Source organism: Lycium ferocissimum, chromosome 7 (assembly GCF_029784015.1).
Source record: "Lycium ferocissimum isolate CSIRO_LF1 chromosome 7, AGI_CSIRO_Lferr_CH_V1, whole genome shotgun sequence".
In the NCBI taxonomy this organism is placed as follows: Eukaryota; Viridiplantae; Streptophyta; class Magnoliopsida; order Solanales; family Solanaceae; genus Lycium; species Lycium ferocissimum.
This window is the reverse complement of record NC_081348.1, coordinates 38145765-38217800: the sequence shown is the minus strand read 5'-3', so window position 1 is coordinate 38217800 and position 72036 is coordinate 38145765. Positions and strand designations below refer to the sequence as shown.

The window sequence follows — 72036 nt, the reverse complement described above, 5'->3', positions numbered from 1 at the left end:
TAAAGAAAAAGGGTCCGATCTTATGGTAAACATATATATTTTTAGTTGAGAAGGGCCAACCCCGCTATTACCAATCAATTTATGAGCACCTGGCGCTAACATGAATCTCATTGTTGCTAGCGTAAGCTACTCCGCCCATGTCATCGACAAACATGCTTAATTACTTTTGCCACGTTTTTGCGGTCAGCTGCTGAGTTCTGCTGGAAGGTCCTCCATATGAAGGAAGTGGCAGATGCCATTGTTTGCTTGCTATGTTGGGCACCGATATCTCTGTTGAAACGGGCACCGCCGGGGGTGTTTGAGGCCCTGTTGGTGACAGCGTAATCTACTGCGTGGGTTTTTTGGGTGAATATCGCAAGGATAATTAGTAGAGAGGCAAGGAAGGAAATCATCTTAGCCATTGCTTTAATTTGCGCCGAGGTAGTAGTGATACGGTCTCTAAGAAGACAATCATACATATATATAGTTTTTCCATTATTCCATATACATAATAAAATAGTGACACTGGACTAATTAGTCAGTTGATTATTGCCATAAATAAAATAAAAAGACCAAGTCAGGTGAGTGCGAGTTGACTATTGCCATAAATAAAATAAAAAGACCAAGTCAAGTGAGTGCGAGATGAGGTTTTTCCTTCTCCAATTTAGTTTCTTCCCTGTTTTAGCAACTTTTTCTTTAGAAGACATTTGTTTCTTAAATTATCACATTTGCAGATTATTTGTTCTTATCAATGAAATATTCAGACCTTAGGCCTTTTCCCAAATGTTGTTTTAGTTTTTGGTACACTCATTAAAGAAATCAAAGGGCAGTGCACAAAGCATTCCGCATTAGCGTAATCTGGGAAGGGCAACACTCTAACGGTGTGGGGTGTGATGTAGACAGCCTATCATAATGCAAGCATTAGTGGGTGATTCCACGGCTCGAACCCGTGACCTGTAATTACTACAATTTATATTGCATTGACTGTTGTTAGCGTCTTTTGGTTCTCTTTTGAGGTAGCACATTGTCTCATCGTGAGTGCAAATCTCTTTGGAATCTCTCTTTGCTTACTGTACTAAATTAAAATGATACACATATAGTGCAATCATCAATGTAATAGACAAATATATATATGCATAAAAACAGTGCAAGCTTATGTATATGTTTATTAGCAATGTAAAATATATATACTATCACTACCCAATGCATAAATCTTTATAATTATACACAATTACATACACATAGATACACTATAATCCAAAGTGTTGGGCCTGTGCCCAGCACGGGCATACACCATCTAGTATCAATATAATGTATAATTGAAAATGTAATTGTTAGTAAATATAGACCATAGACGGTCAAATTTAATTAAGGTAAAAAGCACAAACATACATAATACGAAAGGCAACGATGATAACATAATCTTCATGACATGTTGTTAATCCAATACATCACCTTATTAAATAAGTACATAACCACAAGCATTTATTCTGTTTCTTCTCATACATCATCCCATATTTACTCATGTAAGCATAGAAGCATTAAGCAGGTTAATACTTAGCCTTGTAATCAGAAAAAAGCTGGTCAGGTGTCTTGCCAAGCAATTGAACAAAGAAATTGTTACTATAGTCAGTTCTCATCTTCTTATTCATCTCTGGCACAAATCCATTTCTCAAACCATTATAGTAATCCAAATAACGAGCTGTGACAGAATAGCCTTCATCCCATCAATGGCGGATCTAGAATTTTTACTGGGATCTAAAATTTTTACTGAGGAGGTTCGAAAAATAAAAATATAGTGACTGGGATTTGAAATTAGAAACTCAAGTGAATTTTGAACACCCTAGACCACTGAACCAACCTCTTTTCTTGTTTTTAGGGTGTTCAAAATCCATATATGTACATAAAAAAATGAAAAAATACCTTATATATATGGTGTAATTTTTTGCCGAGGGTGTTCGGGTGAACACCCTCGGCGGGCCCTAGATCCACCCCTGCATCCATCGGGTGCACCGGAAATAATCTTAAATCCCATCGGTGCCTTGCCGTTCGCGCCCCAGTTACTACTCGCATAGCCAACCTTTAGTCTCACGTAATACGCAATCCCTTCTATTAATCCACCTAGAACACTGACAAATTTCGATTTTAGAATTAGTGAATTCTGTTATTTATATGGGTCGAATTAATAAATGGGTTAGAGTGACGACTCGTGGTACTCATAATTGTTTTTCACAACCCAACCCGTACTACTTTATTTATTTTTTAAAGAAATTTATTTAATTACCAAACTAAATTAATAAAAACTTTCCTTTTTATTTATTCTGTCTATATCAATAAATCGACAAAAAACTCTATTTTTCTATATTTTAAGATGTTTTTAATGGGTCAATTTGAGGGATAAAATTCACAAATTTTTGTTAGTCCATGCAGTTGAAAGCAGGCATTGTCACGGAGTATAAAATTTCAGAGGTAAAAATGAAAAATATTATCATGGAGTTTTACTTATTGAATTTGAAACTTCATGATAATTCTTTATTTTACAGTTATATGCCTAGAAAAATGGTTAGCATGCACTATTACAACCAATTTTGGGTTATGTCTGTGGTCCAAACTAGCGGCCAAGGGGCTAAATGATTGGCTAACTTGGGCCATACCTAAACGGCTAAACGACTCGTTAAATATGTCAGCCCCAAATCCCAACCCCCTTGAATCTGAACGGGTGGGCGAACGCTAAACTTGACACGTCTACCCACACATAGTCCTAGCTAGACACCGTGCATTCTGTGAACCCACTGCGTCTAGTTTAAATCCGCCACTGTCCTGGAGTCGATGAGTTGCCAGCCCACTGCCAAATATGAGTTGCCTCATGGAATATGATTCCAGTGAGCTCGGTTTTTATGTTGGGTGCTGCTAAATAGCAAAACCCATTTTGTCAAAATTGTCAAAAATGGGGATAGGGCCATGTAAAATGACTAGAATATCCCTACCCCACAAGGATCCAAAACAACCAACTTCTCTCCATATTTTCCCTCTAATGTAGTGTAATGATTAAAGTAGGGCACACTTAAACATTATTGGCAATATCTAAATAAGATGCATACACCTACACTTATACATACACCTATATATTCTACATAATTATACAGTGGGCCAACCTAAATAATATACACAGCTTTTTTTTTCCTTTCATTATACGATGGGCCAACCTAAACAGTATACACAGATTTTTTTCTTTCATTATACAGTGGGCCAACCTAAACAATATACTAAGCCTTAATCCTTTTTCCCCTTTTTTTTTCTTGTTAGATATATTTACCCACTAAACCAGTTAGTAAAAATTATATACAAGAATAACATATCTTTTTAAAAGTAGCAAATATAGGACATTTTATAACAAATATAGCAATCTGAAAAGAACAAAATAAATACAATAATAAACCCTGATTAAAGCCAACCTTCTCCATTAATTAATGAAATCTATTTTTATTAATACAATTTTACTCATTTACTCTTTTCTCTCACTTCCACAATGATCTCTTCCCCCCCCCAGTCCCCCCCCCTCTCATTTTATAAAAAAAATTCTTCAAACTTTATTTTTATGCTGACAGTTTTCTTAAAAGAAACATTTAGTATATTTCAAATATATTATACTATAACTATTTTATATTATGTTAATATTGCATCAATATATTATCTGTATTAAGTTCATACATTTATTATTCAAAATATATGAATTGTCTATATCCAATGTTAATATTCATCAATAATATATATTGTTCATACATTTATTATACCAAATATACGAATTGTATTTACAGTATAAATTTAATTACAACAATATATATTTCACATATAATACTGTTAAAAATTTAAATTTTCAAAGGTTAAAAACATTATAAACAAAAAAATTATTCTAAATAGAATCCGTAACACACAGAAATAATGTGTATTAATCAAATTTAAATTCAAAGAAAAGAAAATAAATATGGTCTCGATTAGTCCACACCTTTTCTTTGGAAATAAAACAAATTGACTTTGCCCTTAAAATTAGCATTATTTAATTCCTACGTTTTAGGCATGGATTATGGTATTTGTTCTAGGTGTTGTCGTGCTTAGTTTTAGGAGATCTTTTTAAAGGTTTATGCTATTTAGGTAGTTTGCTTTGACTATTTCCTTTACTGAAAATTTAAAATGGAATATTTCTCTAAAAAAAACATTTGATCAAATATTCAATTGCAAAAAATGTAACCATAGCAATCATCGTAGACAATTAGATTTAGCTATGTGTTTATAAACTAGTGCTGGTCATTGATCATGTAAATATCCTTATCTATAATTCTATTCAATTTTAATCATATATAATTTTAGCATTTATCAAAAGAGAAAAATGCTATAACAATTAGAGTTTAATTTATTAATAGAAGTCCACACATACAATGTTATTTCTGGGCGGTTATTTAAATAAATAACCAATGATGTCTAAGACCAGATTTCGAGAAATTAACGACGATTATTAGAGAAAAAAAAACTCCCTCCCTTATATGTAGAAATTGAGAGATATTGAGATTACAAATTTCTATGTATTTCATTGAAAGAGAAGAGCACCTTTGCTTAGAAATAAAAGAATAAATATTTAATCCTATAACAATTTTGTCCAAATTCTATTTGCTAGAATATAACTAATTTTATGAGAGTGCAACAAACCTATATTTTGCATATTTCCTATTAAACATTGAAAAAGTGATTTATTTTACCATTTTGCTCTATTAAAAAAGGCAATTAAATAAATTTCCGTTCCAGGAAATGACGTAAGCTATTGCAGCAAAATTGGTCAAGGTCCGCGTTTACAAGCCTTAGGTCCCGAGTTCAACTCTAGGTGTGCGCATATTCGTGATTTTTCTTTTTTCATTTTTTCTTTCACTTAGATGATCATTAAACAAATCAAGTACCAATGTACTTTATCCCATTTTATCTAAATTCTATTGCCTAGCCTATAATTAATTGCATTCCCTTAGAATATAATTAAAAGTGAGTTATCCTTGTTGATCAAGTATATTTGATACAATGTTGGGAAATTTTTGATATTGGGCTGCATTTCTCCACTTCTGCTGAATATATGGCTGTGGTTGTTTGGGCCTAACTTCTTTGAGCAGCCCAATGCCCATGCATCTTTAAAAGATTGTATAATATTTCTTTAAAGATTAGAGAAAACGTGAAAGAAATACTTAGAATTTAACCATTGTATCATATTTCTAGAGTTGGAGTTGTACTAAAATTAAAAGTTAATTTTTTTTTTTCCTTTTGGAAATTGCTGGAACGAAAACGTAAAATAGAAACAAAAGCTGAAGAAAATAGTTATATAAAAACTCCTCCTTCACAATGTTTTTTGAGGGATAACTCTGTGATAGAAGAAAAAGAAAGAAAAGAACCAGTAAAATATACCTTTATACATGTATCTATTCAAGAATTTCATCGTTATAGCTTTGCCTCTACTCGTTAATTACATGAAAGTCCTTCTGGCTTGGCATTACTTATTTATTGATGTGCAAATATTCGAAGTATAACGATCTTAACGTAGTAAGCATTTGTTATAAATAGAAGTACCGCAATTTTAAGTCTTTTATATGGAGCTTCCACATAGTCAAGTGAAACTAAGAGCTCTTTTAACGTTGAAATGCATCGATAGGACCTCATCTATAACCTGATCTATGTTATTAAAACAATTTATTTTGGTTGTCCTCTTCGTTTTTATAAAAGCGTGTCCATAGTAGAATATTTAGTGAAAAGAATTGTTTGGTAAATAATAATGCTTATAAGAGATTAAATAAATAAAAAATTGTCTATTGGGATTGGTTAATAAATTTTTTGTACTTCAACAGGACGAATACATGAATTATTTCAAAGAGAAGACTGGCAGTGTTAGATAGTGATAGTTTAGGTAATTTTCTAAACCTTCTGATAATTTGAAACTCAAAAAACAGTGATTGTTGAGGTGTGTTTTTGACTCTTATCTGATGATGTAACTTACTATTGAATTTCAAGTAAATCTCTTGATAAATATTAATTAATAAATAGATAAAAATATAAATAAGATGTTATCACAAGTTAAAAAAAGGACAAGTTTAGGGGGCTGCATATGCATTAACCCTAATTCCTTTGTAACAAAGCTTAAAATTAAGGCAACAGTGGGAAAAATTGGGAATCTCCTAAGTTATAAATACGAAAAATGACCAAGTACAATGTAACTACGAAAAATGAATCTAGCCATGTCGCAAGGTATGTACATGCAGTGTTGAGACTTGAGATTGGGAATCAATTCTCGTCAACCAAAATCATTTTCAACTAATTCAATAATCAAAATACAATACACAAGCAGCAACATTTTGCTAGTGCTTTTTTGTTTTTTTTCCCACCTAACAAATAATACCTACCCCACTTTAAATCCCCTGGCCCCTTAATCATTCGCCACTCTCCCCAACTACCATCACGACCGTTTACCAACAGTATCGACGATGGCATCCGATGGATTCCGACCGTTGGATGAGAAGTCTTTAGTGGAGTACATAAAAGCTACTCCTTCTTTGGTTTCTATTTTGGGAAAGGAGTTTGATAAACTTGAAATTAAGGAAGTGGGTGATGGGAATCTCAACTTTGTTTATATTGTTGTTGCTCCCTCTGGTTCAATGGTCATCAAACAGGTGTCATTCATCTCTTTTTTCTTGCTATAATTATTCCTAATCTTTTAGTCCTCTTGTAGTCAACGGGCTATGTAGTTTTTAAGCTATTCAGATTTCTTTTCCCCGTATTGAATTGTGTCAACAATTAAGTAGTTAGACTTGGCTTTAAAAGAGATTCCCATTAGTTGATGCTTTGGATTTGTCCACAATTAGGGATTCCTGTGGCAGTATTATGTGATGTATGAGTGATTAAAAATGGTATACAAGTTTAAAAGGTCCAAAGATTTTGCCTTGTATGCTTTTGCACTTGTCAATTTTTTTTTTTTTTTTTTGATATGTTAGTCTTTGCATTGGTTACACACTAGCAGCATTGTTTAACCGGAGTAACATGTTATTAACACACTTTTTCTGGGTTACCAATCCAGTTATTAGTTGTTGGCTTTTAAGTAACCTAAAAGTGTAATTTTTTAAGCCGAGTCTCTATTGGAAACAGCCTCTCTACCTTCTATAGGTAGGGGTAAGGTCTGCGTACGCACTACTCTCCCCAGACCCCACCCAACCTGTGAGATTACACTGGATTTGTTGTTGTTGTTTAACAGTGTAATTTTTTAAAATGCCAGTGCATGAAAATTAAACTGTTTTCCTATTATGATGTTTATTTTATGTTTCTAAATGGTGATGGTGTACGCAGGCTCTTCCTTATATTCGATGCATCGGAGAGTCATGGCCAATGACAAAAGAACGTGCTTACTTTGAAGCCACTGCACTAAAAGAGCATGGTCGTCTGTGTCCTGAGAACGTACCTGAGGTTTACCATTTTGACAGGACTATGTGTTTGATTGGTATGCGCTATCTTGAACCTCCTCATATTATATTGAGGAAGGGATTGATTGCTGGGGTCGAGTATCCATTGCTTGCAGAACACATTTCAGACTATATGGCAAAGACTCTTTTCTTCACCTCCCTGCTTCATCTTACGACAACAGATCACAAACGTGCAGGTGAGCCATATTAATCTCAATGTGACTGCATATATATTAGTATATGTACATATACACTTTCCGCACCTGTGTTTATGAAAGTTTCGGTCTAGATGGACAGGGTTCAGTTGTGTGAATATACATAATTGATTCTTCTATAATTATACTTCTTACAGTGGTTAAGCTATATTACTGAAGGTTAAACAATATTACTGAAAGTTATAAAAACTAATAGTAAGAATGGTAGATATTAATTGGTATACCCCTTGTATATGGCCAGTATGGCCATGTTTATCATACATTTACTTGATAAACAAAAAAAGAATGGTAGATATTGGTGGGTGGAACATGTGCTTTGGTACAAAAAACACTAGATGATTTCTTCCCATCTGTCCTAACCTTGGTGGATAGAGTTACCCGGTACTTGTTGCTGGTGGGAGGTATCCCGTGGAATTAGTCGAGGTGCACGCAAGCTGGCCAAACACTGCAGTTATCCCAAAAACAAAAAAAAAAAAAAAAAAAAAAAAAAAAAAAAAAGAAAAAAGAAGCAAAAAAAAGGTGCTTTGGTTTCTTCTTGTTTGGTAAAAGTTGTACCCTTGGGGAAGTTATTGTAGTTCAGGTGAATTACGGTTTATCTATTTCTGATTTAAATGTGCAGTGACGAGCTTTGTGTCAGCAAGCTTTTAGTCACCGTCATTTATCGCGATGATAATAGACATTCCAATTCAAAATCTATATCCTTTAACTCGTTAATACATCGTAACTTGTTCATCCCATCCTTCATGTTAGGAAAAAGGAAACATCGGCATGACATTGATACACTTGTTGTCTTCAATAAACTTGCCTTTGTGATGCATTCTGAGTTCTGACTGATAATTTGTCCTTGTTGTTGTCCCCGTCTTTTAGAGGCAATACTTTTATTGAGGATGAATATAGTTAATCAAATGATCAGAAACCACTATATGATCAAATTTGAAAGTTGGTCGAGCTATCCTTTTTGTTTTTGATAACTGTGGTCCGGCCCAGGTGAGGCGCACCTCAACTATAGCACGGAGTACCTCCTAAGTTGGTCTAGCTATCTTGCAGAATTAGTTCCCTTGCAAGTGTTTACCGCACTGCTTGTTCAAGCGTATGGGCTTTGCATTGTTACAGTTCTTGAGCTTCAAGAAAAGTAGAAGAAAAGGGGAAAAAGGGAAAATATGAAATTTTGGGCAAAATAGCTGTGATTCTGAATCAATGACTTTGGAATTGGAATTACAATTATTTATGCAAGCTCAACTAACCACCTAACAGCCATAACTAATTTCTGGGATTCAATTAGTAACTGCCAGGGCTAAACTGTAATATCTAAAACTTCAATCCCTCTAACAACAACATACCCAGTGTAATCCCACAAGTGGGGTCTGGGGAGGGTAGGATGTACGCAGACCTTAACTCAACCTTTATGGGGTAGAGAGGCTGTTTCCAATAGACCCTCAGCTCAAAAGAATCAAAGTCAATGCAAAACTTCAATCCCTCTCTTTTATTTTAATACAGCCATACACCCTTTTCATTTCAAACTCAGTACGACACCTGAAGCCTCGCGTCACTCACTCTTAACATTTACTATCATTTTGACACTCGTCTTTCTGCTAAGAGAGCGAGGCTTACCTGACAACAGAAGAAAAAAAGAAAAAAAAAGAAAGAAAAAGGATTAGAGATGAGTCATAGTTGTATGTGTCCGAGTCTTAAATTCTTGAGACTCGGCGAGTCTCTTGAATATATCTTGTTTGGGGTGTTATGCAATTATTTTACTTGATGTGTTTTTTTTCTAATTCTGATATTTGAAAGCTAAAGTGGAAACGGACAAACCCAATATTTCAGGACATTTATAGATGGCTACTGAGATTTAAAACACCTAACTAAGTTCTCCTGTCTAAATCAATTTAGGCCGATCTTGAGCACAACAACAACATACCCAGTGTAATCCCACAAGTGGGGATTACACATTCTTCTCCCTTCCATGTAATTCAGGAAACTCACTGAACTTTCATTGTATATATTAAATACAGGACAATTACATGCACTTTTGCTGAGATTTTGACATGCGACACATTCTTCTCCCTTGGTTTTATATATATGTGGAAGAACCTCCTTTGTTTCATATTTATTTGTAACAAAACTAAGTTGTAACACACAAATGGAATTTTTTGCCTCTCATGTACTAATTTTGTTCATATAATTAGCAATAATTGTAATCATTCGATTTGTGGGTTAAAAAGTTCTCTCTTTCCATTTAGAGAACTTTTTTAGCAATAATTGTAATCATTCGAAGCATACATTTGATCTTTTTCATATTATTCAACTTCATTTTATAATTGCAGTTTCTGTTTTGTCTCTTCTTCATTATCGTTTCTGATTTGTCTCTTCTTCATTATCTATGTGTCTGTTTCTTCCGATATGACATTTATCTTTATCTTTGCCTTTTGTTGAGACCATTTTTTTCTCCAATAGATTGAGACCATACCCTTATCTTCAGCCTTCATATGGGGATTTCATCTTATAAGGGGATTCAGCCTTAAAACTATCTACTTTTGGGTTTTGATGGACTCTGGCCAGCTATATCATGGCCATGACAATTATTTCTGTTTGATTTTGACCTCTATTCATTTTGCAGTTGCTGAATTTTGTGGAAACGTCGAGTTGTGTAGGCTCACCGAGCAGGTTGTTTTCTCGGATCCCTACAAAGTATCACAATATAATCGCTGTACATCTCCTTATCTTGATGCCGATGCTGAGGCAGTTCGCAACGATAATGGTTTGAAGATTGAAGTTGCTGAGCTTAAATCCAAGTAAGCTTGTTTTTGTAGAAGATGTTGCTTTATAGTGCATCTAATTGATATGCTTGACTTTTATCTGTTTTTGTTTGTTTCAGCAGCAAAATCACAACAATATTTATGTGATACTTTGCAGGTTTTGTGAGAGAGCCCAAGCTCTTATACATGGCGATCTCCATACTGGTTCATTGATGGTCACTCATGATTCAACCCAAGTAATTGATCCGGAGTTTGCTTTCTATGGGCCAATGGGTTTTGATATTGGAGCATTTATTGGGAACCTAATTCTGGCATACTTTTCCCAAGATGGACATGCCGATCAGGCCAATGACCGCAAGGTATATCTACTGTAACATCGGCCTTTCTATTCCATGTTTCTTTTACTGTGAACTCCTTGTTTAATAGTAAAGGTCTGTCTCCCCCTTTCTGTTCTTTCTCCTTGTGCATGATATTTTGGTCCTTGACATCGGGGATTTCTATTCTGGACATAGAATTGTATATAGCTTGCAGCTCCTCAGATATATGTCCTAATGCCAGATTGATTGATCTGTAGAAAGTTGAGGCATGTTGTGAGGCTGCACAGAGTTGTATATGGCTTCCACCTGCTCAAATATATGTCCTAATGCCAGATTGATTCATCTGGAGAAGTTGAGGAATGTCGTTATGCTGCTTCTTTTCCAAAGATATTATTTTTAATTTAAATATTGATCTTGAGATTTCAATGACTTCATAGATTTCTTCACAAGCCGATAACTGTTCGGAATATGTAATCTTTTCTAGTGTTAAAGCTCATTTCTAGATTTATAAAAAAAATTCAAACTTCTTCAAATTAACGTCCCATGAGATGAAAGATCCTTATATGACCTTCATATGCGGACGAATGCATCTTTTCTCTGTAATGATTGGGTATGAATAGTAACTATCTGCATAGAAGATTTGCTGATAGACCAGATTCGGTTGTGGAATTTTTCTCAGTGGTTGTGAAAGAAAGCTACTGGTCACACCCTATAGGGAAAGTCTTGAATAGAGGGATGGACAAAAAGTGAGAAATGAGAATAGACCACCTTTATTTTCCATTCCCATCTTTCCTCCCATTGCTTCTTGATTTAATTTTAATGATGAGTTCCTCAGCTTATTAGTTTTGATATGTGATTTTTGCCGGTGAGGACTTGTAGTTGTGCTTATTTTTATTGGTAGACTTGACATTTGTTTCTTTTTTCAGTATTGCAAATTCAAGAATACACTGACATAGTTTTTGGCACTTAATGTTGAACTCGTTTGTTTTCAGTCGTATAAAGTTTGGATTCTGAAGACAATAACAGAGACTTGGAACCTCTTTCATAAAAAGTTTCTTGCACTCTGGGATGAGAACAAGGATGGTCCTGGTGATGCATATCTTCCTGAAATATACAACAATACCGAGCTTCAACAACTGGTAAAGCAGAAATACATGAAAGAACTCTTTGAGGACACCCTTGGATTTGGTGCTGCTAAAATGATAAGGTGATTGGCGAATTCTTATTTCTAATCTTAGTTCTATGCAATATGCATGTTCCCTCTCTGTCCTTTTCCGTTTTCCTTTCAATTTAACAACCCCTTGCCCAGGGAAGCAAAGGTAGATTGTTTCCCGCGACAATTTTGGTAACTCAGAAGGCACAAAGGTTCTCAATGAACAAGTATATATGTGTGCACACGTTGGTATATATGTATCAACACATATATATGTATCTATATTTATATAGGCGGACAAGATACAGTGCCTGCTAATGCCAAGAAAGTTCATTTAGGGATATACATACATTCATGCGAAGCAACTAAGCCTTGTTCCCTGATTTCAAGAGCTATGTTGTTATTAATCCCAAGATAGTTCTGAAGTCTTGGTGCATGTGATTAAAATTCTTATTTTCTCAATAATACACAGGAGAATAGTTGGGGTAGCTCATGTAGAAGATTTTGAATCAATCAAGGAGGTTCCCAAACGAGCTGATTGTGAACGACAAGCGCTTAACTGTGCAAAGAAGCTTCTGAAAGAAAGACGGAACTTCAAGAGCATTGATGAAGTTGTTTCCGCAATTGAGCAAGTTCATTTGCAGTAATGTCAAAGGTAAAACAGATGATGTAACAAGTTGGCGATTTTGACTAAGCATTTTGTAGTCCATTGGGGATTGGGAATGCATAATTATAAAAAAATAATACCCTTTTATTTAGTGCAATTGCATGTCGGTATGCAATGCTTAGCATACTGGACAATTGTACTATGTTGGATCTGTTCTTTCGGTTTTGTTAGGGGTGAAACTGTATTAGTAAAGTAATGGTGAGGTTTTCTTATCATTTCCAGTTTACTTCTGCACAGACTACACCCAAAACATGCTTTGCTCCCTTGTCGGAGATGACTAATAGGTATTCAGTGTTTCCCTAGAACCATGGCTCGTTATGCAACCTCGCTTTATTGCCTCTACTACTGGAATTTAAAGTCTGCATAAGCCACAAAGATATCCTATAATCTTTTGAAGTTTGAATAATATTAGCTGCAGAATTGAAGAAAGAAATATAGTTGCTTATAGGAATTAGTAACAGAATAATACTGCAGTGCATTTATCTAAAATTAACTACATGCGAACAGTACAATATAACGAGATTTTGTTTTTGTTTGCAACATTAAAATCTGAGTTATATGTAACATTTAGATGCTACTCCCTCTATTCGATTTGGCGTCTTGTTAGTTTGTGTTTGACCGTCAGTTTTGTTTGATACACAGGAGTGAAATGAGAAACCAATTTTTTTGGCCGAGGCCATGTTTGGCAATGCCTTCCTATAATCCTGTATGTAAGTTATCAAAGATCGTCATTATCTTATCTTATCTAATTGGATAATTCCTCCAAAAACGGCCAAATTGACCAAAACGCCTCTATTGTGAGACAATTTTATTGATCTTGTAAGATTGACTAGGGATGTTTTGGTGGTGAAAGAACTAATGCTAGTTTTTCTTTTCCACTCATATTTTTGTATCTTTAATTGTTGTGTGATCAAAAAGCCAAGAGCCTGACCTGGTTGTGGGTACAATGATAATTTTGCCTCAAATTTTTAACCCTTAACACCCACGCATAGGAATCACTATTTTGCAATTGTGGGCACAAGAATGACTCTTCTATTACGTCTTACAACGTTATGTCATAAACCATATACAGTATCTATTTTCAACTTAGTTTACTTGCAAATATTTGGCATCCAAAACTTAACGCACGCGAAATACCAGACATTGTTTTATAGACATCTAACGAAACGATAAAAGAGGAAATAGTGAGATAAATAGAGTACATGAAAGTGGCTTCATAATTAATACTTGCGTGTCTTCGCATAGCTAGTATTTTATAACATGCATCATGGATTTAGAAAACTAATTTTTTTAAAAATGATATATTCTAGTGATCAAATACTAGATGGGCGAAAATCAGATTGTTAGTTATGGGTTACGCATATGTTGAACTCTTACTTTATTTGGTAATCATAGTATTGCTTACTATTACTAAATGGAGTACTAATTAACCGGTCTTGGGTTCAAGCCCCGGGAATGGAGAAATTCTTAATAGGGGCGCTTCATTCTTAAATAGCGCTTACGTGCAGAAAATCTCCGGATACCAAACGATTAACAACAAAAAGAAAAATTAGTCACATGAGTGAGATAACTTGTAATTTGTAGGAAATTTGGGTCCACCCATAAGGGTTGCTTAAGGCCTATTAGGGTAATTAAACTTAGCCCTAATATTTCCTATATAATAACACTTACGGTGTAAAATAAAACATATATAGTTTTTCCATTATTCCATATACATAATAAAATAGTGAGATTTTTCCTTGATTATTCTTCTCTACAATATATTAGGGTTTAGACTGTGATTTAGGGGTTGCTCCAATATATCTTCATAATTAATCCTTGTACTTATTCTTATTATTTTTATTATTATTATTTAACAAGACCATAACACATAGCCTTGATTTTGTACAAAGGCATTAGATGATATTTCTCATTTTCGGTATAATTAGGCAGCCTCATTCACTGCAGGGAATTTAGCTTTGTAATCCCTCCAAAGTTGATCAACCGTCTTTCCCAACAGCTCAACAAAGAACTGATTACTATAACCAGTTCTCATCTTCTTGTTAAGTTGTGCTACGAACCCACTTCTCAAGAAATCAATTAATAGTATTAATCAAGAAATCTAGCAAATCACATCGTAGCCTTGATCCATCAAGATGCCTTGTAATAACTATTGGTTTCATATAAGACTTGGTGCATATCAAGAATATATTTTAAAAAGCCTCACATAATCTGTTTTAATCCCTTCAATTAATCCTCCAGAGTATGATAAGAGATTTGTTCCCGTTCCATACGCCAAATATGTGCGATCTCGTGATATAATACTCCAGTAATCTCTCTCTTTACGTTACCGGAGTAACTCTGGATGTACCTGGAAAAAACAAGTTTAATATTTCAAACTTATGCGCATGTGATCACTTAACACACAGTCAGACCTCTTTACAACAACCATCCTATCTAACAACATTTTACTATAATAACCATGTTTTCTGTGGAACCGATCTTTCATGTTATGTTATGTTCTCTATTTCAACATTTCGTCTATGAGGCCCAAGAAAACAAAAATACTGGGATAAACGATTTGCACGTTATAAAGATGATCTTGATCGTTTTGCTCGAAAACATATATGTATGTTGAGTTTGAGACATGCGTCAACTGCTTATTTATTGAATCAATTTATGAGTACCTGGCGCTAACATGAATCTCATTGTTGCTAGCGTAAGCTACTCCGCCCATGTCATCGACAAACATGCTTACTTTTGCCACGTTTTGCAAAAAAAAATGAAGTAATAGTCCTGACCTGGCCCAGAAAGGGAAAGTGACAAGGATCCCAAGTAAAAGTCCTCGTGGGAAGGAAGTGGGTACGCCATTGTTTGCTTGCTATATTGGGCATTATCATATGACGTCGTTGAAATATACACTGCCAGTGCCTTTGGTGCATATATGTTGGTGACTAGTATTTATAAACGTGGGTTTTTTGGGTGAATATCGCAAGGATAATTAGTAGAGAGGCAAGGAAGGAAATCATCTTAGCCATTGCTTTCATTTGCTCCAAGGTAGTAGTGATACGGTCTCTAAGAAGACAATCATACATATATATAGTTTTTTCCATTATTCCATATACATAATAAAATAGTGACACTGGACTAATTAGTCAGTTGATTATTGCCATAAATAAAATAAAAATACCAAGTCAGGTGAGTGCGAGTTGACTATTGCCATAAATAAAATAAAAAGAAAAAGTCAAGTTCTGAGTGCGATTTTTATGATGTTTTTTGGTATTTTTTTCCTATCTCCAATTTAGTTTCTTCCCTGTTTTAGCAACTTTTTCTTTAAAAGACATTTGTTTCTTAAATGATCACATTTACAGATTATTTGTTCTTATCAATGAAATATCACTCAAAAAAATAACCTTAGGCCCTTAAAGTTTACACCACAAATGTTGTTTTCTTTTTTGCTTAAACACTTTGATCAAGTTAACCAAAAAGTAAATCTCACTTGAATTTTATATTTGATGTCGAAAATATGACATGGCACTCCAAAATAGAAAAGTAACCTTTATGTGATAAACTCAAAGTTAAATAACCACCAGTGAAATTAGTGAAATTTACTGTCTATCATCTATGACTAAAATGTCTGTAAATTGTATTATTTTTATATTGAGCTAAATACTTGAATACATATGCAAATAAAAGAATTCATTTATTATCTATAAGTATTAATGGCGATAACTAACTTATCGATATGATTATTAAAGAATATTCAATTAATAGCATTAATTGTCGAGGGTTATTTTGCCAAATTATCCGTTATCTTTCCTCAAGATGAGTAATAACTATTGAAAGACTTATTCAAAATAGTATAAAGCATTTACTGGAACAAGAATATATTTTTAAAAAATAATAAATGTCTGTTTTATTTCTTAAAACTACTATTAGTATTTTAGATCAGATTTGCTTGGCTAAGGTAGTATGAAAATAAGAGATTTGTTCAGGCGTTGACATATGCAGAGAATTTGACCACTGAACCAATGATATTTATGCCTCTTTTATTTTTAAAAAAGATTGCCGTTAAAAGCCGCCGAGTAAGAGAAATGGAAAATTCCTATTGCTTTTTGTTGTAGTCGGTCAAGTCAGGCTCTCCGGCCGCGAGATAATCTTATTATTTGTCTTTGTATTTTTTTAGTGTAATTTTTAGTATATTTTGTTAATAGCCAAACTTTCTGTTTTTTAATGTATTTGGCATATATTTTAATTTTTTTGACTACGTGAATCACGAATAAATTATATGTGTGAAATTAATTCAAATATTAATATAAAATTTGAATATATGTGGCGTCTTCTATATATGGGTCCCATGGGCATTTGCGCTTACACTAGTATTTGAAATACATTAAAAAAAAAATCTAAAAATATATCAAAAAAAAAATATCACTGAAATACTTTATATTATTTGAAAAAAAAAAGACAAGTTGCAATTACATAGTATTATTGTCATCTTCATATTTCTTCATTCCGTCAGCTAAGCTAACAGATACAGTCATACAGATTTACACGTTGCATTAACATTTGCGGAAAAAAATGTTCTTAAGTACCTCTCACGTATATACTTACTCAGTTACTTGTTTTTGTTTCCTATTTTACACAAAAACACATGAAGCATGTTACTGCTTTGTTACTTGTTTTATACACTTGTATCTGAGCCTAATACAACTGTGCAATTCCTCGTTCTTCATGTGCTTTATTCATGAGATCATATGTGTAAGATATATAAATATTTTTGTAAATTAACGCATCTGCATGTGGCTTCCTCTCATTAGTTGGCAAGATTTAACCTCGGACTTATTATCGCATTACTTAATGTTTCTTTAATTGCGTTGGGTTTACCTCACTTTACCTCTTCGAAAGGGATACGTTTGGACACTGAGATACTTTGATAAGAGAGAGTCAACTATCAAGAGGAGTATTTTTTGCACGATTTAGATCTCTACAAGTTTTCAACTCATTTCATTTATAATTAATCACATTTATAATTATGGTTCGAATAACCTCTCCAGTGAAGATCTCCTATATTTCGTCCAGTGCACTCTTCAATATGCAATATAATTATGGTTCGAATATATTTTTAAATTAATTAATCTGAACCATTAAATTCTAAACTGGACAAGTGTTACACGTTGAAGAGTGCACTGAATGAAATAGAGGAGATCCTTGCTGGAGAGGATCTTAATCCTTAAATGATTATAAACTGGAAAACCGGTTCACATTTGGTGGAACCGCTTCTGCCAGAATTCAAATATTAGCACATTCTGCGCTACGCAAAAAACAGTCAACCGTTTTTTTTTTTTTTTTTTTTTTAATTTTTATTGAACCGGTAGATTACAAGCCTATGATTTCACATGTAAAAATAATTTTTACTAGTGTTTCATTTACAGAATTAAATTCAAACTTGAAGTGATAACGAGGTAACCCTTTAAGCAATTTTAGAATTTACTACATGAGTTTAACAAAGTTGGAATTAAACCTTGATGAAAATCACTTACTTTAACAAAAGGAAACAAGTAGGGATAGTTTTAGAAACTTTCGCTCTAGAAGCGGATTTAGAGGCTTGTATATGGGTTTACGACAACTCAGTATTTGACTGTGAGCCCAATATTATTAAGTCGAAGTCATATGTTATAGGAACCTGTAAACTTTAAATTAGTTGAAAATGATTTTCACTTGAGGTTTGACTTCGTATTAGTGCAAAATAATTCCTTATTATATATGATTTTATAAAATTATATATTTATTATTAGTGATAAATAATTGGGGCGGATTGCACCTCATTTTACTTTCAACATTATTTATATATATATATATATATATATATATATATATATATATATATATATATATATCCTTCCTAGGCTTTTAGAAATATGATTGATGAATTACATTTAGAAGTTGTAGTGATAATTTATAATTACTAGGTTCTGTCTTTGTAATATGAAGAATTCATGCTGGCAACTTAAAAAATATTCATGCAGTTAAGTAATTAACTAATTAAACGATTGTAACACTAGAATGGCATTTTTTTAAAATGATAATCAATGTATAGTTTAAAACACAAGTGTCACAAAGAAATCAAATTAAGGAAAGTACACGTAATATTATATATCATAACCAAGATATATTAGTATTACAAAGCCAAACTTGAAAGGAGATCTTTAAAATCCCAAAAAACTACTGTGTGGTTATATATTTATGACCACGATTTATAGTATAGTAAAATATAATTAAGAATATTAAAATTATATGATTTTCTAGAAAAAAAAATGATTTTTAAATGTTGGCATTTATAAAATAATTTTGCTAAAAGTGTTTTTATAAATATGAGCGAATTGTCAAGGAAAGAAAAAAAAAAAAAAAAACTAAATCGATGAAATGTTCATAATTAGCAATTAATAAGACGAGCGTGATTACAAATGTCTGCCAATCATTACAAGTTATTGACTATCTTCTTGAAAAAAATACTCTTTAAAAAGACTATAAGAATAAATAACAAATAAAATATATTAAAATTTTTCTTAAATAAATATAATACTCCATATACATGAATGTATACATGCATGCGTACAAATATACAAAGTTTATTTTAGAATCTCTATTTACTCATGTAGGGTTGACGTGGGGTGGATTGCACCTCATTATCCCTCTTCTTCAATATAATTGGTATTTAAGTCAAATAGTTTAATCTTCTATATTTTGTGTATCGATTTAATTCTTCGAAGCTTTATCGAGAAAATGAAATAGAAATTTACATATTTAAAAACTCATGTGGAAAGCTAGCTAGGTCCGTGTTCAATTCAAAATACTTAAATGATATATATAAAAATTATGGCATCTTTCTTAAAAAATATTCATGCAGTTAAGTAATTAACTAATTAAACGATTGTAATAGTAGACGGGCATTTTGGTAAATAATAATATAATGTATAGTTTAAAACACAAGTGTCTCCTGATGCAAATTATATATTAAGTACTTACATAATATTTATTTCATGATATTAAGATATATTCCTGATGACATACATAAACATGCAGTGATGGGAGAGGATGATTGTAATCATCCCTAAAAATGTACTAATAGTGGACTCTGTTTACCCTGCTAAGGCAGGATATAAGTTTTAGTTTTTACTACTGATATGGAGGAAAATCATTCTTAGTGTCTACAATTCAGTTATGAAAAGCATGTGAGATTCTAAAAATACCTATTCCATCTAACAAATGCTTTGGTTTTTAGTAATAACTATGATAAAGTATGTGTCTTATATATATAAGATGTTGTAGTCTTTGTAAAAAATATAATTAAAAATATTAAAATTATATGATTTTCTAGAAGAAAAAAAACGATGGGTGAAGTGCACGTTGGCATTTAATTAATACATTAATACTGCTAGCTAGTGTACTTGGGGGCTTATAAATATGAGCGAATTGTCAAGGAAAGAAATCACCACAGAGTCTCTTATACATACTGTTCATAATTAGCAATTAGTCCAAAGCGAGCGTTTGCAAATGGCTGCCAATCATTCAGTTATTCTATCTATTCTTAATCTTTTTTAATTTATGTAACAAACTTATAAGGACAAATTTTGTCCCTTATATTAATAACATTATTATTTAAATAGAAAAATTATGCTCTCTTATTTAATTAAATTGAATGGCTATAAAATTAGTGCAATATCTTATATCATAGAAAGAAAGTTCTTCAAGTTTTACAACTTATCAAGTAAGAAGTTTATAAATAAAATATTCATGTAAAATTGGACAATCATTTTACTCTTCCAAGTGAACACACCTGTAAAATTTGTGTAACACTAATTAATAGGTATAAATTCTTTTATTACTAACCATCATTATACTCTTTAATGTAACATTAAATTCAAGAAATACTTATGGCGATACTTAACAATTACATATCAAGTTTAAATAATCTAAATTTAGAAGAGATGAAGGGATTATTATCATAACCTTGTTATTTAATTTTTTTTTTAATAAGCTTATCACAAAAGAAAGAAGAACCGAACACCTTAAGTAGTTGGAGGCAAAGTCAAAAATCGCAATAAGACATTCTAACATTACTGATGGACATATATTTTGTCATATAATTATTTTTTTTATATTCTTATGACATTGCATTATATTTATATATATACTATGCAGTGATGTTTATGGTGATGATTGTAATCATCACTCTGAATGTACTGGCTGGACTCTGTGCCGGTGCTGTAAGAAGGTGTCATAGTTCGCAATTATTAATATGGCGGACAAATGTCCCATGCCGTTACATAAAATTAGAAAAGATTGAGGTTTATGGCTCGCAACCTGGATATGGCGGAAAATGCACCATTCTTCCATTTCTACAATTCAGTTGTGGAAGCGAGCCATAATGAAGACTTCTAAGCATCCTATTCCTATCTGAGAAATGCTTTGGTTTTTAGTAATAACTACAAATAAAGTATGTTTCTTATGATCTAAGTGTTATCGTCTTTGTATTCTCGTTTGCCTTGGAAACTATGTTTGGAATACTGAAGAAAATAATAAGTATGAATAAAGTAGTGTTGTCATCGTCTTTGGATTCCTGTTTCCCTTGGAAACTATGTTTGGAGTACTGAAGAAAATAATAAGTATGAATAAAGTCGTGTTATCCTGGTTTGTATTGTGGTTAATTAGCTTCAATAATGCGCTAGCTATAAATTTTCGGATAAAGCAAATACTGTATATATTTCCATATATAGGCATTATTTATATATAAATTGCAATAAGGTGCTAAAATGTTTGCCAATACACGTAAAGCAAGCCAAGATAAGTAATTCAAACTAAAAATTTATATACAGGGAAAACCGAAATATAATTTTCCCTCTTATACAGAGTTAAAATATAATTTTCCCGCTTATACAGAGTTAATTTGACTAGTTACTTTTACAGCCAAAATGGACATATTATATTTTGTCTATCCTTCATGTGAGAAGGGATAAAACTGGTCCCTTCGGGACATCCAATAAAATTGGAACTATACAGAGAAGAATAGCATGAACCCTGTGCAAGGATGACACGCACAAATCGAGAAGGGATAAAACTGATGCTATAAAAGGCAAAAATCATCTTAAATCATCTTACTCAAAAGGCATGATTTCGTTGGATAGAACGGATACTGTCCAACTCTTTGAAGAAAATAAAAATACTCGAAGAAATAATATAAGCACAAGTGAAAGACTCAACAATGACTATATAGAAGAAATTAATTAAACTAGAGAGAGAGTCGGAAACTTTACTTAATAACTCAAATCTCACTATAATAAAATATGTGACAGAGCATCCCTATTTATAATACTAAAAAATCAACATAGACTAGGATTAGAAAACCCATTCCAATATGAACTAGACAAAATAAATCCTAACTAGGAATTAAATAAACTACCCAATATCAAATACTAAAAATTTTTGAATGATTAATCTTGGTTTATTTCCAACACTCTTGATATATATATATATATATATATATATATATATGCAACATGTGTTTGAATAACCAATTTTTTTAATTTAATTAATAATCCAAATAAGGGGTGTTCATGGGTCGGTTTGGATCGGTTTTGTGTTAAAACCAAAACCAAATCAATCTAGTCGGTTTCAAAAATTATTAAAACCAAACCAAACCAAATATGATACATATTCATCGGTTTGGTCGTAGTCGGTTTGGGTCGATTTTTTGGTTTTTAAGAAAATTAACTGTATTTCTCTTTTTCCTACAATTAGGAGAGAATTTTCTATCATTTTCTAACTTATAATATGTTATTATCCTTTTATTATGGTAGCTATAGTTTCTTGCATTATGGAGAAAATGTCTTACAATTTATGATTTTAATTAAGTGAATAAAGTTTATAACAAATACAAAGAATAAATGAAGGTAAATCTCGTATAGTTGTTTCTTTGAATAAATGAGTTTGAATTCATGGATTTCTTTTTTATAATCAACTTAAGGTATAAAGTTCATTAGCCTATTAGAGATAAATAAAATTTTGCTTAAAAGTATGTAAATTATTTAAAAGTATTTATAAAAAATAATATATTGTATATATATAATTATAAAAATTCTGTATAAAATTTGTCGGTTCAGCTCGATTTTTTCTTAGATTTGCTTTTAGTAAAACCAAAACCAAACCAAGTATTATCGATTTTTAAAAATTCAAAAACCTAATCAAACCTAACCCAAGTAAATATTGGTTTATTTAATCGGTTTGATTTTGGTTTTCGGTTTGGATCGATTTTTAACCAAACCGTGAACAACCCTAATCCTCCCAGTGAAACACTATACTAGCTAGTTTACACGAAAATAGATTGTTAATTAATTGTGGATAACTCACTGCTTTCATAAGCGACCTCAAATGAAGTAATATTAAAGTTATATATATATATATATATATATATTAACAAAGTTGGAGTACATAATTACATAATTAAAGTCAGCTATCTACTTTTAAAAACAATTTATATTTAAATTATCAAATTTTACTTGAATTTATCGGTTTGTTAGACTGACCAAAAACTCTAATTAACAAATTCAAAAAAAATACTAACTCTCAGAAATTTAACAATCTTATTTTGTCATAGTGTTCATTTATTTGTTTATAAAACGGGCAAAGTTGTTATTTACAAATGTGTTATTTAGCTACGAAATTATTAGCTACAACGCAAAATTCGTCACTAATTTTTCACGTTTTGCCACAAAAATTACATTTCGTCGCTAAATATATGAGCCACATACTTTTAATGACGAAACACAAAAATTAGTAGCAAAATTTTGTCCATTAATGTTTCCCACCAAAAAATGAGTTGGCGCCAATTCTTGAGTAAGATTAGCCACGACTTTTAAGTTATCAGTGACAAATTATTTTGTCACTAATAATGTACCCAATTTGTGACAAATCATTATTTGTCTTAAAAATATTTAAATTTTGGACACGAAAAAAATTTCGTCACAAAAAGTATGTTCTTACAATAGCGACAAATTATAGTTTGTAGTTAAATATTGTAAGCTTTAGCCACAAATTTTATATTTAATTGTGACCTTAGTTTTTGTCACTAATAATATAAACAATTAGTGACGAACAATTTATCGTCACTAATCAACATGCGACTTAGTGACGACAAAGTTTTGTCACAAAATATTCAATTTTTAAAGGGATAAGGCACTGTTACCCCCCCCCCCCCCAACTTGTACCAAATTTGCTAGGACACACCTTTCCTTTCAAGTGGGTCCTATTACCCCCCTAAACTATATTTTCCCGTAATTATTTGCACCTTTTTGCCGACCGGACTAGTGTCCCGTTATATTACAATACGTGTTACACACGCGCGTGGGCCCCAAGACAATTCATTTTTCCTTTTAATTTTAATACATTGCTCGTTTGACCAAAAGAGCATAACCCAAAAATCAGCCAACCTCTTCGATTCTTCAACAAAATTTCCCTAAATCCTTAATTCCTCTTAATTCTCCTGCAGCTCATCATTAATAGAGTGAAAAGAAGTATGTAGTGTAGACTATTAAGTTCTTCAATCAAACGTTCTACCTCCTTTCGTTCAAAAAAGTATAGTCTAGGGTTTTTTTTTGTTTTTTGATCTCTTTGGTGGTACAACTTGTTGATTCACGGTCGATTGGAAGGTTAAGCTTACATTTCGACCAAAGGTTAGTACTTTACTACATTTAATTGGGTTTGTGTTAGTCTAGGGTTTTAGGGGTTTTTATGTTTGCGATTTTGATGAATCGAATAAAGTAGTATTTTTCTTGAATTCTTTGGTAAAATGTTAGAATTTCCACTTGATTTGCATGTCTACACTGCTTTTTTGCTTTAGTGAGTTTTTCTCATTTTTGTCGATTACTTAGTTTGTTGAGAATTATGATGATTTTTTTTTGTTATTTGTGTTTGTTTGCATTTAGGTATGAGTGGGTTTACATTTATCACTGTAAGACTGTATCATGGTGGGGACTTAGTGTATGAAGATGATGAGGATGAAGCAAGATATGTGGGTGGGGTAATGAGTGAATTTACTAATGTTGATGTTGATACGCTTTCTTATTTTGAGCTGAAGGGTTATATTACAGATCTAGGGTACAACTCATGTTGCAACTTTAGTATTAGGCCACCTAACAGTGGCATTTTAGGAAATATTGACAATGATAGGGTTCTTTCAAGAATTGGTAGGACTTTGCAAAGTGGGCGATTTTGGAAGTATATGTGCACATGGATGAGGGGGAATCTGATTCTTCTCTTTATAAAGGGGTAGGGACCATTAAAGGAAGTGCTAGTCAAAACATTGAAGTTGGTGAGGTATCTTTAAATGCCCCAGCTTCAACCCTAAATACTGCCTCAAAAAATGCCCTAGATACTGCCCCAAATACTACTCCTCCATTAGAAGTAGTACTTCCAAACACTCAAGATCCAATAGATCTAGTTGCTGCTCCATCAGATTCGAAACGTTGAACTTTCGAAAGGGATCTGATGAATCAACTGATGAAAGTCCAGATTCTGAAAATGGTGACTTGACTGGAGAGGATGATTATTTCAGTGATGTACATGAGGAGTACATAGAGCTTAAGAATGAGAGAAGAAAAGCAGCAAGGAGGAATAGAAGGGAAAGAATTCCAAAAGACACTGAAGAAGTACCATGTGGTGAAGCTGGACGTATTTGGGATTTGATGAGACTGCAGAAGTAGGTAAAAATAATTTAGAAGGCAGACTAGGGGGTGATGAACCATATTACCCAAGTTCTGATCCTGGCAGCTATGAAACTGATGATGATGAATATTGGTTTGAGGAGGGGCAACAGAGGAGGGTAAAACTGTCAAAATCTAAAAGAAAAAATCTGGTACAAAGGGTGTGAGATTTGATCCAACTTGTAAAAAAATTGTGTGGCAGTTGGGAATGACTTTTGTGAGTGTGAAGGAGTTTAGAGATGCGGTCACTAGGTATGCAATCCGGAGGAGAGTTGATTGAGAAGTATGTTAATGAGCCTAATAGAGTAAGGGTGAGGTGTTGCAAGAAAGGTTGCAAGTGGCTTTTGTTTGCTAGCCTTGACAAAGTAAGTAATAATTTTATTATTAGGACTTACATTCCGCTTCATAAGTGTGAAAAATCCTCCGTAAATTACTTGTGCAATGCTAAATTCTTGGCTCATGCCTTAAAAAAGAGAATAATTGAACAACCAAACATTAGAGTGTTTAAGTTGCAAGAGATAGTTAGGAAGAAGTTTAAAGTCCATGTTGGTAAGACCACGCTGACTGAGAGCAAGAGCTAAGGTGCTGAAGGAGATAATGGGAGATCATGTTCTTGAGTTTGGGAGAATTCTTGATTATAAGGATGAGTTGTTGAGGACAAACCCTGGAAGTAGTTGTGTTGTTAAACTTGGTGATGCTAATGATCTTGGTCAGCCAGTTTTTGAAGCTTTTTACATCTGTTTTGATGCACTCAAGAAGGCATTCATGGCTGTTAGGAAATGCATAGGATTAGATGGTTGTTTCCTTAAAGGAATTAGTAGGGGGCAATTACTATGTGCTGTGGCTAGGGATGGGAATAACCAAATGCTTCCACTTGCTTGGGCAGTAGTGGAATATGAGAACAAAAATACTTGGACTTGGTTCTTGACTTCTTTGAAGGAGGACTTGGGATTAGGAGATGGCACAAGCTACACTATTATTTCGTACATGCAAAAGGTATGTTCTTATCATACCTTCTAGTTATTTTCATACTTATCGTTTCTTTATTCTTTATTGTTTGTTTTTTCACTCTTTGATGCCAATTGTTGTAGGGACTTGAATCGACAACTAGGGAATCTTGTTGCCGGACTGTGAAGAAAGAAGGTGTGCTAGGCACATTCTTGCTAACCGGTCAAAGGAATGGAGAGGGCTTCAAAGGAAGCAAGTATTTTGGAAGTGTGCTAAAAGCACTTATGAGGCGTGAATTTAATGCAAATTTGAAGTTCGGGAAAACTTGGCAATGGAATAGTTGATGATCTACTCTACTATGACAAAGAGTATTGGTGCAAGATGTTTTTTAACACTGATGTGAAGTGTGATTCAGTTGATAATAATATGTGTGAGAGTTTTAATGCCTGGATTTTGGCAGCTAGGCACAAAACTATCATTAGCATGCTTGAGGAGATAAGAGTAAAGGTTATGACTAGAATTGCTAGGTTAAGTCAATTTGCAAATACTTGGATAGGGGACATTTCTCCAATGGGAATGAAGATATTGGAGGATAATATTGACAAGGCAATGGACTTCATGAATTTAATGGAGAATCGGATATGAAGTGTTGGATGGAGACAAACAACACTCTTGTTTGTCTAAGAAAGAGCGTATGTAGTTGTAGATCATGGATGCTTAGGGGGATACCCTGTGCACATGCCATATCTGCCATGGTTTTTAAACAATATGACCCAACTGAATATGTTGATAGCTGCTACAAAAAAGAGAGATATTTGATGACATATTCTCACTTCATTCAGCCTGTAAATAATATGCCTTTTTGGCCTGATAATAGACATCCTCGTTGCACCACCAGTGGTGAAACCAATGCCAGGCGTGCCCAAAAAGAATAGAAGGAAAGAGCAAAATGAAACAAAGAAGTGTGGGAAATTACCTAAAACTGGTATGACTATGACATGTGGTCTCTGCCATGTTAAGGGTCACAACGAGAAGAGGATGTACTTTGAAAATGTTGGTTCATCGGTTCCATCAAGTTCAACCGATGCACATGATCATCCCGGGTTCATCAATTCCATCAAGTTCAACAACAAGGATGGGCGAGACCAAAGGTAATGTACTATTTTATTTTGTGTCTTCTAATATTGGTTGTGTCTTCTAATATATGTGTGTTTGTATGTTAGAAAACAACAAGTGTTGAAGTTGAGCACGCAAGTAAAAGAGAGGAGATAAGACCTAAGAAAAATGCAATTCTTCTTGAAGTTCCAAATGTGGCACATGAAACTTCATCAAGAGCTGCCTGAAAGTACAAAAAGAACCAGAGGTACTAGGAAAAGTACAATTGTTGCCGAAGTTCCATCTGCAACTAACACAACACCAAATGTGGCACATGAAACTTCTTCAAGAGCTGAAAGTACAAAAAGAACCGAGAGGTACTAGAGGTGGTAGAGGAAGTGGAAGGGGTGTGGGGAGAAATGTGGGAGGAGAAAAAGTTAATCACCTACTTGAAAGTTGGTTCAACTTCTCTGGAAGTACTACTACACACAGTTAAATAACCGCACTCGGTTCAACCTCGCACCTAGTTCAACGCCGTACGAGTTCAACCGCCGCAACTAGAGGAAAAAGAAAAAGTGTGGGAAGAAATGTGGGAGAGGATGTTAATCATCCACTTGAAAGTTGGTTTAATCAAGCTCCGAAGTACAACCGCACCTAGTTCAACTACTCGCACCTAGTTCAACCGCCGCAACTAGAGGAAAAGGAAAAGGTGTGGCAAGAACAACACCATATAAAAGGCCAAAGTGATGGAGAGTTGGTGTTTTTCAAGCTGAGAATGGGTTAACAACTTTTAATTTAATTATTAATAAATTACTATATTGTACTGTTCTCTTAATAACAATAACTTATGTTTTTTTTTTTTTTTTTTTAAATAGCCTGGACTGCCAAGTCAAAGAATAGTATCTACTGGACCAAAAAAATAGTAAGATCACCGATGTAACTGGTGATATTGGTTTCAAACCAACAAGTACTGAAGTGGAAGGGAGCTAAAGCACTCACAACAAGAAGGCTTCAAGAGATTAGAGATCAAGTAAGGGCTAAAGCAAGGCAAAGCACCAATCCTTCTTCAACGCCAAGAGACCGATGGAAGATCTAATGTTAAGTGCAAATTTGGAAGTGTTGTAATTTGTTTGTTTGAAGCTACATTAAGACTTAAGACTTTGAAGTAATCGCTTTGTTCATGTTGGTATTCGATGTACCATTTGTTTTTTGTTATGTTGGAAATGGTCGAATTCTGCTATTTACACCCAATGTTTAAGAATTGTTTTGTTTATATATGGTGCATTTCAGTGACAAAATCTGGTGCATTTTGTCATTCAAAAAATTGTTATTTTTTTATGGCATATGAGAATGCTTTTGAAGCTGAATTTCAGTGCATTTGAGTGACAAATTTCGGTGCATTTTGTCACTCAAAACTGTTAGGTTGTTATGGCATTTGAGAATGGTTTTGATCTTTGAATTCTGGCACATTTGAGTGACAAATTCTGGTGCACTTTAAAAATGAAAAAAACTGTTAGGTTGTCATGGCATTTGAGAATGGTTTTTTAACGGGTTACCCGATAACCCGATAAGAATTTAATTAATTACACTTCTACCCTTTCATATATATTAAGTCACTTACACTAAAAGTCTATCAACAATTGCTAACTACTTTGTATTTTAGTTAAACATAACTGAATTTGTATCCGGGATGGACAAAATTTAAACTTTGCCTTATAAGGCAAACTTTTTTTTTTTAACTTTGAAAGTCTATTTTATTCCATTGAAAAAATACATATATATGACCTTCAAGGCAAAGTTTGCCCATAAGGCATAAGTATGCCCCCATCGGCATAAGTTTAGTAAATCCTTAACAAGTTTATGCCGATGGGGGCATACTTTTAAAGGGCAAACTTTTATGCCGGACCCGGCATAACTTTGTGAAGGAATTATCAAAGTTATGCCGGACCCGGCATACTTATGCCAAGTCTGCCCATAAGGCATGAGTATGCCGGTCCGGCATAAAATTTGTAATTCCTTAACAAAAGTATACGGTCCGCATAACTTTGTAATTATAAAGGGTTTTCAAGTTGGTCCAAAGTCACGCTTTCAGCTACACATCAAGAGGTTGTCCATCTCAATGTCGTTAAAAAGCGAGATGAACCTTTCTATAACAAAGATACCGAAGGTGAATCAATCCCATAAATTCCATCAAAGGAGATGTTGCATTGACTTCTCATTGAAAAACATGATTACCTACGGGATCACGGCAATATGTTCTACCCTTGATGAGAAGACCCAGAGGAGCAGAGCAAATGGTATGAAAGATTATAACATTCAACGAGATACAGGAAAGATACATGGTGACTAACCAAGCAAAGCAGCAGCATTGTGTTCCTCACAAAGTTATGATCAAAGTTATGCCGGTGGGGGCATATTTTTAATGGGCAAACTTTTATGCCGGACCCGGCATAACTTTGTGAAGGAATTATCAAAGTTATGCCGGACCGTGATACTTATGCCAAGTCTTCCCACAAGGCATAAGTATCCGGTCCGCATAACTTTGATAATTCCTTAACAAAAATATGCCGGTCCGCATAGCGAAATTTAAACTTGCCTTGCGAATTTTTTTTTAAAATTTTGACTGCGCGTGGGTTCGAACCTGGAACCTATGGGTGTTAGCCGAAGGGCAAATTTTAAAGATTTCAAATATGAGGGGCAAAATTTAAAGACCACCCCAAAAGAAGGGCAATTCTGCGAATTGCCCCTTGTGCATTGCTGAATTTTTGGTGTTGTGGTGCTGCATTTTTATGAGATTAAATGGAAGGAGAAATTTACTACTTGTTTCCTTTTAGAATGTCATAAGCTAGTTTATTCTTGGAGTTGAAGAGAACTGGAAAGCAGATTTGCTTGTACACTGTGATCTTGGATCTACACTATTCATTAGATCGTTTACTTTTTTTAATTCGAGGAGTATAGATTAGTATACTATTCGGTGGTCGTTGGGAAATTATACAAAGTCATGAGTGTTATCTCTGCTAAATCATTGGAAAAAGTAGTTTCGAAACAATTAAAACAGTGTGTGCATTATCATCCGTTATCATTGCTAGGTAATTCGAAAAGGTTGGTGGTTTTGCCTTTGTCGCTGCTGCTGCCGCCCAGTGCCCACAGTCACGATGCAACATTGTTTTGAGTATGATAGAGCCATAACAAATCATTAAATTTCTTGTAATAGTAAATGTAACTTAAGATTATTCTTAGATCTTGGTACAAGAAGTGGTTCCCTGTGCATGATTTTGCTTGTACAAAGTGGTCAAGCCATTTTTTTGTTGTGTGAAATCTTAACGGTTAAACCGATAACCGAACCGATAACATACAACAACCGATTAACCGATAACCCATTAACCGATATTTTAACGGTTCTTTAACGGTTTAACATATCTACAAACCGATAACCAATAAGTTAAACCGATAATTTTGAAACCCGAACCGAACCGACCGATATGCAGCCCTAATTACAACAAACAAAATAAGGTACTATTAACAGACCACTAGCTACTATGGCAACTTCATTTGATTTTTCTTCAAGTTGCCCATTTCGAATAAACTACTAAGATACAAAACAAATAAACAAACCATCAAACACCAAAGTAAGTTTCTATTAAACCAACACGCTTTTCTTTTTTTCCTGTCATATCCTTCTCTTTCAAATTATTCTCTTTTGAATCTTCAAGCTCATTCAAATCATCCTTCTCCTCTTTTGTATCTTCAAACTCATTCAATCCATCCTCCTCCTCTTTTGAATCTTGAAGCTCAATCAACTCACCTCCTTCATTTGAATCTTGAAGCTCAATCAACTCACCTCCGTCATTTGACTCTTGAAGCTCAATCAACTCACTAATGTTGAGATTATCATATTGAAGGGTAAGACTTTCAACCTCATCCAACCGAATTTTCTCCTTAGGTTCAAGTGAATTCATGTCGACATTATCATATTTCATCTTAAGACTTTCAAGCTCATGCAAATGCACCCGAACATGCTCGTAATTTTCTTCTAACTCTTTGATTTTGTTCACCAATCTTGGAATAATAAACCTTGATCTTTGATCAACTTTCTCCGTGTCTCTCCATCTGAAAAAATTGCACTTCATTGGCTGAAATTTGAAGAATACAAATACTTGAAATTAACACTTAACACTAAAATTAATCAACCAAATTAGAATATGAGCACAAACCTCATAGTGAGGACAAGACCAAAATCTCCTTCCGGGATTGCGATCGGACAAGAAGTCCGCATTTTCAAAAATGCCATGTTTGCATCGCACTACGGAATTGAGCATAGGATCTTCTTCGTCCATACACAGCTTATTCAACAAGTTGTTCGCCATTTCTAACCCTAAAAATTTCATACACGTAAATCGGGGAAGAAAATTAAAACCCTAAACTAGAAATTCAACATGAGATGGAGAAAGGATAACGAATTTACACAATAATTTACTTACCTCGTCCAAAAAGATGAGAATTTAGGATCAAAAAAATAATTTGATTCTTAAATTGGGTGTATAATCGGTTGAGCTTTTATTAATGAAAAGTAGTGCTTTAGACGATGGGTCTTCACATAATAAGCTTTGGGAATGATACGTGGCAATTTCCCATTCGTGACAAATTATGTTTTTTACCTCCTACGCGCTTCACATATTTGATATCACGCACTAGTCAGTCGCACAAAAGGTGCAAATAATTACGGGAAAATATAGTTTAGGGGGTAATAGGACCCCTTGAAAGGAAAGGTGTGTCCTAGCAAATTTGATTTTGTGGATCTTTGATTAAATATTTACCACTAGTGTGAAGATTGAAATAATCAAAATGAAAGCACTAATGAAAAATTAAACAACTAACATTTTAAACAATAATGATAAAGGCACTAAAGTGGTAAAAATTATACATACGTGGAGCGTCAATCGAAACACAATCTCCAGACCTAATACAAAGATAGACCTCGCGCAAAAATACAAACAACACGTGGAGACAACCACAGGCCTACTGCTCTGCCTATGGTCGACTTGCACTAGACGGAGTCCGAGCCTCAAGCCTAAGGGTATGCCACACCAGACGGAGTCTAGGCCTCTAACCCAAGGGTATGTGATACATGTTCCATGTTGGTCCGCTCATTTCTAGTCTCATACGAGTTATGCTCTCAGTCGTGCCTCAACTCATGCCAGGCCGTCAGATGCCTTTAGCCAAGTCTAAAGGACAAAATATGTTTAGTTATGTATTTCAATTTCTACTTCATAACTCAAAAGATCATTTTAAAATATATATACCAATAAAAATTTGTACTTTTAAAATTTTTTTTTGTAATGATTAGAGCGGGATAGGTATGCACCACACATCTCTACTAACTAATTACATTAAATTTCGTGATGAAACATCCGTCTGTAACCCTCAAATAAATAATAAATAAAATATTTGTTTCTTAAAAATCTTTTATGAGAATTTTTTTGTCTTAGCTCTATCACATAATTATGAATTATTTTTCTTTTTTTCAAATAATTTGGCCATAATTCCGGCACTATATTTGGTATATTGTGAGCAACAGTCATTTTTCAATTTATTTATTTGAGATTTTTCACTATTAAAGTCACGGCCAAATTTGGAGGGATGTAACCTACACTCGCTCCTTAATTATTTTTTGTCATGTTACCATATTCCAATTTTTTTCGTCATGGAATAGTCATTGTACGATATTCTATATTCAATTTTTTGTCATGATTAAGCTCGTACTTAGTCTATTTTAAATATAAAAAATTATGAATATTTACAATTAATATGTAGAATTATCCTAATATTAAGCCTAATAATGTACAAAATTGTTTTCAAAGTGTTTCATATTTGGGATAAGGCACTGTTACCCCTTGAACTTTGGCCAAAGTTGCTACGACACACCTTATCTTTTCAAGGGTCCTATTAACCCCCCTGAACTTTTTAAAAACGGAATAATTACCAGCCTAAGCGCTGACGTGGCCAGGAGAGTATATTTCACTCTCTTTGGGAGAGTGAGAAACATAAAAGCTGACATGTGTCATTTTTTAATTGGGCAGTTCACATTTAAATACACCTAATTAATTATCATTAAAACTTAAAGTTTTTTTCAAAACTGATTTTTTTTAAAATGTGGAAAACTTAATTTTTTTATTAAACATTTGTATTTTCTTAAAATATTAAAAACTGAATTGTTTTTAAAAAAGATGAAAAAATTTGCTTTTTAGAAAATAAATATGAAAAACTGATTTTTTAAAGAAAAATGTGGAAAACTGATTTTTTTCTATATATGAAAGAATCTATTTTTCCGGATTTAGTTTTAAAAAATGGGTTTGCCACAGTTTAAAAAAAAATGTTAGTTTTTCCAAATTTTTATAAAATTCAGTTTTTTCACATTTTGACAAGAAAAAATACTTTTTCCAGATTTAAAAAAAAATAATCTAGATTTTATTTGAAAAATAAAAGTGTCCTAAAAAATGAAATCATGAAAATTTAGATTTTTAAAGACATTTGAAAAAAAATCCATTTTTCTATATTTTAAAAAAATTAGTGTTTTAAGAATTTTTTTTTTTTTTAAAATGGGTTTTAAAAATCAAATTCTCATATTTTTTTTTAAAATTTCCATTTTTTATTTTTTTTAAAAAAATCAGTTTTTCAATTTTTTTTTTTTAAAATTGCAGCGTAAGCAAAAAGAATTTAAACAAAATTGAAAACAAAGTAAATATACATGTGGCTAGTAGAGTGTATGTCACTCTCGCATAAGAGAGTAGATATCAGCGCTTAGGGTGGTAATTATTCCGTTTTTAAAAAGTTTAGGGGGGCAATAGTACCCCTAAAAAGGTAAGATGTGTCGTAGCAACTTCGTCCAAAGTTCAGGGGGGTAATAGTGCTTTATCCCTTCATATTTTGTCCAAATAAATTTTGTAGGTGCAAAGTGTTGAAAACTTGAAATCATCATTTATAATACAGAAATACAAAGGTAGAAATATAATCTAAATTTAAATGGGAAGTCAATTAACAGAAGTCATATATGTATGGAAATTTTACACGAAAATATTGGAGGGAAGGTAAAATAATTGAAAGTCACTTTCGTTATTTTACATTTCCTCCAATATTTTCGTGTAAAGTTCCCTCTCACCCATTTCCTCCCTTAAAACTAGGAACAACTACCCACTCAGATAAGTTTTATCAAACTCAAATACAAACACTCCAAAAGAAAATAGAATTCCCTGCGTATATCTTCTTCTCTTTCTTCTTTTTCTATCAATTTATTTCTATTCCCTTGGTTTCCATCCAACAATCACAGGTAAATTACTTCCTCTCTGTCTCTCGTAAGGTTTGGACTCATCATCAATATCTTATACCTCTACTAATAATAGTTCCTAACAACATTTACCAATTCTCTATTAGTCTCTTTACATAGAATTATTTCATAGAGTGTTTATTCAACTCCTGCACATAATTTGTTTTAATGGAAGAATTCTTGACATCCTTTTGATAAGGAGGTAAGTTTTTATCATGATAATTGAATTGTTACGTACCGATTTTGTAAAGAAGTTACTAGTTGTTTCTCATTTTATTATTTACTTCACTAATTAATGTTAGTTTTGTGATTAATTAAAGTTTTAAGATATATTTTTCTTAATCATGATATAAAAAAGTATATACGGAAAATATATATCTTGTCTTTTCACACAGGTACATGAAGGTGCAAAAAGTGTCTCGTGAGTGAATTATTCTGATAAAGGACACCACATTAGCACATGAGGAAGCAACATACTTTTATCTTTTTCCGCTTATGATTATTCACATACTTCAACTCGACTTTTTATAATCGAGTGATTTCACTTTATTTATCAATGAATTTTGTACTAAGATGTTATCTCAGAATAATCAAATATGTAATTAGTACCTGGTTTTGTATGAATTTTTGGTATGGCATTTTTCTTTTATTTTTGTGATTTGGTTTACATAAGCTGCTTTTAAAAACAGAAATAACACATAATTATGGATAATATAGTTAACCACGGATTTAAATAGTATGATTACAAAGCAGTACATATATACAATTTGTTATAATTAATTCTAGCCTTTAAGATTTATACATTTTATGACAACCGCTTTTGGTTACAAAAATGTCTATCTACAGAAAGTAAATCGTATTGCTACATTTCATTGTCTCGAATTAATTAAATTTAGTGAAAAAAATAATTTACCCCAAATGGCCACCATATTTTAACATAATTAGACTTTTAACTACAAATTAATTTAATATTTGATGACAACGTAGTGCCGAATTAATTTTGTCAGCAATCCACCATTTTCGATACACAAAAATGGGTTTCAACTACGAAATTGTTGCCTTTTCTAGACAAATAAACATGTCGCTAATATACATATATTTAGAGATGAAAATTTCCTTTCGTCCACAAAGCATATACCTTTTAGTGACGTAATCACATTTTTTTAACCACAAATTATGCATAGCTTTAAAGACAATCGGCTTTGTCACTAATTAAAAATATAGTTAGTGACAAATTAGATTTGTTGGTAATAAACACCTTTTTAGCGACGTTACAATGCTTTTAGCTACAAAATTTTACGTTATTTACGACAAACAAGTTCGTCATAAATACTATGCATTTGGGGACGAAATCTTATTTTGTAGTTAATGTAACATTATTTAGACACAAAACACTAAATTGTCTTTGTATACTTTTAGCGACCCATGTTTAGGGACGAAAGGTTGACGATTTTTTTTTCGTCACAAAAGATTTTTTGTGACGAAATATGACTTTTAAGTGACAAAATAATTCGTCACAAATAATGAAATTTGTTGTAGTACTGCTTTCATAAGCGACCTCAAATGAAGTAATGTTAAAGTAATCGATCTTTACTTATATATATATATATTAACAAAGTTGGAGTACATAATTACATAATTTAAGTCAGCTATCTACTTTTAAAAACAATTTATATTTAAATTATCAAATTTTACTTGAATTTAACGGTTTGTTAGACTGACCAAAAACACTAATTAACAAATTCAAAAAAAATACTAACTCTCAGAAATTTAACAATCTTATTTTGTCATAGTGTTCATTTATTTGTTTATAAAACGGGCAAAGTTGTTATTTACAAATAAAAAACACAAAAATGAAGAGTCATAACCTAAAACTAAAATAAATTAAAAACACAAATACTTGAATAATTTAAATAGAGATTACTTCTTCTACACTAAACCACAATTTTTCTTGTACCACAAATAAAAAATATCAACATAAACTACATTATACTAAGCTAACAAATCATAGATAATTTAAAAAAGTATACTAAGCTAACAAATCATATATAGATAATTTAAAAAAGTATACTTGGATGTTTGAGCAAATATTGTTGGAAAGAGAATAAAAAATTACTTTGTTGAAAGGTTTAATTAGTTGCTGACTTGCAGTACAATAGACTTCGTAGTAATTTTATAGGATGAGTAAAGAAAAAAATATCACAGAATATAGATACAAAACGCCAAAAAAATATAGAAGACGATTAAAATTATAAAGTTGCAAGGCTAGCTGTTGAGTGTTGACTCAAAGGCACAATTTTTACTTGATCTACCGTTTGGCATTTGCACATCGCGAGACAAACAGATCTAAATAAAAGGCTAGAGCGTGATACAGTAAATTTATTTTAGTAAGCGGATTCAATTTAACCCCATAACAACACCTGAATTCCCCTCTACGGAATTGCTTACTAATTAGTCACACGAGTAAGATAGATTGAAATTATCCTCTTGTGCTTATTATTACTAATCATTACTAGTATAATTCTTCAACAAGACCATGACACAAATAGTCTTTTATTGGTACAAAGGCATGCATTAGATGATGTTTCTCATTTTTGGACTAACTAGGCAACTTCATGCTCTGCACGGTATTTAGCTTTGTACTCTTTCCAAAGTTGATCAACCGTCTTCCCCAGCAGCTCAACAAAGAACTTATTACTGTAGCCATTTCTCATCTTTTTGTTAAGTTGTGCCACAAACCCATTTTTCAAGCTGTTGCAGTAATCAAGAAATCGAGCAGTCACGTCATAGCCTTGGTCCCATTGGTCGCCCTGGCCTGGTTTGACCCAGTGACTAGGTATAAGACCAGCTTTGAGCCTCACATAATCAGCAATCCCTTCGATTAATCCTCCTGGAGCCCGACCATTCCCATTCCACTGCCAAACATGGGTGTTCTCGTGAAATAACACTCCAGTGATCTCTCTCCTAACATCACCAGAGTAACTCTGGATGTACCTGCAAAGGTGAATTTAAGATTTAAATAGTATGTATTTTTGAATATAGAGGTACTGTTTATATGCTGAATTCATCTTTGTGTACCTGGCACTAACATGAATCTCATCGTTGACGGTGTAGGCTACTCCATCAATGTCATCAACGAACATGCTAATCTTTTGTACGTTTTTGCGGTCAGACGGAGAGTTCTGTTCAAAGATACGCCATATGAATGAAGTGGAAAATGCAAGTGTTAGCTTGCTGTATGGGACACCAATATCTCGGTCGAAACGGGCACCCCCGGGGGTGTTTGCGGCCCTGTTGGTTACGCTGTATTCTACGGCATGGATTTTTTGGGTGAATATTGCTAGGATTAATAGAGAAGAAATGAAGAAAATATTGTAAGCCATGGCTAATTTGAGTGATATGGTCTGTAATAAGAGGTGATCATTTATATAGTGATAATTCCATATAATTATAAATAGTGAAGCTGGGCTAAGTCAGTTGAGTGTAATAAGAGGCTTTGAATTCCTGAATTTTTAAGTTTCTTTTCAATATTTATTGTAATTGAGATAAGCTTAAAAATAAAAAGAAGCTTTCGTCAGGAGCTGGTGAACGACCATACGCATAGAATTCATTTGATCTTCATGAACCAATGGAATCATGAGTCTCTCTAATTTAAAGAGAGTCTAAGATATTTTGGTTAAAAGCCGCCGAGTGAGAGAAATAAGGAAATTCCAACAATCAGGAAATGTTTTTTTCCGTGAGATTGTGTAATTAATAGGAGTAATCTAGTTACAAGCCTTGCTTGGAAATTAGGTGCAGTAATTCAACTGGTTATCATACAGCTTCTTATTCAAGGTTGACTTATATAAGCGTACTGTGAAATTCTGCTATATATGTTATTGATCTACTTTAGTACTGCTGAGTACTAAGTACCATCACCACTATTTGTTACTTAATTAGCATTCTAAGTCTAATGTTAATCTTTGTTACTACTTCCACACAATTCCAGCATCACCACTATTTAAAGTTTTAATTATAAGATGTATAATAAAATTAGTTGCTAAATAAGGGCAGGTTATAACAAATTCGTAGTATTTTCCAATTGGACTTAAATATCCATTATAATTTTCAATTGAACGCTTTACTTTTTATTTACCAACTGGTGTGAATCTGTCAGGAAATTTAAAATTACAAACGAAATCAATCAATTGGTAATCCGCTGATAATCCGTCAGTTAAGTCCATGCTGTATTTTCTTGCGATATTCACCAACAGAACTCATCGGTTGGTAAAACTTAAATTAAGCTAACAAATCATAAATATTTCAACAACGATATACTTACATGTTTGAGTAAAAGATATGAAAGTGGACCAAATTTTATTTTATAGAAATTAAAGGTTTAGTGCGTTTGCAGTACCTTAATAGAATTGCTTGCAAAGTAGTCTCACGAGTAAGATAACTTGTAAAATTAACCTCTTATTGTTATTTTTATTATTACTAGTCTCTATAAACGTGCAGTTGCACGTTATTCCCTGTCAATGTGTCACGGTCTGACTATTTAATTTGAGATTAAAATGAAATTCGAAAAGAAATTGCACAATTTTCGGGACAATTTTCGGTTTATATTGAACAAAAACTGAAACTGAACTACACTAGCTGAAACTAAGGAAAATGAAACTAAAGATAGTGATTCTCCATTAATGAACTTGAGACCATGTATTCGTTGCCTTTCTCCACTGAGTTTGTTAGTTAAACAACAAACTCTTCCCCAGCTGGCATGATCTGAGTCATTGATCTCCTTTAATGAACAATTAATCTGGACCGTTGGATAAACAGCCCTGCCTCTTCTATTCGAGTTCGAACCCAGCTAGACATACTTATTATTTGGATTAAAGCTAGATCATAACATACCTGGCTGCTACAAACAATCCTTGTCCTCAAGGATTAGAAATAAAATCAGGAAACTTAGCTTTGATGAAATCATAATCCTCCCAAGTTGCATCCTCTGGAGGAAGATTGGACCATTAAATAAGTACTTTCACAACATCAACATTTCCTTTCTTAGTCAGTTGCCTCTGCAAAATGGCAACTGGTTTGACTAAAAACTGGCCTTCATCACTAGTCATAGGCAAGGTAGATTGCACCACAACCTTAGTGCCAACCTTTTTCTGTAGTAACGAAACATGGAACCTTTGGGTGAACCTTAGAAGTAGGGGGTAGCAGTAACTTATAAGCAACCTGTCCAATCTTCTCAAGCACTGAATATGGACCATAATACTTGGAGCTCAATTTGAGATTCTTCCTTAGAGCTAATGAGGATTGCCTATAAGGCTGAAGTTTCAAATACACCATGTCACCAGGTTGAAATGTTCTCTCAGTCCTTTTTTGATCAAGAACAACTTCATCCTCTCTTGAGCCTTCAAGAGGTTATCTTGCAGTAATGGTTGCATCTGTTGCCTCTGCATAACTACATCTTCAGCAGCTGGAACAGTAGTATCTAAGAGTGGCCCTGATGAAATCCGAGGAGGAGAAAACCCATACAAAGCTTCAAAAGGACTGCATTGAAGACTGTTGTGGAAGTTGGTATTATACCACCATTCTGCAAGATATAACCAGCTTTTCCATTGTGTTGGCCTGTGACTAGTCATGCATCTTAAATAATTCTCAATGCATCTATTCACCCTCTCGGTTTGACCATCAGTTTGAGGGTGATAAGCTGAACTATATAGCAATTGAGTGCCTTTCAACTTGAACAAAGCCTGCCAGAAATTACTGAGGAAAATTCTATCTCTATCAGAGACTATAGACTCAGGTGTGCCATGCAATGTATGCACTCTTTTCCAGAATTTGTTAGCCACATCAACAACAGTAAATGGGTGAGATAATGACATAAAATGAGCTGATTTAGTCATTCTATCTACTACCACAAATATCATTTCCTTGCCCTTGGATTTGGGCAACCCTTTAATGAAATCCATGGAGATATGCCTCCATGCATGATCAGGTATAGGGAGTGGCTGCAACAACCCAGGGTAGGCTACAGATTCATCCTTGCTCTTTTGACATATGTCACACTCAGATACATAAGTGATAACCATCTACTTCATCAGGGACCAATAAAATAGTTGAGCAAGTCTCTTTAATGTCCCCAACTGCCCTGAATGTCCACCAATAGAAGAATCATGAAAAACTTGAATCAGTTGTTGTCTCAAGTTGCCATTTGATCCTATATAAATTTTGCCTTTTCCTTTCAGCACTCTAGAAGTAAATTGCCAAATTGTTGGCTCTTGTAAATCAACAGATAGTTATGCAATCAATTCAGTAGCTTGAACATCCTCCACATAAGTAGCACTGATTTCTTGCATCCAACTAGGAACTGTCATGCTAAAAGCATGTAATGAAGCTTGGGAGGGTGTGTTTTCTGACATCTGTAACCCTTTATATTGCCTAGAGAGTGCATCAGCAACTCTATTCTCAGCTTCCCTCTTGTATTGGACCTCATAGTCCAATCCCAACAGCTTAGTCAATCCTCTTTGCTGGATAGCTGAAGTAACCTTTTGTTCAAGTAAGTACTTCAAGCTATGGTGATCAGTCCTTACTATGAAATGCCTATACTAAAGGTAGTGCCTCCATTTATCTATGGCACTGAGCAATGCCATATACTCCTTTTCATAAATGGATTTGTCTCTGTGTCTTGGTGCTAATACTTTGCTAAAGAAAGCAATTGGTCTGCCTCTTTGCATGAGAATAACACCTATACCTGAGTGACTAGCATCTGTTTCAACTATAAATTCCAAGGAATAATCAGGTAAAATCAACACTAGAGTGGTTGACATGGATTCCTTTAGTTTTATAAAAGCTTGCTCATCCTCTTCACCGCACTTGAATGCTTCCCTTTTTAACAGATCTGTTAGTGGTCTGCAAATAGTTCCATAATGAGCCACATATTTCCTATAATAGCCAGTAAGAACAAGGAACCCTCTAAAAGCTTTGAGAGTTGTTGGCCTAGGCCATTTAATCATAGCATCCACCTTGCTTGGATTAGATGCCACACCATGAGCATCTATGACATGACCAAGATACTCAACTTGAGGTTGACCAAAAGAACACTTACACCTCTTAGCATAGGGAGTGTTCTCCCTCAGTATGTCAAAAACCAGTTTGAGATGATTAACATGATCAGACAATGACTTGCTATAGATCAATATATCATCAAAGAACACTAAGACAAATTTTCTGAGGAAAGGTTGAAAAACCTGATTCATTAGAGCTTGAAATGTTGCAGGGGCATTGGTAAGCCCAAAGGGCATTACTCTGAATTCATAGTGCCCAACATGTGTTCTAAATGTAGTCTTGAAAACATCTTCTGCCTTCATTCTAATCTGGTGGTAACCTGCCCATAAATCCACCTTAGAATTTTTTTTTATCCATGTAATTCATCAAGCAAATCATCCACAATTGGTATATGATATTTGTCCTTGATAGTAATGTCATTCAACCCTCTATAGTCTACACAAAACCTCCAGGTGTCATCCTTTTTCTTCACTAGTAATGCTGGAGAGGAAAAAGGTGATTGGCTAAGCTGAATAATACCACTATATAACATTTCTGTCACTTGCTTCTCTAGTTCCTCTTTTTGATAGTAACTATACCTGTAGGGTCTCAGGCTAACATGAATTGCACCAGGTTTCAATTGAATATGATGGTCCAATGCTTTATTGGGAGGTAGAGCTTTAGGTTCAGCAAAAACATCCTGATAGTCATCCAACACCTCCTGCACAGTATCAGCTATTGTTTCTGGTGATAGACTCACACTGGCCATGAACAGGTGGCCATAAGTGTGTGTCCCTTCCTTAGCAATCTCCCTATAGAACTGCTACTAATCATATTTAGGCTTATCTTCGATAATGAGTACTGACACGGTCTTATTCCACTTTTTTTTCCAATAATGGTCATGGTATTCTTCTCATGATCAAATTTGGTGGGATTGTATTTTTTTATCCAATCATTGCCCAACACCAAGTCTCAACCACCTAGGTTTATGATTCTCAGATCTTCTTTAAATGATTTCCCTCTCATTTTCATTAAATCATTATAACTAGCATTACGCGTCTCACGTAGTTGCCATCTGCCTTCGATCACTTTCTCATAGGTGGACTAAGCGGCACATAACCAGTCTCTTTCACAGCATGTTCAGCAATAAAGCTATGAGTACTGCCAGAATCCACCAAAATTGCAAGAGTTTTGCTCTTGATAATGCCCTTAACTAATATGGAGTTTACCCCAACTGGGTGGGCATGCGAACTTCCAAAACTTCTGTTTGAATCTCTCCTTGATAATAATGTTAGTCAAACGGGGGTCCTCTTACCGAACTTGTGGATGCGGTAGCACGCTACGGGGCCATGCTTCATTTTCCCCTACTAGATAATTCAGCTACCTAGTTTTGCATTGGTGACCTGGGGCATACTTGCTACTTCACACTAAAAACGAAAACGATTGGATTTCACATTAAACGTACACTTCGGAGTTAATCATAAGCTCCCGATTCTGTTAGATGTCTTTGAATAAGCTCCGGATACATTGTTTGTTGGATTTAAGTTTTTATTTGTGGTTGTCACCCCTGCATTTACAACATTCTTACCAGTTGCCTGATCCCTCTTAATTACTGCTTCAATAGCCTTCTCCTGCATTCTAGCTCTCTCAATGGCTTCACTCAAGGTGGTAGGCTTAGACAATTTCACTGAGTATTTAATCTCATCCTTAAGAGCTCCCATAAAACTGGATATGAAGTGAGCTTCATTCAATGCAGGGTTCCAAATTATCATTTGAGCTTTAAGATCCTCAAATTGTCCTAGAAATTCCCCTACAGATCCAGTTTGCATCAGCTTGTTAAATTCCTCTACAATATCCTCCATTAATGTTTCCCCAAACCTCATACACAGTTCTTCTTTGAATTCCACCCAACTGATCCTTTCTCTACTCAAAACAAGAGAATTATACCAAGTTTCAGCTACACCATTCAAATATAAAAGCAGCAGCATCTACTTTAACATTTTCAGCAGTCCTATATAGTTTAAAATATCTCTCACATTTTCTGAGCCAAACTTTGGGTTCATTACCTTCAAAACATGGAAGTTCCCATTTAGGAGGAGGTATTGGCCATCCTGGGATCCTATTAACTCTAGCATCATATCCGGGTACTGGTAACATACCTTTACCAAATGGATTGACATTTTCTACCCTAGTAGGTCTGGGTAATTGACCACCCCCATTGTTGTTGACTTCCTCATTCGCTCTATCAGGTCTAGGTAATAGCCCATCGCCTTGAGGATTTGGATTTGCAGGCTCCACTACTCTGCGGAGGGTTTGCGGCTTTATTTGCTCGGCAGTCTCTCTCTGGTCACCGATCAATCGATGATGCGCTCTGGGAGCTCCTAAATATTTCTTGTGTCTCATTAAGCTCTCTACAAGTAGAGGAAAGCTTGTCCATGACTTCATCGTGTTTTGCAAGTTTCTCATCCATAAGCTTCATGCGTGTTCCTTCGGCCATTTTCGCACTCACAGATTCTGAGAATCAGTGCTCTGATACCAATTGTCACGGTCTGACTATTTAATTTGAGATTAAAATGAAATTCGAAAAGACATTGCACAATTTTTGGGACAATTTTCGGTTTATATTGAACAAAAACTGATACTGAACTAAACTAACTGAAACTAAGGAAAATGAAACTAAAGATAGTGATTCTCCATTAATGAACTTGAGACCATGTATTTGTTGCCTTTCTCCACTGAGTTTGTTAGTTAAATAACAAACTCTTCCCCAGCTGGCATGATCTGAGTCATTGATCTCCTTTAATGAACAATTAATCTGGATCGTTGGATAAACAACTCTGTAGCCTTCTATTTGAGTTCGAACCCAGCTAGACATACTTATTATTTGGATTAAAGCTAGATCATAACACAATGTCAATAACACAAAACTAATTGCTTCTCGACCTCTAAAAATGAGAGGCACTTCTTGAAAGAGCTTGGTACCTTCTGTATTTGTCGCCTGACTCACAAACAGTTTCCAGTTGTAGGTGAGCGTTCTTTATTTGTGCTACGGGATTTTGGATCACATGTCTTTTTATAGAAATGCACTTTATAATTATTTATTGAATTACACTTTGTGTTCGATACTCATTTTGTGGCCTGATTATTCTGAATTGGCGTTGGTGAATCCACACTGAAGTAAAATGTTTTCTATCAAAGACGACTCCCTATATTTATTATTGCACCAACCACAAACTTTTAGATGTGCTGAAAATAAAAAAGATATACACTACTACTAACATTAATGAAATTGTTGAGGTAATTAACAAAGTAAATTAATTAATTAAAACGTGAAAAGACAAATCAAGTTAAGAGGGACCTGACCTTGCAAGACAAAGCAAGGTAGAAAAGACTCGCAATTCTCCTGAAGAAATACATAACCAAGTGAATCAATACAATAAAGGTTATGATAATTAAAATAAAACAAATATGCATGTACAATAAAAAAAAAAGTAGTAACAGAAGTATGAAGAGGAAGAGTAGTAGTCTTCCTTTATCGGTCTTTTACCGAGCATGTGGGCAGTGCTGTAACCCTTTATATAGTTGTAGGAAGTGCTTAAAGTATTTTATCTAATATAGGATTGGTATAACTTTGGAATTCAACAATCACCAGGACTCTTAAACGGTATTAATTCAATTCAAATTTATGTTAAAAAGACGTTTTAGATATATAAGTATATCCAGTAGAGATTTATCTATTCAAATAAATAGTTTGGTTTTGAAGATTATAAAAGTCGATCAATATTTTAAGGCTATTTTGGTCAACCAACATTTATATTCATGCTTTTAAAATAATATAAATTACTAGTGAACTTCCCGCGCTTCGCGCGGTTATTAAAAAACCTAACTATATTTATCGAATGATTTTTTCCTACTATTTAAATAGCTAAAAAAAAAATTAAAATGGGTTGTATATAGCTATTTTCTAATGTTATGAATTATTGCGATACGAATCTCACATTCATATTAGTAAATTAATAATACTAAACTTAACTACAACTCTAATTTTAATTCTAGCACTAAGCTAATACAGAAATTCCAAACAAATATAAAACTTTAGATAATAATTATTATTGCACAGTGAAGGGAAGAAAAGAAAGAACTGCTATATACCAGAACTATTAGTGCAATCCTAAAATAAATCAAAATAGATTTAGTTTAAGCATCATCTCTATTTTTTGTATAATTCTGCAGTAAGGTGGCATCTACCTTCTACAAAATAACCAAAATTACAAACATGAAAAGGTGGACTGCAACAACCATTCCCTTTTCAATCTGCAGAATGGACAGTCCCATTCTGCATCCAAAACCAAAAATACCTAGCTAAGTTTCTATACAAAAACTACTCCCCTGTTCTAATAGAATAAAAAAAAATATACAGAGGAGCTTCATGGGAGAAGATACTAAATATAAACTAATTCAGGAACTTGCTGGCCAAATAAATTATTTTCACAACCTTATGTCAGAAACTTGCAATTGGCATCTGATCCTTGTCAAGCCTATGAGGGACCCTTGCTTTCTCTAGGTAAGTCCATGAAATTGAGAGTCATCGAGATTCGATTTTTAGCACCCAGTTTGGACAGGGCAAACAATTGAATTAAGATATTCACACCCACGCATAAAGGATAGCCTGTGAATGCCCTCTTTTTTAGCCTGGAGTTTTCTTGAGATACCTCAAGATAGGACAAAAAGCTTCCCAGTAATCTTGTCTTGGATTATGCATGATTGACTAACCACTCCAAGAAAAAGGGTTAGATAGTGGCCATCATCCTTACTGAATATCTGTGACTTGATTACCTTCGTGAATGCAGTGTCGAATTATGACTAAATTTTGATTAGTATATTTTGATTAGTAATCTGCCTTGCATCTTTTATGATCTGACAAAGATGCCAAGGAGGTTTGTTCTCCCTTTCAACATATCAAGAACAACCATAGAGTCGATTTACAGAATAAATCTCATTAAACTATTAAAAGGAGAAAATCAGTGCACATATTGTGAGAAGTTGAAGAGACAACCTTGAATAGTATCGAACTAAACCTCACTTCTTCGTCTCGGGTATATTCATCTCTCCATGTCACATTTAGAAGTCGTCAGGAAGTTAGAATTCTGATTTTGAAATGAAAACGGAACTAACATAAGAGTCACTAAGCAAAGGAAAAATACCTTCCTATATATCCTGGTATAATGTAAGGTACTAGAGTGCTTCCTTATAAAATCCACAATGGTATAGTAGAACGCCATAATCCCTCAAATCCTTAGGATCAGTTTGCAAGAGGATAAGATGTTCACATGCTGCCAAGAGAATAACGATCATAATAGGGAAATATATATAGAAAGACAAATAAGGCTCTAACAGCAAGTCAACTTAGTAAGAAGAAGCCTCTCGGATAATATCAGAAGAAAAGCACGTTAAAACTGCAAACTAAATTGACATAGCCAGATTGGGAAGCATTTTATATCACTCTGAAGGAGGAATTTAAACGTCTGTGACATTTTAGTAACCACAAAAGCAGCATCCGTGAAATAAAACTATGGTTATCAATATGCCGTGAAGAAAATCAACCAAACGAAATTATTCCTCATGATCTTGGGCATCGAGATCCTTGAACATTTTGTTCTCTTTTGAGGCTTTCTTATAAAAAACTTTATTAAACTGACAGTGAAGATTTCAAAGGTGAAGCTATGTTGATGACAAAGCCAGTTTGATCTATGTTTCAAGTAGAAAGAGAACACAATATTTAGTAATGTATTTACTATTGATCTGGGAAAATGGTCGGTTGATTTGGATCACAATAGGAGTAATAGAATAACCATTCAGTTAATCCTCAAAGGCCTGCGACTTATGAGCAGAGAAAGTGACTTTTGAGCGTTCCTTTTTTAGCTGATACATGTTTTACATTTTAAAATGCTTAAAAAATTGAGAAAATAGATGAATGATGATTCAAATCTAAGGGCTCGTTTGGTGCGAGGGATAAGGATAAATAATGCCAGGATTATATTTGAGATTAATTTATCCCATGTTTGGTTGGGATAAAATGGTGGTATAACAAATCTCGGGATTAGTTATCTCGCAATTGTAATGTTATTTTATCCCTGTAGGTAGGTGGAATAACTAATCCCAGAATAAGTTATCCTGTAATAACTTGTTTCCAACTTATAAAGAAATAAGAGATATTCCATCCCGAGGCATTTTTGTGTTATATGGCAAACTAATCTCTCTAGTGGTAGCATTTGTTCGGAAATTTCATGACTGCTATTAGGGGTGTACAAAGCAAATCGACAAATCGCACCAAACCGATAAACCGAGTCAAACCGAGAAAAAAACCCGACTAGTGGTTTGGTGTTGGAAAAAAAAACCCGACCATAATTGGTTTGGTTTGGTTTTACTAAAAAAGTCAAACCGACCTAAATCGGCCCGTTGCGTTACATGTATTCGATTTTTAAAATATTTTATACATAAAAATATTTATTTGTAATGTAATTTGTAAATATTTCCTAAATTTTTTCATAGTTTTTTGTCTTTTATCATATTATTTTAAGCTTGAACTTAGAATTTTGAATGCCAATAAGTTTTATATTCCATGGATGTTAGTAACTCAAATAAAGTCTAAATCAAAACCAACTCAACACTAATGCTAACAAAAGAAATTCAATTCTAACACTAGGAATGACAGTAATTTTGGATATTTATTTTTTAATTTTGCATAATTGGTTTAGAGCGAAAAATATATAGCTTAATTTTTTTCTTTGTCTTGTAATTAATACTTATTAGCCGTACTTATTTTAGCATAACTTTATATTAAAGTCATTTTATTTATGGCTTATTAATTAGCAATACTTATTTTAACCGATTTTATTATCTTTTTTGTTGAATATTTTAATACGATGTAAATCACCCATCTCACATTTTGTGTTATTTTCTTAAGAAACACCTTAGTTATATAGTTGTATTTTAGAAAATTGGTAGGGACTAAATTTAAATATTTAAAGTAAAAGTCATATGTTTTGTATGAAGACTTTTCGGAAAAAAACCCGAAAACCCGAAAAAACCGAATAACCGAGAAATGGCGAAGTTGAAAAACCCGAATTTTATTGGTTTTTGGTTTGGTTTATAAATTTAAAAACCCGATATGCATTTGGTTTGGTTTGGTGTTTAAATAATCCGAACCAACAGTTGTTGCTTTGTCCATGTGACAAAGTACCCACAAACATTATAGTGAGGTGTTGTTATGCATATGTATACTAGCATTTGATATTTAGATCTCATTTAGATGTTATAAATAAAAGTAAGCAAACAATTAACTTTTTGTACTTTTTATGTTATAAACGAAAACAATATACTTGTAAATTTTAAAATCTCAATTGATTTTCATATCTCATAAATTAAAAATTGAAAAGACTAATAAATTACTACTAAATCCATAACTAGTTGTACCAGGGAGGCTATAAAGAATTAAAATATATGGAACATATGCATTTTAAATTAATTGAGAATTTAGATATTTCAAGTTTGACGTAAGAACTCTACAATTGTAGGCTGTTTCGTAAATTCTAGTTTGTTAGTGATAATATAATGCTTGAACTAACGAAAATTTTTGTCCAAATTTTCAGCAAAAAGAAATTCAATAGCCTTCCTTGAAGGCTGTCCAAGTGCTTAACATTGACTCTTCTATCTCCAAGTAGCAGTAGGTTGAGGCTTCTTGTACTCACACTTTTGTTGTCACAAAATACATTTCTTACAAAATGTTATTACACGCTATTTGAGTGTGGTTATTATAGAGAGGTAATTTTACAAAGAGTGTATCGCTATAACGGCTGTCACTGTTGTTATAGGCAGAATGTAGTTATAGAGAAGTAAAATATAACATGAAAAATCGATTCCGGAGAAAATCAGATCGTTATAGTGAAATGATATTATAGCGAATGGCAATTAGAGGGAGGTTTGATAATATATATATATATATATATATATATATATATATATATATATAGAGAGAGAGAGAGAGAGAGAGAGAGAGAGAGAGAGATTTATGTGAAATTATATTTAGAGACTTTTATAATGTTTAAAAATACTATTTTAACCCATTTTATTAACACGTTTTTTGTTTTATGTGAGGGTTTTAGTCATCTAAAGTGACTCAAAGTTCATTTGAGTCGAGCCTCATTTTTCACTTGGCTATTTCCTACCCAGTGAATATTGCAAGAGTCTCATAAGTCACAAACAGTAAAGAATAGATTTAGAGTCCGTTTGGATTGGCTTATAAGTTGCTTATAAGCTGTTTTCAGCTTTTTGGAGTGTTTGGCTAGCCAGCTTAAAAGTCATTTTGTGCTTAAAATAAGCTCAAAAAAATAATTGGGCCCGTTTGACTTAGCTTATTTAAAGCAGCGCCTATCCAAACAGGCTCTTACAAGTACATACTAGGTTATAATTCTCTGTTTCAAAATGTTCAATGATACTAAAAGTATGATTTGATTTCTTTCAAGGAAATGAATTTCTCTAAAAAGATGTTGTAAAATTTTTTTTGAGACAACCAATTTAGAAAATATTTTAGATTTCCAGCAAGTTTAAACGTCTACAGATACCATATCTAGCCCGTCTATTCTCCCACCCCCACATATTATTACCTAGGTAATCTTCAAAGTAAGGCTTGCGTTTCGTTTAATTTGTGCCTAAAGTTTGATCGATTATATGCTTTTCTAGGTCCTCTTTAAAGTTAATCTTATTTATGTTTTGGATTTCAAAAATAAGTTCAATACAACGGTCAAGCCAATGCCTTACAAATTGCAGCCTAAATACTAAGTTAATAGATATTTTTTTTTTAAAAAAAGCAGTTGGAAAAACAGAAAAACTCCGGCTCAGCCGAAAACAAAAATAGAGGACAAATTGATAACCCCCTTTTCACTTACACATCTCCCTCGTAACAAAACCAAATTAAAGAAAAGGGAATAAAATTCATCACCTAAAAGGATAGAACGACATAGATCAAATAATTGATGATAAAGAGAACACATCAAATAGTTGATGGAAAAGAGGAGACAAAGAGAGTAAGATAGTTCATGAGAAGACGTGGGATACGGTGTAGAAAGAACAGAACTTACCAGTAGTCGTTACAACAGGGAGAGACAACAGATAGCAACAAAGTTCGCAGCAAGCAGAGAAGAGACGGGAAGGAAAGTCGATGGAGAGCAGTTAAGCACAATGCGTAAACCTAAATTCTTAATAAAGTCGTCGGTTGCTTAAGGGAAGTGACGGTTCAGCCTTTTTCAGCAAAGCAACGTTTTTAATTTAAGCAACTTTTTAAAAAAAGGTAAATAAGAATGAAAATGCAAAATTCTGAGAAAAAAAGATAAATAGTAAACTTGGCATAGGGAATGCCACGCCAGCGGGCATATGTCCTGCTTTTATTTAATTATATAGATTATTGTTATTACAATAATTTTTTACCAAGACCATACACACAAATAGCCTTGTATTGGTACAATTTCATTAGAAGATATTTCTCAATTTCAGTCTAATTAGGTAATATTACACTATCTTTGCAAAAATTTAGCTTTGTAATCACTCAAAGTTGATCAACCGTCTTCCCCGATAAGTCGACAAAGAAGTCGATTACTATAGCCATTTCTCATCTTTTGTTAAGTTCGCGACGAACCCATTTCTGTTGCAGTAATCAAGAAATCGAGCAGTCACATCGTAGCCTTGGTCCCAACGGTCGCCCTGCCCTGGTTTCCTCCAGTGGCTTGGTGCGAATCGACTTTGAGCCTCGCATGTCCAAGAATCCCTTCAATTAATCCTCCTGGAGCCTGACCGTTCCCGTTCCATTGCCAAACGTGGGTACTCTCATGGTATAATACTCCACTAATATCTCTCTTGACATCACCACTAATACCTTGGATGTACCTGCAAAGATGAATTTAAGATTTAAATATAAGGGTAATTGGTGAAATTTGCCTCGAACTATGTGAAATGAAATAGATTTACCGCTGTTAATAGTTGAGGTCAAATATGCCCTCGTCGTTACTAGTTTGACTCATTTTTGTTCCTGAACTATGCAAATTTCTTGCTGTTAATAGTTGGGGTCAATATGCCCCTGCAGTTACTAGTTGGGTCAAATTTGTCCCTGAACTATTCGACATAGAATAAATTTGCCTTTATTTTTAGATTGTGAAAGCTTAGCAACCAGTGATACCATGTGTCACGCAATTAAAAATTAAGTTTTTTTAAACATAGGACAAAATTTGAACCTTTCTCATAGTTCAGGGATAAATTTGAACCTTTAACAAAGTTCAAAGGTCTAATTTGAACCTTCACCCTAATTTTGAGTTTTAATTTCTTTTGTTCCTTCTTTCTTTCTTCTTGCCATTGTCTCTGCCACCGCTATGTAGGCAGATATGCACATGTTAATTAGTAAGTAATATATTTATGTATAACACACACACACGTGAGAGTACATATGTTGGAAAAAAACGTGCATTCGCTGCTTATATATTGAGTTCATCTTTGCATACCTAGCACCAACATGAATCTCGTTGTTTTTAGCGTAAGCTATTCCCTCCATGTCATCGACAAACATGCTTACTTTTTCCACGTTTTTGCGATCAGCCGGAGAATTCTGTTGGAAGGTATTCCATATAAATGTAGCGGCAGCTGACAGTGTCTGCTGACTGTATTGGGAACCGATGTCTCGGTCGAAACGGGCACCACCGGGGGTGTTTGCAGCCGTGTTGGTGACAGTGTAATCCACAGCATGGATTTTTTGGGTGAATATTGCCAGCACTAATAAAGAAGAAATGAAGAAAATTTTATGAGCCATTGCTAATTTTGCTTAGTGAGTGATATGGTCTCTAAGAAGACGATCATTATATAGTATTTCCGTAAACTTAGAAGCACAGAAGTTGGACTAAGTCATTGGAAAAGTAAAAGAGAAGAACAAATTAAAAGCCACCAGAGGGAAATGAGAAATTTCCAAGTACTCTTCTAGTTGGTCAAGTAATTAATGCTTTTGTACCATAATGTAACTATTCCTCCGCTCTCAGACTCGTTGTCATGTTTGTTGTTCAAGAGTAAACTATATAAATACATATTCGTCATAATGACATGAAAAAAATTGCAATTTGTATTATTTTTTGCATAGTTTTTTAATATCTAAATTTTAATTGTAAAATATTGAGTTGATTTAATCCAATTTAGCTTCAAAGATTTGTCAAGTTCAATATCAAAATGCGTTTTTAAGTTTTTAAGATTGTAATTGTCAGCAAAATCACATTTTGATATAATCTTATAGAACAACAATTACATCAATACATTCGTAATCGCCAAAAAAGCTAAGAGTCAACAGGTCAACTCTTACTGAGTCCACAACGATTACAAAATACGGATTAGGACTTTCCATAAGTAAATATTAAACAAACTCAAATAAGTAGGACATGAGTAACGGTCCTCTGAGGCTTAAGATAAGGGGAAACAGTCCATCGTGGCCTTTTTAAGAAGAATAATCAGGTTTTCCTAAGCAATAGTTCACTTCCCCGACAAAACAGAGACTCGCAATTCTTTGAAAAGACGGTTTAATTAATTAAATTGAGAAGTAAAGATGATTTATTGTTTTACTTTCATTACCCAATTATGTCTTCTTACAGTAGCAAGTTACAACCAATGCGCTTTAGCCGGCCGAAAGATTATTTAATTCTTATTTTTGTTTTATTTCAGATTTACTTTTTAGTTAATTTGATCAAAGTTGGATGAGCTTTATGTAACAAAAAAGAGGAAAAATGATTTTTGTGTGATAAATTTAAACATAAAGGATAATGGGAAGTATTAGGTGGATACGATCAAACAATATTTTTGTACTTTTTAAAATAAATAATATATAATTTCAAATAACATCACCAAACATTTGAGAGATCGACAGGGGATAACGTGCGGGGCACGTTTGTAGAGACTAGTATGTACATAAACACAAAAAATCTACCCTATATATACAATGTAATTTTTTTTCCCGAGGGCATTCGGTGAATACCCTTCCCACACTCTAAATAGCCATAAATTTTACTAAGAATGTCAAAATATAAAATAAAAAAAAACAAATACACGTAGAAATTTAAGGGAATCTATATACATAAAACTAAAAAATTTATGTAACCAACTAAACATTATAATTTTCCGGCAAAGGAGTGTCGTTTAACACACCTTAGTATAAGGTGGCTCAGCCACTGAGTGTATCTGCTGAATAGTTAGAGAGGGTGCGACAAGTCTCGTCTGAATGTAGCAATTTATGGGTTGATGTTTACATAATAATTGTGAATAAAACTTCTAGAATATTAGAGAAAATATCAATCAAATTTGAGAAGCAAGATAAAATTTTACTACTATATAGAAGCACCACTTTGGTGCACTTTTTGGTCGTCCGTCTGTAAATTTTAAAAAAAATTTGTGGGCCCACATATTATTAAACACAAATCAACTAATATTTTAAAAAAAAAAATTAGGTCCCCATATTAAACACAAACCAACCAATATTAAAAAAATAAACAATGTCAAAAAAAACGTGCAGATTTTGTATTCGTAGCAAACACTAATATAATAAAGTTTTAGATACGGAACATAAACTACAATTTAGTTGTGGGCCCACATATTAAACACAAACCAACCAATATTAAAAAAAAAAAAAAAAAAAAGGTAAAAAAGTGCAACCCAAGTCTCCAAACTCGGGCAAAAAAAAAAAGTGGACCCCATATTAACAAAATCAAGCAACATAAAAAAAGTGAATCCCATATTAAAAAACAAACAATGTCAAAAAAAAAGGTGCAAATTTTGTATTCGTAACAAACACTAATATAATAAAGTTTTTTATATACGGATCACAAACTACAATGTTATATTAATCGTGTTTTGAACATTAAAAAAAATAAAGTAAAAAAAGGTGGAACCCACTATCTCCAAACTCACGGGGAAAAAAAAGTAGATCTATATTAATAAAATCAAGCAATATAAAAAAAAAATAAGTGAATCCCATATTAAAAAAACAAACAATGTAAAAAAAAACGTGCGGACTTTGTATTCGTAGCAAAACACTAATATAATAAAGTTTTAGACGGGAAGCACAAATTACAATGTTATATTAATCGTGTTTTGAACATAGTGTGTGTATATATATATATATATATATATTATATGCATAAAAATAGCAAACTAATAATGTCCAAAGGGTGGGTCTCTATACTAAACAACACCAAGCAATATAAAAAATGGACCCCTATATTAACAAAATCGACAATATCAAAAAAAAAAAAGTGAACCCCATATTAAAAAAAAAAAAAAAGGACTTTGTTTTCGTAGTAAACACTAATTTCCAAAGTATCTCATTAAGTCAATAATGATGGATTCATTGCCGCGTGCGTATCAATCCATTAGTGGGAGCAAATGAAGTTACTTTTTCTTCAAAAAGTTAATGGTCAAACCATACGCTTTTTTTTTTTATATTAGGCGAGATCTAATCTAAATATTAAACCTCGTTGTATTTGCTATTCCGCCATGTCATTTATTTGTTATGTTCACTAAAATAAATATACTTAAAATATTTATATTTTAAAATAAGATATAATAATGTGAAAAGAGATTAATGTCGTAAAAAAAAAATCAAATAGACATCAAATAATGAATAAAGTAAATTAGTCAAATTATAATTAATCGACGTTTTTAAAAACCCATGCAAAAGACAACATGACAAGTAAAATGAGCTAAACCGAGAATATTTATCAAAAATTAAAAAATAGTATTTCATCATTTAAATAGAAAATCAATTTCTATTTTGTTTCGTTTTAAACATGTAAAATTAATTTAATAATTTGAATTAGAATTATCCAAATCAAAATTTGATAAAAAATAATAAGTATTTTACACCTTTAAATTAATCGAATTAAAATTGAAAATATCAAGTCGATGCTTAAATATTGCTATTGTTTTATTTCAAAGAGAGGAAAATAGTTTTTTTAAACAAGTCTTCTTTTTAAAAATATTAATAAATTTGCCGATTTTGTATTCGTAGCAAACATTAATATAATAAAATTTTAGATACGGAGCGACAAATTACAATGTTATATTAATCGTGTTTTGAACATAATATATACTATATATATATAATCACTATTAAACATAATTACATACACATGTATTTTGTAATTTAAAGTGTTGAGTCCGATGCCTCTACATACAAAGAAAATAGACGTCTAGTCTACTATATAGAAACACGGATTTGGAGTCAAGGAACACGGTTTTGGAGGCAAGGATCGTCGTCCTTGCTAAAAGTTATGGGGCCCACTGGCATTGCATTTTCTTACTACAAAACTCGTGCATTGTAGCTTTGAGTTTTTTCTAACTTTGTGGGTCCCACTAATAGTCATTCGCCTGTTCACTACTTCATTCCAACAATAATTCTTGCCATATAAGTACTATTATTTGATGTATTTAAAAAGTAGTAAGAAAAACAAAACTAACTAAAATGAATATATGTTATTTTATTATTGTTTTTCATTCTATAATGCAGATTGTATTTCAAAGGATTTTTTTTTTTTAATAACAATGTGATTATCAGGCTTTAAAACTTCTTATCTAAAATAATATTAAAACATAAATATTGTATCTTGCTTAATACGACTCTTAATATAATTTGTTGGGCTCATGCTGACACGGGGCTTTGCAAGCATGGGTTTGGAGGTAGGATCGTCAACATTCTTGCTTGGCAATTTTGAGGGGCATCACAGTCATTTCACAAAAATTCATGCATTGCACACTTGTGCTTATAAGCCTCAAAGCTTGGACATAAATTCCTTCTGACAAAAAACCCAAGTCTCTTTGTGATTTGTTTTTTAAGTGAATAGACTTAGCTATATATAAAGGCGTTTAATAAAGTGGGCTAAGCCCACATGTTAAATTAGTTACGTGTAAGCTAATGGAAGGATGCCTATTTTACTTTCTTTGTTTTCCAACTTGGTTTTGATATCTTTTCTTGAAAATTGATTAGGTGGCAATACTTGGATATGTATTACATGCTGTTAACATGTTGCTGTGGAAAAGTCTACATAAATTCTTAATGTTCCTTCATAATTAAAGAGTTGATATTATAAGTTAAGTGATAGAGGTTTGGTCCGGCTGGGAACAACAAAGTGTACTTCTCATATTTCTTTTTTTCCCCTTTTAAACCAACGTTGCTGCATATGTATGTCTATATGTACGTATAGGATGCATCTCTATCTTCTTATATAGTTTTAACTACAATAGCAAATCCTTACAATATCAAGTGAATCGAAGGTTTTTTCATAGCAAAGTAAGGTGGAACAAGAGTATTTCTTGGCATATAAGAGCCCGTTTGGATTGGCTTAACAAGAGTATTTCTTGGCATATAAGAGCCCGTTTGGATTGGCTTATAAGCTGTTTTCAGCTTTTTTTTGAGTGTTGACAAATTTTAAAAGCCATTTTGTCTTTGAACAAGCAGATTGCCATTCTTTGGGGTGGTCTTTAAATTTTGCCCCTCATATTTGAAATCTTTAAATTTTGCCCTTCGCTTAAAACCCATAGTTCGAGGTTCGAACCCATCGCAAATAAAATTTTAAAAAAAATTCAAGGCAAGTTTAAATTTCGCTATTTCTCCCCAACGCATACACTTGTGAAGGAATTACAAAGTTATCGGGACCAAGATACTTATGCCTTATGGGTGACTTGGCATAAGTATGCCGGTCCTGTGATAACTTCGATAATTCATTCAAAAGTTTATGCGCTTGATCCGGATAAAAGTTTGTCCATTAAAAGTATGCCCCGGCTGCATAACTTTGTGAAGAATTATCAAAGTTATCGCCGACCCGCAAGATACTTATGCCTTATGGGGCGAACTTAGCGTAAATATCGGGTCCCAAGATAACTTTGATAATTCCTTCAGTTATCGGTCCGCATAAAAGTTTACCCGTTAAAAGTATGCCCAGCAAGATAACTTTGTGAAGGAATTATCGAAAGTTATGCCGACCCCGCATACTTATGCCAAGTCCGGCCATAAGGTACGGTATCTCGGTCCGCATAAAATGTGTAATTCCTTAACAAAAGTATGCGGGTCCGCATACACGCGACCCAAACTCTTGTCTTGCGATTTTTTTTTTAATTTATGCTTGAGCGGGGGTTCGAACTCGTAACCTCATTATTTCGGCGCGAAAGTTCAAAGTTGCGATGCGAAGGGCGAAAATTAAAGACCACATGAATACGAGGGGATAATTTAAAGACCTCAAATATGAGGGGCAAAATTTAGAGACCACCCAAAAGAAGGGCACTCGCGCAAAAAAAAATGTTTTTGTGCTTAAAATAAGCCCAAAAATAATTGAAAGGCGTTTGGCTTAACTTATCAAAAGTTAACTTATAAAAAAACAACTTATGCCAAAAAATAAGTTGCTAATACCCCTCAACTTTTTTTTTTTTATAATTTATTTCGTTTTTTTAAGCCCATCCAAACAGGCTTTAAGAGCCCGTTTGGATTGGCTTATGAGTTCTGAAAAGCTTATAAGCTGTTTTCACTTTTTGGGAAATAAGAACAAATTTTAAACTATTTTTGTCTTAAAATGCGCTCAAAAAATAATTGGGCCCGTTTGGTTTAGCTTATCTAAAAGAAACATAAGTTCGAAAAACAACTTTTATGCCCAAAAAAAATAAGTTTCCTACCCTAACTTTTTTTTTTTTATACTTATGTCTGTTTTTTGCTCTTATCCAAACAGGCTCTAAGTTAATAATTAAATTCCTTATGACAAAAAACCCAAGTCTCTTTTTCTAAATGACAAGTGTGTCTCAATTGATGTGACATCTCACGTGGCCCCATGTTACCCCACTACACGTGCTCCTCTTAAATGCTTTGTGTCATTGTTGATTATACTCATTTCTGTTCCATTTTTTAATAAGGTGATATTTCCAATTTTGTCTTATTGAAACGAAATGTACACAGAAAAGTTAGAATTAACTGTTATTTGCACATGTAATTACCATACAAAAAGAGTTATTGTAATAGAATAAAAAAGATACTAATAAATATTTAAAAGGTATTCACCTATCCACATCATATAAAAAATATAAAATGAGTTTTATAATATTAAAATAACACAGATTACGCATAATAAATAAATGAAATTTGATAGTGAAAAACTTCTTTACACTAACAATGTATATATTGTTTGTTCCATTTTTCCATAAATAATTTCCACCTATTCATGAAATGTCTTAAAAAATTTCTCTGTCATTTTTATCATTTTATTATGAAAATTAACATATGATACATCTATATATAAATAAAAATAATTATCTTATCTCGTTAAAATATATTATTTTATTTACTTTTACCTATACATTATATTTGGCAAATAAGATTATACATTTTTATTGAAAAAAGCTTTATTATACATAAAATTTATGTAGAATAATACTCAAATATTTGTTATTATAACCAATTAATGTCACTTTAAATGGTTGTATAGTTTTAATTAACTCATTTAATTACTACAATTTATATTGCATTGACTGTTGTTAGCGTCTTTTGGTTCTCTTTTGAGGTAGCACATTGTCTCATCGTGAATGCAAATCTCTTTGGAATCTCTCTTTGCTTACTGTACTAAATTAAAATGATATCCATATAGTGCAATCATCAATGTAATAGACAAATATATATATGCATAAAAACAGTGCAAGCTTATGTATATATTTATTAGCAATGTAAAATATATATACTATCACTATCCAATGCATAAATCTTTATAATTATACACAACTACATATACATAGATACACTATAATCCAAAGTGTTAGGCCCGTGCCCAGCACGGGCATACACCATCTAGTATCAATATAATGTATAATTGAAAATGTAATTGTTAGTAAATATAGACCATAGACGGTCAAATTTAATTAAGGTAAAAAGCACAAACATACATAATACGAAAGGCAACAATGATAACATAATCTTCATGACATGTTGTTAATCCAATACATCACCTTATTAAATACATAACCATAAGCATTTATTCTGTTTCTTCTCATACATCATCCCATATTTACTCATGTAAGCATAGAAGCATTAAGCAGCTTAATACTTAGCCTTGTAATCAGAAAAAGCTGGTCAGGTGTCTTGCCAAGCAATTGAACAAAGAAATTGTTACTATACTCAGTTCTCATCTTCTTATTCATCTCTGGCACAAATCCATTTCTCAAACCATTACAGTAATCCAAAAAACGAGCTGTGACAGAATAACCTTCATCCCATTAGTGGCGGATCTAGAATTTTTACTGAGGAGGTTCGAAAAATAAAAATATAGTGACTGGGATTTGAACTTAGAAACTCAAGTGAATTTTGAACACCCTAGACCACTGAACCAACCTGTTTTCTTGTTTTTAGGGTGTTCAAAATCCATATATGTACATTAAAAAATGAAAAAATACCTTATATAAATGGTGTAATTTTTTGCCGAGGGTGTTCGGGTGAACACCCTCGGCGGGCCCTAGATCCGCCCCTGCATCCATCGGGTGCCTGCCAGAATAACCTTCATCCCATCGGGTGCCTTGCCCGTTCTACGCCCAGTTACTACTCGCATAACCAGCCTTTAGTCTCATGTAATACGCAATCCCTTCTATTAATCCACCTAGAAGGCTAGAACACTGACAAATTTCGATTTTAGAATTAGTGAATTCTGTTATTTATATGGCCTAATTAATAAATGGGTTAAGTGACGACTCGTGGTACTTTCATAATTGTTTTTCACAACCCAACCCGTACTACTTTATTTATTTTTTAAAGCAATTTATTTAATTATAAAACTAAATTAATAAAAACTTTCCCTTTTTTATTTATTATTTGTCTATATCAATAAATCGACAAAAAACTCTATTTTTCTATATTTTAAGATGTTTTTAATGGGTCAATTCTCAGGATAAAATTCACAAATATCCATTTTTTATAGTCCATGCCGGTTGAAAAACGAGTGCATTGTCACGGAGTATAAAATTTCATAGGTAAAAATGAAAAATATTATCATGGAGTTTTACTTGTTGAATTTGAAACTTCATGATAATTGCTATTTTATAGTTATATGCCTAGAAAAATGGTTAGCATGCACTATTACAACCAATTTTGGAGGTTATATCGTAGTCCCGAGCCTGGCTGACGGCCTAATGATTGGCTAACTTGGGCCATACCTAAACGGCTAAATGACTCGTTAAATATGTCGGCCCAAATCCCAACCCCTTGAATGCGAACGGGTGGGCGCAACGCTAAACTTGACACGTCTACCCACACATAGCCCTAGCTAGGGACGCTCGTGCATTCTCAGAACTCCCGCGTCTAGTTTAAATCCGCCACCGTCCCGGAGGTCGATGGGTTGCCTGTACCTAACGCTGTAAACATGAGTTGCTCATGGAATATGATTCCAGTGAGCTCGGTTTTTATGTTGGGTGCTGCTAAATAGCAAAACCCATTTTGTCAAAATTGTCAAAAATGGGGATAGGGCCACGTAAAATGATCAGAATATCCCTACCCCACAAGGATCCAAAACAACCAACTTCTCTCCATATTTTTCTCTAATGTAGTAATGATTAAGTAGGGCGCACACTTAAACATTATTGGCAATATTTAAATAAGATGCATACACACATACTTATACATACACCTATATATTCTACATAATTATACGGTGGGCCAGCCTAAATAATACTGCTTTTTTTTTTTTTTCCTTTCATTCTACGCAAGGGGCCAACCTAAACAATATACGATGTATTTTTTTCTTTTCTAATATACGGTGGTAACCTAAACAATATACAGTCTCTTTAATCCTTCCCCCCCCCCACTCTTTTTTTTTTTCTTGTTAGATATATTTACCCACTAAACCAGTTAGTAAAAATTATATACAAGAATAACATATCTTTTTAAAAGTAACAAATATAGCACATTTTATAACAAATATAGCACTCTGAAAAGAACAAAATAAATACAATAATAAACCCCGATTAAAGCCCACCCTCTCCACACTAATGAAATGCTTTTCATTAATACATAATTTTACTCATTTACTCTTTTCTCACTCCACAATGATCTCTCCCTCCCCCCCCCCCTCCGCTCATTTTATAAAAATTTCTTCAAACTTTATTTTTATTCCTCGATGTTTTCTTAAAAGAAACATTTTATATGTCACGACCTAACGAGAAATGTGACTAGTGCGAGCCGGGCACCCAAATACACATTAACTTTCAATCAAAGACGCGTTAGCTATGCCTATATAAAGATCGTACGTTGTCTCCAAAGTGTCGCATGTACAAACATATACCTGCTGTGGCTTGACAAGGCTATCATAAATCATAACATCTCAAAATATATATATATAAACGCAAGCCGACAGTACGCTATGGCGCGGGACCGCCCAAGCACAAATCATACGAACGCAATCGTGAGCAGAACTATTCACAACCCACATATATGTCCTACAGACCCTAAGAATATGACGGAATCATATGACGGGACGGCCCCGCCGTACCCTCGAATAAACATATCTGTATTATACAACAAAAAGAGTCCGTACCAAAATATGGGCTCCCGAACAAAGGAGCACTCCAAGACGGCCCGAATGAGAGTCCTAGGGTCATGGATCGCCCAAAACGGGTATCCGTACCTGCGGGCATATGAAACGCGGCCCCGAAGAAAGGGGTCGAAGACGAAATATGTACTAAGTATGTAAAGCACGAAATACAGTAGACGGGGTGTAACCAAAGTAAGAAGTACGGAAATTGCGTGCAATATTGGGTATCAAAATATTTACTTTTGAAACACAAATCATGCATATCAATATCATATCCAATTTATTTTGGGACTTAGGAACATAAGTAAATAGTCATCATGTACAAATGCATATGTAACGTGCCGACGCCCTCCGGTGGGGACCTGTAAATGAGATCATATAATCGTCATGTATAGCCATCATATCATCATATATATATATATACGTGCCGGCCTACAGTGGGGACTCGGTGAATATAATCATCATATCATCATGTCATCATATTATCATATCATATATCACGTGGGGTCCGTAATGGGACCGGCGGACGGTAACGTGGTCGCCGCCCCCGTCTTTGGCGCCACAACACATCATACTTCGGAATATTGCGTATCTCCGAACACATCATGCTCCGTATCACATCGTACTTCGTAACACGTCATACTTCGTATCACATCATACTTTATAACACATCGTACTTCGTATCACATCATACTTCGAAAACACATCATACTTCAGAATATAGCATAGTGCGCATGATAACATAACCTTAGGCCGGGACTCGGCGAAAGATGTAACAACGATAGGCACGAGAGAGTCGTGAGTAACCATATGCATCTAAGACATCATTACGGAACAACAAATAAGTAAAGTAAATGTACTCGTCTTCGGAATAATAGTCATGTTAAGTTCATTCAAAAAGTCGTTAAAACTATACAAAAGAAAGTCTCGGGGGCCCACGGATATGCATCAAACCAATCCGGGCCCGCCCATGAAAGTTAACGATATTTATTCGTTACAAAATCTTCTACGAACGTTTCGAAGCGATCCGAGTCTGGTCCGTGAAAAGTTACGGTCGTTCGTAGTTTCGAGAATCATTAAAAACAAAATCTCTTTACGCAACATTTGGAAATCCAATCATGCAAAAGACATAAGGACCCTAATTACTACTACATTAAGAATGTCAACATTAAGAGGTAAATAAGAATCGTAGACATGCTCGGATCGTAAGAATGATTACCCGAGGCTCGTATCATAGCCTTACTTACAACTAAGACATGCCAAAAGAAAGAAAGATTGGGCTTTACATACCTCGTCGCTTCCTAAGCTAATCCAAACTCAAATCTCGGCTTCCCAAAAATCTCAATAACGTCATTATATACTAACATTAGTTATAGGCGCTTAGTGAATCCAATCCCGAGCTAGCACTTGATGCAGTAATTTGGGCGACATTTCACATAAATACAAACAACCCAGAGAATTCAACTCGGCCAAATCTTCAACAACAATACCAACGGTCATACTAATAACATCAATAATTAATTTAAAAGCGATTAACATTAACGACCTCCTCCCACATAATGCGATGACATTCACTTACATTCAATTACTACATATAATCGTCAACACCAAATGCTCGCACATTCAAGTACTAATTCGAGATCGTTCAAAACAAGATTCAAGAACATTTCAAGAAATCCACACAATATTCAAAATAACAACCAACACATACTCCACCCGAAACCTTCCCAATTCAACAAGAACAACAACAACACCTTTCTTTCTTCCAAACCCATGAACTACACCAACAATCTACACGTTAACAATGTTATTATCATAAATATAAAATCTACATAAGAATCACGTTAACTTCCAAATCAGCCCACAACAATTACAACTTGACTTGATTCATTAAACTTTCATTATCATCATAGATTCCCCAACAACAACAACCAAAAATACTAAATAAAATTTGTTCATCTAACCTGTTACATCCCGTATTTTGAACGACGGGACGATTCGGGTTAACTACGATAAGTTAGGATTAAGACCATTCGGACACGAAGTCGAGACGTGTGACCTTCGATTTTGTCGTGTGACCTGTATGACGTTATTGGTATGGAAACATCAAAGAAACTTCGGGACCAAAGATGGAATTAAAGAGTTGTTAATTATTGAAAGGAAGAGAGGGAGTGAAATATAGCCGTATGGCCGGCCACCTTGGTGGGCCGTACACGTGGTTGGCCATTATTTGAAATTAAAAAGATGACAAAGTCATCTTATTCCATCATCTACTCCTTAGAATTATCAAGAAGATTGGAGAGCAAAGCTAACAACCATTCGGCCATGACCTTGGGAAATTGAAGTTCAAAAATCTTCACTCCAAAAATATTTCCTCCTAGTTTTCCTACTAATTGGAGGGTGGTGAGTAACGTGGAGGTGTTGTTTCAAGCGTTGGATTGTTCGTTTTCATCCTTGGCCAACTTTGGACAAGTTGAGGATTTGTGAAGAAAGGTAAATTCTAATCTTGATTTATGAGTTATGGAAGGTTTATATGTTTTTGTATGTTATTATGGATGAAATTCATGGAAATTTTATATTTGGAGTGAGGCCGTGTGGAGGGTATTTGGCCGTGCAAGTGTGTGTGTTGTGTTAAAGTTGGTGCATGAGTTTTATGTAGCATGTTTGGTTATTGTAGAGTGTTGAAACAAATGAAAATCATCAATATGTATGTATGTGAGGTTGGTCAATATGGCCTTTTGTATGTGTCAAGAAATGAATCAATTTTCTTAGAGTTTTGGTTGTTGTTGTTTGTGGATTCTATGTTGGAAATAAGAGTTTAATGATTCGAATTGGTATTGTAAGTGTTGTGGGTCTGTTTTTGGAAGATTTTGTGTATTTAGTGTAATTTTTATGTTTATGGAAATGACATGGTTAAAGCATGGATTGTTGGAGTAAATTATGACTTGAAACCGAGAAATGTGTTAGAGTTGAGGTTCCGGGTTTGGGGACCATTTCGGGTGGATTGGAGTATTTGTTGGGTTGTTGGAAATATTGTATGAATTATTTAAAGAGTTCTTGAATGTTGTTTGAATGGTTTTGGATTGATAATGAATATGCGTTAGTTTGATTACATATTGGTTTTGTATGTAGTTGTGGTAAGCATAATTGGAATGTGGTTGGAATGTGTGGAGAAGAATCTTTAGTGTTCAAATATGTTTGAATTGATTATGGATATTATTGGAATGATTGTTGGTGTTGTTGTGTTGTTAATTTGTAGGCTCTAGTTGAATTCTGTGGTTGGTCTATTTATAAAGGAAGTCTTTAAATTTCCGTAGGATTATGTATTAGTTGGAAATGAACTTCTAAATGCTTGGTTGGTGGCATTTATTGATGTTATGTAGATCTTGGAGAATTCGAGATATAAGTTTGATTTGGATTACCGTTGTGCAAGCGAGGTATGTAAAGCTTAACTCCTTTCTTTTGGCATGTCTTAGGTTCAATATAGGCTACGATACTAGCCTCGAGGAAATTCCATTCTATTAATCCGAGCATGTCTATGATTCGCGTTTGTCTTTTGGTACTCGTATGTTGATGTGAGAAAATATTGGTTTTTGATGTTGTTGGGAAAATTGATTTTAAAGTTGCATAAAAACTTGGTTTTCAAAGAGTCTATTTTAACGATGTTGAAACTACGAACGCTCATAACTTTCGGCTAAGGGCTCGGATTGCCTCGATATCGTCGTGGGAGGTTGTATGACATGTGATGAGTATGATTTCCATAGGCGGGCCCGGCTGGGTAATGATACTCGTCCGTGGGTCCGTGCGTCCTTCCTTTGTACCTTTATGATGACGTTTGAGAGAGTTTGGTACGACGATTTTCCCGATTCAGTACGGGCCATTTTATCACTTTTGAACCTATGATAATGATTTTTATGCATATGGTTACTCACGACTCGCTTTCGTGCGGTTGTTGGTATATCGTTCGCCGGTTCAGGCCGGTTTTGTGGTCGTGCGCACTATGACATATTCGGGTATTTATCTTTGTGTTACGGTTCCGAGAACCTCGCCATAGGGCTCGGTTCCCGTTTATGGAGTTAATGATATGGCTTATGATGTGTGTGTTGTGATGATGTGTTGCGTTCGGGGTTGTACGGAGATTTGAACCTTCGGTGTTATCGTGTTATGGCGCCATCGACGGGCGAGGCGACCATATTTTCCGTGCCTTCTTGCATGCTTTCTATTTTGAAAATAAACATTTGGCATCTTGGAAATGTTATACTTTTGGTACTGTACGTTTCGGGTGTGACTCGGTTATTACCGTACTTTGTGCTTTGCATACTCGGTACATATTTATTTCGTACCGACCCCTTTCGGGGGGGCCGCCACCACTGTCCGCAATTTTCGATGTGTGGTGGGCACCGACCCTGCCTGTGGGCCGAGCGAACCGCGGACTCTCTCAATACTCATAGTCAAACCTGGCCCCGCGGCGTAACGTAAGCACGGGGTGAAAATTTTTCTAAAACATACATGCCTTTCATCTTTTTCAAATCAAACCAATTCGTAACCTAGCTTAATCCGTAAACACATGAAATTCATAACACAATGCGTGCGATACGTGCGAGCACATGGTTTACAAACGGACATCTCGTACGCACGACACGTACGCAAAGTCTCAACATAACTCGAATACATAAAGCATTCGACTCGGGGGCAACCCCGGAGGAAATGGGCTGTGCCCGGCCCGGAACATCCTTTAACATTTTCTAAATTGGGGGTACCCGCGGCAAAACGCCCCCCGAAAAAAAGGGGTGGGTACGAAATATGCCCGGAACGAAAAAACAGAAAAAAAAAAAAAAAGGTGTCCCCAAAAACGGGGCTTAATTGAATAAACGTACCTACCGAACACCCAAGCCCTTTTACAAAAATCATACAGGGTGCGGGAAAACCCCCGCGGTAATATCGCGTGCGTGCGTGCCGCGTATACACCCGGGAACCCGGCGGCTAATGTATAAATATATACGTATACGCGCGGCGGGGAACCGGCGGTTAATATCACAAATATATAAATATACGCGACGGGGAACCGGCGGTTAATATCCGAATATACACGGTACGCATACGTACATACCGCGGTCAGAATCCGGCGGTCGTGTCACGACCCGCGGTCGAAGTATCCGGAGGACGATATCACACGTACGCGTGCGACCAAGTATCCCGGTCGTGGCACGGCCGCGGTCGAGTATCCGGCGGACGATATCACACATCACAGGCCGGGACTCGGCGAAAGAGGTAATAACAATACCGCGCTTGACGGAATCATGACGACCATACGTATATAATTTATTTTATTACAAACTCGACGAACGGCAAGCACACCATTCGACGAAGCCAGACGGTAGTTAAATCGGGTTCTTTCCAAACATTATTCGAAAACATATCAGGCGGAACCTTAGGGATCATAATCACGTGTCAAGGTCACGTACGTATGAGTAAATAAATAATTAAGTTGCCTTCCCCGAATTCGGTGACCAAATATATTTACTAACGTCGGCAAGTGCGAGAAAGCAGTTCGAGGTTTATCGGAATTAGTATACGATAGTTACAATCTTCGAAATCGTTCTTATGTGTCGAATGTATTATCAAACTCAAAGTGGCAGTTAGTTAACGTTTTTTTATAGTAATCGGGGCGATAGCCAAAAGTTTCTTTTTCAAAACCACACAAATATACCAAACGAGCGACATAGGACGATCTCGAGCAGCAGGCCCCACCTCGATCAAAATTGAGCGGCGGACCCCGAGCTATGGTCATTAGGCTCGGCGAGGTCATGAGCGAGGATCCACGGCCCTCAGATATCATTTAGGCGAACTACGGGTGTTTGAAGCAAATATTTCGATAAAACGGGACATTTCGATTCAAGTGTTTGAATGGAAAAGGGTCAAAATGAAGCTCGGATTAGAGAGTAGAGTCGTCCTCAAAGCTCGAATCTCGGCCTAACATACTTAGGACATGCAAAAGAAGGAAGAGCAAAGCTTTATGCCTTTGTTGTGCCTCGCGCTCGTAAATTTCAATTCCGTTTCGTCGAAATACGCAAATGGTCATCCTTACCCGATTCTATTCATGCGAGTTAACATTTCGACTTGGGTTAAGTATTTGACTACCGAAATTCGGCGGCACCTCCCCTATAAATATGACAACTCCCTAGATTCATCTCGGCTACGAAAATATCAACCGCAACCAAACCACGACTCCTACGACCACAATAACACAATACAATACGCAACTAGTCTTTCACCTAATGCAATCGCTTTCATTTTCCGACTTGACTTTCAAACCATCATCACCACCACATTCATTACCAATCAAAATCATTACAATTCCATACGGAAAGCGTTTCATAATATTTTACAATATATATACAAAGTATGCACGATATACAAACTTTCCGACATAAGGCTAAAATTCTCATTTCAACTTCATACCTTCAAATCCATACCAACTCAAACCATTAAACCTTTATTAATGTTATAAGAATCATAACGACACAACCACATGTCAAACAAAACAATTCATTTTCATTACAAGGTTTCACACTAGCTCGAGCTTCCATATTCCTAATTTCGACCTAACTATTCACTTTATTTTCAACATGAACATCAAACCCTGACTAAAACACAACACTAAATTCAACTTACCTTAACACACACACACACGGCCAAAATCCAACCTACACGGCCAACATCAACTCCGATATTCTATAAGTTTCATTCTTTCTACATAACACAATAACACACAAAACATCTAAGTACCATTAATTAGATTTCTTACATACAAAACACACTGTGACCTCTTATATACATGCACACCCATCATGCAAACTTTCATATTTCCATAAACTACACTCATTTCCATATACTCACAACACCAACAAACCCTTCGTAACATGGGTAAAAGGGATGAATTCTTACCTTTCACACTTGCTCTTCATTCGGCCAAGGTGTGGCTTGCATGACAGAGCTTTGCTTGATTCAACACCCACTTCACGTTGTTTAGCACCTTCCAAAGAGTGGAAAACATAGAAGAAAATATTTTTTTGGATGAAGATTCTTGGACCTCGACTTACGGTCATGGGCCGGAACGGCTTCGCGGCTTTCCTCCGAGTTCCATACGTTTCTAAGGGTGAAAAAAGAAGATGAAGATGACTTGATTGTCATCTTTACTACTATATATTAAGCCTCCATGTGGCCATGGCCCACCCCGTGTAGCCGACACGTGGCCTAATCCATACATCTGCCAACTTCCATAATTCATTTCCTTTTTTTGTCCTGTACCGAAATTTTCATGAAATGTCTAACCCTGCAAATCTTTATTCAAGTTTACCCTCAACACTTCCGTACCCAATTTAAAAGATGAATATATGCACCTCATTGCATTAACACAAAAATCAACAAAAGCGAAAATTAAAGTCATCATGCTTCACAACTCGTCGCAACCAACTTAGAAATATTAGGCGTACGTGCTACGGTATAACGATTTTCATGCCGCAACAGATTTACCGGTTTAGCGACCCGCGGTTCAGAGACCTATCTGTTGTGTTGGAGTGCTCCTTTTATCGGAGACCTATATCTTGGTATATACTCGTTAAGATTTGCATATATGTGTGTGTGTTCGGGGGACGGCGGGGTTCCCCTGTCTCGTCGTATGATTGTTGGTTTGTTTAGAGGCTGTAGATGTATATGTGGGTTGTGTGCTACACCGTGCGGGTGTGTTTGTATATTATATATTTTGGGCAGTGCGCATCGGATAGCCTTATCGCTTTCGATATATGTATATATATATATATGTGTTTGAGTTTGAGATGTGTTTGAGTAGCGTTTGATATTTGTATGTCGAAATGCCACGGTGTGTGTGACTCGGGTTTGACGAATGCGTTTGGGTGTGACTCGGGCACTGATCACCATTTCTGGGGTTGGGTCGTGACATAACCACACCAAGAGCATTTTGCCTACACGGCCCTCGACGTACATAATTTCATGATTTTCATCAATTTCTACACACTACAACAACACCCAAACATCTAACCACAATTAATTCATCACTCCTACACCATACTGACATATACACGGCCACAACACAACACACCATGTGCCTCAACATCAACACCGTACTTTTGTGAATTTCATTCATTTCCACACTCACAACATACACAAACCATGCATAACATATGAAAATGAAGAATTAAGCCTTACCTTGTCACTTAACTTGGCTCGGCTAGGGTGGTGTTTGGCAAGAACAAATGTTTTGCTTGTTCCAACAAGCTTCTCCCACGTTAAGAGGACCTTCCCGATTATTGAATTGCTAGAAGAAAATATTTTTTGATCTGACATTTGAGGGCTTGATTTTGGCTCTCATGGCCGAATGGTTCAGCTTGTTAACTCTCCAGAGTTTCTTGAATTTTCTAAGGGTGAGATGATGAATATAATCATTTAGTCATCTATTGTTGCATATATAATTAACACGTGGCTTATTAAGTGTGGCCCACACATGCTTTCTGGCTGACATATATGGCATTTTTCATGAAATGCTAACTTTCCATAATTAACTTTTGACCCCAAATTTTCCTTAATATTCCATACCAACAAAATCATAGCAACTTATGACTTAAAACAAAATCGTGGTTAAAAGTCTCTACTTCGTATCCCGGAATAGTCTTGTCCCTAACTTTTCGTGGTTAACTCGGATTGTCCCAATGTACAAAATACGGGATATAACAATATATTTCAAATATATTATACTATAACTATTTTATATTATGTTAATATTGCATCAATATATTATCTGTATTAAGTTCATACATTTATTATTCAAAATATATGAATTGTCTATATCCAATGTTAATATTCATCAATAATATATATTGTCCATACATTTATTATACCAAATATACGAATTGTATTTACAGTATAAATTTAATTACAACAATATATATTTCACATATAATATTGTTAAAAATTTAAATTTTCAAAAGGTTAAAAACATTATAAACAAAAAAATTATTCTAAATAGAATCAGAACACTGCGTGAAATAATGTGTATTAATCAAATTTATATTCAAAAAGAAAATAAATATGGTCCCGATTAGTCCACACCTTTTCTTTGGAAATAAAACAAATTGACTTTGCCCTTTTAGATTAGCATTATTTAATTCCTACGTTTTAGGCATGGATTATGGTATTTGTTCTAGGTGTTGTCGTGCTTAGTTTTAGGAGATCTTTTTAAAGGTTTATGCTATTTAGGTAGTTTGCTTTGACTATTTCCTTTTGAAAATTTAAAATGGAATATTTCTCTAAAAAAAACATTTGATCAAATATTCAATTGCAAAAAATGTAACCATAGCAATCATCGTAGACAATTAGATTTAGCTATGTGTTTATAAACTAGTGCTTGGTCATTGACTCATGTAAATGTCCTTATCTATAATTCTATTCAATTTTAATCATATATAATTTTAGCATTTATCAAGAGAAAAATGCTATAACAATTAGAGTTTAATTTTTAATAGAAGTCCACACATACAATGTTATTTACGGGCGGTTATTTAAATAAATAACCAATGATGTCTAAGACAGATTTTGAGAATTAACGACGATTATTAGAGGAAAAAAAACTCCCTCCCTTATATTAAAAAATTAATTAAAATTTTATTCATTGAAAGAGAAAAA

General features: G+C 34.1%; 2 protein-coding genes, 1 long non-coding RNA gene, 1 other non-coding gene and 1 pseudogene across 4 annotated transcripts; 3 read left to right on the top strand and 2 right to left on the bottom strand.

The window, feature by feature from the left end:
* Positions 1-6256: 6256 nt before the first annotated feature.
* On the top strand, positions 6257-12783 carry LOC132064843 (methylthioribose kinase). Its single transcript, XM_059457983.1, has 6 exons — positions 6257-6677; positions 7348-7657; positions 10293-10467; positions 10589-10790; positions 11741-11955; positions 12374-12783. Exons 1-6 carry the CDS (start codon positions 6492-6494, stop codon positions 12546-12548), a joined length of 1263 nt encoding a protein of 420 aa, XP_059313966.1. The 5' UTR covers positions 6257-6491; the 3' UTR covers positions 12549-12783.
* Positions 12784-14032: 1249 nt separating this feature from the next.
* LOC132064844 (uncharacterized) lies at positions 14033-52793 on the bottom strand (annotated as a pseudogene).
* On the top strand, positions 21573-21674 carry LOC132065841 (U6 spliceosomal RNA). The gene has a single exon (XR_009416814.1). It is a non-coding gene; the product is annotated as a U6 spliceosomal RNA (small nuclear RNA).
* On the top strand, positions 34510-35328 carry LOC132062820 (uncharacterized). The gene is made up of 2 exons (XR_009416257.1): positions 34510-34877; positions 35071-35328. It is a non-coding gene; the product is annotated as an uncharacterized LOC132062820 (long non-coding RNA).
* LOC132064842 (uncharacterized) lies at positions 37042-38082 on the bottom strand. The gene is made up of 2 exons (XM_059457982.1): positions 37754-38082; positions 37042-37669 (listed from the first exon to the last, which is right to left on the bottom strand). Exons 1-2 carry the CDS (start codon positions 38056-38058, stop codon positions 37279-37281), a joined length of 696 nt encoding a protein of 231 aa, XP_059313965.1. The 5' UTR covers positions 38059-38082; the 3' UTR covers positions 37042-37278.
* Positions 52794-72036: the final 19243 nt, after the last annotated feature.

What these genes read in the sequence shown, in the direction of transcription:
- LOC132064843 (XM_059457983.1), top strand. Translation starts at nt 6,492, where the DNA reads ATGGCATCCGATGGATTCCGACCGTTGGATGAGAAGTCTTTAGTGGAG. An exon ending in GTTCAATGGTCATCAAACAG is followed by an intron (nt 6,678 to 7,347) that starts GTGTCATTCATC and finishes TGGTGTACGCAG; the next exon opens with GCTCTTCCTTATATTCGATG. An exon ending in GTTGCTGAGCTTAAATCCAA is followed by an intron (nt 10,468 to 10,588) that starts GTAAGCTTGTTT and finishes GATACTTTGCAG; the next exon opens with GTTTTGTGAGAGAGCCCAAG.
- LOC132064842 (XM_059457982.1), bottom strand. Translation starts at nt 38,058, where the DNA reads ATGGCTTACAATATTTTCTTCATTTCTTCTCTATTAATCCTAGCAATA. An exon ending in GAGATTCATGTTAGTGCCAG is followed by an intron (nt 37,670 to 37,753) that starts GTACACAAAGAT and finishes TCACCTTTGCAG; the next exon opens with GTACATCCAGAGTTACTCTG.